General features: G+C 40.4%; 2 protein-coding genes across 5 annotated transcripts; one reads left to right on the forward strand and one right to left on the reverse strand.

Annotated features, from left to right (window-relative positions):
* Positions 1-5842: 5842 nt before the first annotated feature.
* On the forward strand, positions 5843-9616 carry LOC310966698 (gamma-interferon-inducible lysosomal thiol reductase-like; the record flags this gene model as incomplete). Its single annotated transcript, XM_083940524.1, has 7 exons — positions 5843-5983; positions 6893-7081; positions 7152-7223; positions 7299-7388; positions 8382-8534; positions 9184-9252; positions 9557-9616. 7 exons carry the CDS (start codon positions 5843-5845, stop codon positions 9614-9616), a joined length of 774 nt encoding a protein of 257 aa, XP_083796650.1.
* Positions 9617-9901: 285 nt separating this feature from the next.
* Positions 9902-56513, reverse strand: pde4cb (phosphodiesterase 4C, cAMP-specific b). 4 transcript variants are annotated; one of them, XM_083911052.1, is made up of 16 exons: positions 47041-47416; positions 30340-30531; positions 29467-29508; positions 27747-27783; positions 26333-26406; positions 26200-26249; positions 25496-25608; positions 22579-22672; positions 19107-19279; positions 18922-19020; positions 18593-18757; positions 17740-17839; positions 17342-17496; positions 16394-16516; positions 15907-16089; positions 9902-15383 (listed from the first exon to the last, which is right to left on the reverse strand). In XM_083911052.1, exons 1-16 carry the CDS (start codon positions 47172-47174, stop codon positions 14823-14825), a joined length of 2295 nt encoding a protein of 764 aa, XP_083767178.1. In that variant the 5' UTR covers positions 47175-47416; the 3' UTR covers positions 9902-14822. The 4 variants fall into 4 exon arrangements, with proteins under 4 accessions (XP_083767178.1, XP_083767176.1, XP_083767175.1 ...); XM_083911050.1 differs by lacking the exons at positions 29467-29508; positions 47041-47416 and adding an exon at positions 55594-56513; XM_083911049.1 differs by lacking the exon at positions 29467-29508.
* Between the last annotated feature and the right edge of the window lie 15576 nt (positions 56514-72089).

A 72089-nucleotide genomic window follows, 5' to 3' on the forward strand; every position in this document is an offset into this window, starting at 1 on the left:
TACAGGCTAGCTAGCTTTTCTGGCTAATTAGTGACTAGCTAACGAGGTATGATTCCAGCTATGGCGGACCAAATAGCATATTATCATAAAATGTGACAACATTCTGATATGGAAATATATGGTACACAGCAGCAGGACATACCTGGGATGATATTTTCTTTCTCCTTCTTCTGCCTGTCCAGGCACTGATGGTGCACTCTGAGTGGTGCTTACAGTGAGTTACAGTCAATCCTTCAAACTATTTTTATAGGGGGCAATAAACAGTTGTCATTAAATATGGCATTGTTAGTTCAGGGTGCCCATTATTGTATTTTTCCTGTTTAATGGGTCCTGTTGAATGCACTTCTCTCTTAGCAGTCATTAGTTTAACATGTGCTTGATGCTTGTTGCACACTTGAAGTTATCAGTTTTGTTGGACTGTTTATTGCCATGAAGGGAGTTAGATAAATTGTGTCCAATCCCTTCTTTGTGGCAGTTAAAAGGCGTAATGTTTGATTTTGCATGCCATGTGTAACAGATAAGTTACAGTAAGTATTATATGTATTACAAATTATAATATGGACTTTATGGCTGGATACTGTTTTGGTACTGCTTCTGGTTCTATTATTTCACCACCAGCTATAAAATACATGTTACTTTTTTTGGATGGGTTAGCTATATTCTACGTTTTGTTTTGCTTTGTCTCCATTATTGGTGCTAAGCACTCATTGCTGTAGTTTTCCGTAAATGCACCTCTCCAAGATCACCTTTCAGTCATACAAGATGATTATGATACTGTGATGTCTAATTTATCAAAGCAAATGCAAAAGCTTTGAAGTTGGGTGTGGGTTGCCGTGCTTGTGACCACATGAATCTGCGATATAGTGTTGCACAGAAGTAAAATGTCATGTGCTACATTGCACAGGTTGTGGACAGAGTATGCCACAATCACTAGATGGTGGTGTAAACAGGACTTTTAACCTGTTTGTTGTTACTCTTGAAAGCAAAGAAGCAAGTTTTGGTCAGCCGTTTGTGCTGTTTTGTAATAACCAGTGCTTATGGACAAGCAGTACTACACTCCTGAGCAGAACTTAAGACTATGTAATAGTGGTGTAGTCTAAAAGGAAATACTGTGAAGTTAAGGGACATGTTACTCACACCTGCAGTAATCAGACTTTCATCTTTTTTAGCATGCATTTCCTGCATTACAAGATGTTAATTAGAACGCAGTTTTTGTCATGTCACAGTGGCTTGTTAGACAGTTAACATGGATGGATGCACCTAAATGACTTTTACTACGTAAGGCATGTAGGATGCATGTCTGGCATGTGAAACCAAAACATAGGCATCTATTCCTTGGGATATCTCTTACTTTCTTTTTTACTTCTTGCACACTGAATAGATTAAGAGTTAATTTACATCCATAAATTGAAATATAAATGTATTTAATATTGTGAATTCTAAGAAAAGAAACTTTACTTATTCTGGTAAATTGTACAGCAGGAATGCAAAGGTGCACAGCTCAAACATGCACAAACACACAACATAGACTACACCACTCACTGCTCTGTGGGGTTTAGATTTAAAGCATAGTATTTGCACACAAGTATCTCATGTGAGGTGGAGATACTAGGACTGTCTTCATGTACATCCACCCTGTTACTGAAGCAGGGGGTGGTGGTGCTAAATATCGACAAGTTGCTGATGAGATTGATATGTCGTAGCACTGATAAAAGCACTGATATGAGTTTAAAACTTTTTTTTGTCTTTTTAATGGGCTGACAACTTGGTAGTATTTAGTTCTGTAAAGTCAGACATTACTTTTGTAATTGTATGTCCACAATTTGGTCTTTTTCTGTTTTCAGTGTTAACTTAACTTATCATTGTGCAAACAAAAACACCATAGTGAGATAACAAAAAACGTTTTAAATGATTCATGTTTCGTAGAAGGACAACTGGTGTCCCAATGTACTTTTGGCGACAATCTTGTTAAGTAGTTCTGTCCAACTAACTCTTCCTAACCTACTGTTACCTAATGTTTTAACAGCCATCATATATTTGCTGGTGTATATTAATAGAATTAAACACAGCTACAAAAAAAGGCTACTATGTTGAAAGAAAAAAATCTTAGAAGCAGATCAAAGTTCTACAAATATTTATCTGAATGAAAAGAAAATGAGGAGATTACCATTTAGATGTTTATTGTTAGACTTCTGTCTTTTTTATTTGACAGTTAAGTAACACCAGCTCCATAAAACCTCCCACCAGCGAGATTTAAAGTTAAAGACATTTGATCTTCTTCCTGTGCAACCCTCAAAAGTTTCTTGAAATTCTGCACAACCTACAATAGATTTTTGGCAAGGAAGATTAAATGGGCCTATCTGGTGTAAAATGTAGTAATAAAAGCTTTGTTTGGCCCAGTCGGATACATTTAGGGAGAAGATTTTAACTGACTGTCTGTCTGACTGACTGACTGGTTAATTAAGTTTTACTGGACCCATTTACAAAGTACTTGGGTTGATGAGAATGTTTGGAAAGGTTGATATTGTAAGATGGAATCACTGGTTGTGTTCTGTGGTGCAATGAAATGGTGATTTAATAAGGCTAGGTTTCATTTTAATTCCTAGGAGGGAAATGTATTTTACACAGTTCCTCCTCTCTAGGAAGTTCACATTGGACGATGCTGTAGGACAGGATTTGTGTCAATGCCAGTGTTCAGTAACGATGCAGGAAGTAGTGTGTTCCTAGAGAAGCGGAGGGTGTGTGTTTGTGGAAGCTGGGATTGTGTATGGCAATGTAACATGTTTGATTTGATACTGGAGAATAGGGTTTGCAACTTGACTCGATGATGATTAATAAAGTTTGTTTTTTTTAACCATACTGCAATTACCTTGCACAGATATTGTAGGAATAAGGAATTAAAAACAGTTTTCCCTAGATGTTAAAAAAAAAATGTTTTGCAGACACAATTAGTCAAGATCAGTGCTCTGTGTGGTGAACAGGGCTGGGCAATATATCAGTGTTATAGCAATATTGTGATAGAGGACATAAGAAATAGTCTTAGATTTTGGATTTTCCTGGTATTAAAGGTTGCATTACAGTAAAGTGATGTGACGTTCTGAACTTACCAGACTCTTCAAGGTTTTATTATTTGCCTTTAACCAATTAGTCATTAAATCCACATTATTACTGATGAATATTTATCGAAAATTTCAATGTGTAAAAAGCACCAATAGTCAACCCTACACTATCGTTGTATTACCAATACTGGGGTATTTGGTCAAAAATTTTGTTGTATTAGATTTTCTCCATATTGCCCAGCCCTAGTGGTGAGTAGGCTGTTATACAGAAATTGTTGGGTTGTTGGGTGTAAGTTACAAGGTTGGATAGAGTTGAGAAAAGGAACGGGATATGAAGGTATTGTTTAAGGGATGTTTGCTTTGGTAAGTGTTTAGAAATGACGTTGGAGAGGAGGAATATTTATTTGGTTTGATTTCCACACCACCCTTTTTCCATCTCTCTACTTTTTAAAGTTTTAAATCCAGGGACTTGAGATATTTAGACAGGGTTTTGTTTCACTTTGAGTCGTGCATATGATCAAATACTTCTACTTGTCTCTGCATCGCATTCAACAGTATTTGATGTTTCTGTAGCTCTGACTTAAATTTTTCCGTTGTGACTGTATGGACTTGTCTTTGTGCTTTAATCTAAGCATTTAGCTGCCCTTTGTTAAAAGTCTATTGCTGTGAGAAAATACTGTTATTGTAAATGCTTATTTAATGTACTGATTATGCAATTACATTCAGTTTTTGTAAGTGTGTGTTTAATTTAGGAGTCATATCTGAGGAAATTTGATGGTTTAAAACATTTTTGTTGTTGTAAAAAAAAATTAAAATAAAAGACTTTACCTACTCCAGAACATCATTGTGCATGTATGCACTTTCAGATCCCCAAATAAAATTGAGATGATGGTTTAATGACTTGAGAGTTTTATTTGACAACCTGAGGATTTCAACACTTTTTGTGAGAGTTGGTGTATCCACAGTATTACTGCACATCGATATACTGTATGCAGGGCCTAACGTAGTAACACACTCCCCTGAAAAAGATGTTCCAAACTCAAGTGGACCTATAAAATAAAAAATACACACCATAGACTTACTGTATGCTACTAAATGACATATACACCATGGGCTTAAACATTTACTGCACTTAATAGTGGCTTCAGAACCACTCACATCTTAAACCACTGTCAAAGAGCAATTATGAGCTACCAACCACTGAGAACCAGAGTACAATAGGCTATATGACATGTAAACCAGTGTATGAATATAGTGTAAAGGACATGAAAGTTTAAGAGAAATTGTATGTGTGTACACTGATCTTTCATAGCCTACCACGGTGTAGGTCTGTTACAAATAAATCCTGCATTATTTATTTTTATTCATTTTTTTACTTGAGTAAAAGTACAAATATATATTCAGGAGAATATATACTGAAATATCAAGTATAAAAGTAGCAGAAAATCACTAAAAAAATGTACAGTGTGCTACTGCAGTAAATCAACTTAGTTACTTTCCTCTACTAGCAACCTGTTTCCTGTGTAACATATCACATTAATAAACACAGTACAAAGCACAGAGTCACAGAAAGAGTCTTACCTTTGGAAAAGCTCCGTAGAACCTGAACGCACCATTACTGACCCTTGCTGCGTTAGCGGAACCGTGTCAACAGTCGGACAGTTTTTGGCCAAACTTTCTGTTTAACCTACGAATATAAATGATGGTGTAATGTGTTGAGTTAATTTAATGGTGTTAAGCCAAAGTCTAACTTCTTATATTTGTAACCATATATCTATTTAATTTACTAATTTATTTCTTTATCTTTATGTTTGTTTGGGTCACGGGTTGACGAAGAGACTGTGAAAGTGCTGGATCAAAAATATGCTCAACGTCACTTTTATATACTAATTTGACATGTAAATGTTCATGAACAAATATTAAACTTCTCCTGTAGATTCTTAGAAGTGTGTGAATTCATTCTACTTGCACTTCGAAGGCGATCACCCATTAAAAGCAACACGAAAATACAGGATCCATCCGGATACGGCTAACACGTCGTAATGAATTGTTTGTAAAATCACACAATCCTGATGTGCTGAACCAAAGTAAATTAGGCCCACTACCTTCTTTTTTTTTATGTCCATGCCTACTACAGGTAAATAACATCTGACCTAATCGAAGATGGCGCCCAACTTCTTCCTCACCACTCAACGGTTTAATAACGGCCGCTCAACGTTTCCCCACCAAAGATGAACCTCAGTTTTGTCCCTATGTTGTAGGCTTAATGGGTGTCTTATTGTACAGTAGCTTGTAGAATTGAAGCATGAAATCATTTGAACAAAAAATATATATGGCTATTTCCTCTAACTACAGCTCCAAGAAGTCCATTGCTTTTCAAAGTCTACTTCATTTAAAGTGACTGTATCTGGTAAACCCTGCTCTGCTCATGTGAGACCACTGAGGCTCATCATCACCATGATAATACCCAGCACGCCCTACGCTATTTCATTTGGAGGCTTTATCACCACAGGTATTTGTCATAAAAAAAATCTTGTGCATCATCAGCTAATACTAAAACTTAATTCTCCCCGATTAAACTGCTCTAATATTCAGCCAGGTATTATTCATTGTTGCTTTTCTCCTGTTCACGGAGCCAGAAGCAAGAATTTCCCGAGGACCCCTGAAGGCAGCATCAGTCACACCTGGCGTTAATCAGCTGATGGGGGCTGATAGTGCGGCCCTGAGGAGGAGCCGCTCCAGTTGTCTCTGCTCGGTGACTGTCCGGACTCCTGATATCAAACATGAAGCTTTCAGCACTGTTGGCTGTGTTTTCACTCCTCTGCACTGACCGGAGAAGCTCCGGGATGTCTCACCCGAAACCGGCCTGCCGTTACCCGCCGTCTCAGTGGTGCCGGTCCCTGGAGATAGCGATAGCATGCAACGTGAGTAGAATAAATGCACCATGAGTCTGTTTTCAATCTTAAGTTTATGGCGTCACAACAGAATAATCATAATAATGGCTTAAATATTCACATTCATTGTGAACAAACAAAGCCAAATAACAATAAAAGTAGCATTATTTACTAGATATTAATGCGGAAGCAAAACAAACAACTTATTTCTGTATTATTGTAACTGTAAGGGAATCTTACTTCTCTTAGTATTCCCAATGCAGTTGAAATATTAAGTGTTTGTATTTTCCCACAAAATCCGCCTTATACTGAACGTTCATCTCATGTCCTTGTCAATATCTGAAATACCAAGCTTTTATTTCTGCATGTCATGTGTGAGGAAAGATTTCATTCTCTTAGAAAAACTTCTATATGCTCTTAAAGAGGTGGAGAAAAGCTCATTATTTAAGTTAATAAAAACAACAAGCACCATATTTTCATCGAGCCTCGATGTGCTAAACACGAAAATCCCCTGTCTGTGTTTAAATGAGAGTCATGCTTTGTAAATTGGACACCAGTGGTTCTTCATATGACCGGCAGAGCAGCTCTGGGTCAGATCACACAAACACTTAATCAGTTTAGATTTGAAAAAAAAAAGCAGAAGTTTGTTTTTATTTGACCGCTGAGCGTCAGAATAAAATAAAATGCCAGTTTGCAAGACATCAGAGGGCTACTGTGATGTAAAAATGTTAGTTTGACACCCCAAAGCTCTATTTACAATGAAATAAGACAAAGCAAAGCAAGTAGACGACGTAATCAGTCAAACAAAACAATCTTCAAATGGTTTTGAGTTATGTAATCTACACTTTGTTAAATAAACTGTTGCATCAATTCCCCCTTGGACAAAAACAGTCTTATTTACATCAGTGGATGCATAAAAAATGTTTTTTCCCCATGTAGGTTCAGAAGCAGTGTATGGAGTTGAACGCTACCAGACCAAACCAGGCTGTTCCTCCGGTGTCCGTTACTCTGTTCTATGAGAGTTTGTGTCCGGCCTGCAGAGTCTTCATCACCCAGCAGCTCTTCCCCACGTGGACGATGCTGCAGGACATCATGACAGTCACCCTGGTCCCCTACGGGAACGCAAAGGTACACTGATCCTCGTCCTTGGTTCACATATATAATCCTCACACGCTTAATAAAAATACTTCTCTTATAGGAGCTCCCATCTGCAAATTCTCCCTTCACCTGTCAGCATGGCGAGCCTGAGTGCAGAGGAAACATGATCGAGGTTTGAACGTTTCATCACCTGCTCTGTCACATTTTTAATGAATCCAATTTGATGACTGATCCGTCTGTTCCTCAGGCCTGTATCCTCCATTTAGCGGGACACTCAGCATTTCAGATTATCTACTGCATGGAGTCGGCTGCGAATGTTCTCAAAGCTGCCGAGCCTGTGAGTATCTACAGAATCAGCTGAAGCTTCTCCCTCACAAGGCTGTCAGTTTTAAAAAGACTTCCTTCACATCTATTTGTAAGTGAAAAGTGTCCATCCACACAGTAAAACTGACCTGCTGTATAATATTTACTGCACTGGTGTTTTGTTGAATCAGAAGGTAGCTCTGTAAAATCTAAATTGACAATTAATCTACATTGTTAGTGTTAAAGGGACATTCTCAATACATACTTGTCTTGATAAATAAAACGGGAGCTGAAAGCATTGCAGCAAAATGTTTCCATGTGGCTCCTCTGCCTCATGCCAGGATTTCCCATCAGACGTCTTCAGGGGTTCCAGGCAGTGCAGACATCACCCTAATGTCTCCAATCACCGTCAGATCCTGAGTCACATTTCTTAAAATCCTCATAGATTTTTGCTTTAGGAAGCACCCGACACCCCAGAAATCAAGTTGAAGAACCTGAAAACTTAACTTTCAATCTTATTATCAGTGTTTATTGTAAGGTAATGTTAAAAACGAATGACAAAACAAACAACATCTTTGGGTGAGCGGTGCACAGGCATGCTTTGATAAGAACACAAAGAAAAAAAAACAACTATTGACTGAGACATAAAACCGATTGGAGTGCATTTATGTAGCGCTTTTATCCAAAGAGCTTCACAATTAGCCTCTCATTCACCCTCACACATACCGATGGCAGCGGGCAACCATGCAAGGTGCATTTGGTTTCAGTGTCTTGCCCAAGGACACTTCCACACGTGGACAGGAGGAGGATCGAACCTCCAACCATGCAATCAGTTGACAACCCGCTCTACTTCGTGAAGGAGCAAATTGAGAAAATAAGAACTGTAAAAAAATAAACACTTAGTTAAATGTTTCTCCAAGACCAGAGAGTAAAACTTAGTCTACAGTAGAGAGGCCTGCTGTGTGTACAGTAGACAGTTGCCTTAATCTAATGGATGTGTGCTGTTGCTGATGCTCTGTTGTCTCAGTGTCTGCAGCTGTACGCTCCCTCCGTCTCCTGGTCCAGTGTCGACTCCTGCGTGAAGGGCGCTCTAGGACACCAGCTGATGCACGCCAACGCTGCCATGACCAGAGCGCTGAACCCCGCACACACACACGTCCCCTGGGTCACCTTCAACGGGGTAAAACACTCTGCACTGATTAGGATTGAATGATATCCTCATGTTACGAAAGACATACAGTAATAAAGTTCTGCTTTTCTTGAGTAAAAAGACAGAATTACAGTGCATGTTTGAATGAATTTGTTATTTCCTGAATATGGAGTTTTGAGCTGAACCCAATGTTTCTGTTTGACACAATTTTTGCCCCCGTACGCCCTGTTTTGAAATTGTTCAAATGCTACGGACCCCATGAAAGTAGAGCTGTCATTTTTTATTTACGGGGTCACAATTTTAAAATGAATAAAATTCATTCCACTGAATTTTTGAAAAGATAATTTTGTGGCACATATTGTGCAAAAGCTTTGGATGTCCAAAGCTTTGTACAGCACTATAAACTGCAGATTGAATATTGCTTCCCTGGACCAACCCAGTTATAATCTAATTTAAGTGAGTTGTCGATTATCACTCCTGTTTCTATTCCATGAATTCTTCTTCACATCTTCCTTGACCTCATGATTTTCTTTTTTTAAATCAAGGCCAAGGAAAAGTGGTTAGGAAAAGTCATAGGGCAACTATTCAACCACATGTCCTTCGTGAGATTGGAAAGTTAGATAATTATCTAAGTCTCAGATTCATCCTGGAAAAGTTATCAACTGTTTCTGTGTTTCAGGAATACACAGAGGAGAACGAGGACAGGGCGATGTCATCCCTTTTCCGCTTGGTTTGCCAACTCTACAAGGTGAGCACTTAATTTTTTGTTCTTATTTTGTCATTACAGTGATTATGTTTGTGGTATCGGTTCTGTTGGAAAACCATGAAGAACTTTGAACCTTCTCACAAGGTAAAAGTAAAAATTAAGTCGGAGGAAACTATTAAAGCTGATTTCTTTTTAAAAAAAATTTTTTTAAATCCAGTTTTGTGTCATGACAGTGTGGGCAAATGAAAATACAGTTTATCTGCACACACTGCCAATTTGTTTCAACACCAAAATGATTCAGATTCTGTTTGTTGGGCGTATTTGACTGTTTTGTGCACTTTTTCAGGGGGTGAAGCCTCCAGCCTGCTCTGGAGCTCCGGTCAGACTGAACAGAAGCTTCTGCTGAACACGACAAAAACAACTTTAACATGTGTGAAAAAGAAAAATCATAACATTCATAATGTACCAAATAACACTATAAAAGGTTTATTAACATGTTTAGCTTTTGTTTGTAGTTGATAAAAATGTTGTGACATCATAATTATGTGCTTCTTGGGATCGGATCTTTTGAAAGTGGAACAAATCCGTCTTGTTTTACATGTAATTTAGTTCTTCATTAACATTATTTCCATTTGAAACTAGTGACATAATAAAACAACCAGTCCGATAAATTCCATATCATTTATTGGCATTTTCCATTTGAAACACCCTGAACTCCAGAGAGTCTTTTGGCTTAGAATGAGGAACAAAAATATAGTTATTTTCTTTGACAAAACATTGGAGTGGCAGACGTATACTTTTAAAGTATACTTGATTTTTAGGCTCCAGAACATAAAATCAAATGTCCTATGTTACAGTACTTTGTCGACAAACATGTTTGAAGAATAAATATCTTTTTATAGAAGTTTGCACGACACAGAGGCTTAAAAAACAGAGTCAGCATGAACATTAATGTTGGCAGTATCAGCGCGACACAATAACAGAGCGAGAGCAGCGACTCTCCTGCTCATCAACACATTTAACACTGTATGGCACTGACGTCCTCCTGTCAAGAGCCAACACTGCTGTGTTTTAACATGCCGACGCAAGTCCTCCGATCCCTGAGCTACACACTACATTCAGCTGAATGAAAACGGAAATTAATTGTTGTTAAATGTTTCAAATCCACAGTAAAATCCAACAAGATGAAAATGCCATGCTGATGTTTTCTAGAAAAAAATGAGGAATTTTATAAAGAGAGCTTAAAAGGATTAATTCGTAATCTGGCTCTCTGTTGTACTTTTCTCTTCAGCCATGGTGGCTGTCGCTGCTTGTGTGAACTACCCAGAGCTTCAGTGTATTTCTTATTAACAGGAACTGTAAAAGCACTTCCTGTGCTGCAGCACGTAGCAAAGCTATAAAACGAAGGCTGGGTTGACACATGGGCAATGCAACTGGAGCTTTGGTGTTGGACGGTTCCTGCAGAAATAAAGGGATGGTTTCCTAACAAAAATTTTTAGGGTCATCTGATTGGATGGCAACTGATATATGTATTTTTCATATAAAATATATTCCAACCCAAGGCAGACTGCAGATGCCTGCAGTGAAACAAATCAATCACCCCCTTGTTCTATGATCATGTGCCATCTATTGAGCCTTCCAGCAAGTACAGAACAAATTTTATCTGAGCATGCTGTACACCAATGATATGACGCAATATAACTGCTGGACCTTTGTCAATACTGTCATTTTTTAAAAATATTAAAATTTTATTAAGAACATACTTTCTGAAAACAGATGTCTCAAACAAAAACAGAGATTGTAAAAGAGGAAGAATAATTTTCTCTGTCCTTAATCATTTTTGATTGACAAAGGCTTAACATTTAAACAGTATAAAAAGTGCTGATGTCTGAGCAGTCAAACACGTGACTAGCTTGAGGAAATGTGCTTCTTAACCAGCGTTAGGCAGTTTCTTTAACTGTATACCAGCAGTGCGCCAGTGATTTGGGTGAACTAGACGTTTATATTTCACATACACAATTAACTATGTAGAGACATTTTGGTACAAAGACCCAAAGCTTTGAAGGGAAGAGGAAGCTTAATGGCTGATTACAAAGTTTTCAGACGGACTAAAAGGTTAAGCGCTAGGATGTAATCTTCATTCATTACTACACAAAACAAGTAAGTGTTTAAAAGAAAGAAAAGAAAAGGTTCATCTGTTTTCATTGCAAGCTGTCCACTGGGTTCGACATTTGACATCTGTCATTTCTTGTGTGCAAATATAAACTTTGGCCTGATGATGGCGCTAGAGGTAAGGTCTGAAAAACCAGAACATTTGATCCAAATGCTCTGCTGATGAGGTTTACATGGCATTTTCATCGTGGAGCTTTGAGGGATTTCAACACTGGAAGCAAAATAAACAGTGTTTACATGCAGCTTAATTTGTCCTTTAATTGTTTTCACAGCAACTGATTCTTATTGTGTTTTTAAAGCCGGTAAATGAGCAGTTTTTCTTGCTTTTCTAGAAAACGACACTCTGAGGCTTGGCATGTTAAAAACAGCATGATGGTCCTTTAACACTAGGCTCCACTCCTGTCACACGTGAGAGTTATCTGTAAAGCTTACTAGCTGAGTTAATGAAATACTGTTAGACTAGTGTTTTCTACGACTGCCTGACCAGGAAGTGCATCGTATCATTGTGCACTTCTTGTTGTCTTCCTGGTCTTTCTACCTCAGTGACGGCAACAAACACTGCTCTAGACTGAACACGGACTCTTGAAACTAGACATTCTCAAGTCTCAGCTATCTGATAAGGAAAGGGCTTTAGATGCTGATCAAGCTGCACTAAATCTAATAAACTGTCTGCTTTTAATACTGGTAACACGTATCATTCGTAAAAACTAACACTATAAAGTCAAAGACTTTGATACAATCATCAGGTTAAAATCTAGTGTAAAAATGTACAGCATTGTAGGCTGGCAGGTGTGTTTTCAACACTTATGGCACACAGTTATCACAGTCGAGCACTATCAAATAAGACTGATAACTTGATGGAACACAATCTTTTTCGTTTGATTCATTTCAGTCGGAAACTTCTGATCTCGACATCAGATCCTGTCGGCAGGGCAGGAAGAAACAACATGGCGACTTATTTAGAATCATAAGATCCTTACAGACAATAGGAAACTCAAAAGAACAAACAGACCTTTACGTGTGGCTTAACCTTTGTGTAAAAATGTTAATTGAAACTGTTCTATTAGTTGTTTAAATGGGACGATCAGATTAACGTGAGGTTTGAGCAAGGAGGAGATTTTCCACTCGACATATTTGACACGTCCCAATTAAAGGATAAATGTGATGTTTCATATTTTCCTGACTGTCATCAAAGCCCATGAAAAGACAAAAACCCCACAAAGACCTGATCAAACTAACAAGTACTGTCTGTGTAGCAGTGTTTTCATAGACCTCCATTGTTGTACAAGAACTAATAAAATCAGTGTTGCACTGAAAGACATATTCCTTCATTATGAAGATGTGCACTGTAGTTTAATTTGGATCGATCCTACATACACCGTCCTGCTGCTGTAAATAAATAACTCAACAAATGTGTATTCATCCACAGCTGAAGCTCTATTACTTCTGTTGGAGTCATGTTTACTAAGAAAAAAATACAATTCCCTTTTTAAAATATAAATAACACATTTTAAAGGATTTACGTCCTCTGTAGGAACAAATGGTCTTGAGTGTGAGAGCCGCAGACAGAGTAAGGAAGGCGGAGAGTATTTAGAGACGAACTAAAACGTTGTCGTCTTTTCATGGGATTTTGTCGACAAGGAAAATGTATAATTTCACCAGCAATATCCTTATACGTTTAACGCAACATAACACCATGAACTCCCATCTGCTTAACAGCTCAAAGCTTCTGTGTTGCTTCCTGCAAGCCATAAAAACAAGTGAATGTTACGCTCACATATCCCGCCCACATCATATTTGTTTGGAGGTGAGGCCGTACACAGATCACAGCTGGGACCACTTTATCAATTCATAGAATCAGTTCCCAAACATTAAACGGCAGATGTGTTTAAAACAGGCGCATCAAGACTCTGAAAAAGACTTTGTAGAGTCAGAAAGGCTGCGGTTATTGCTGGATGCAGCACTTTTTGTCAGGAGGAACACAGTTAATTTCAGAGAACACTGCAGTCACATATTTGCCTTAAAGAGGAAAATGCAGCTCAGGTGGATTCGTTGGTTACACCTGTATTCTGTTTGCACAGAGCTCTTTTCCACATCCTATTTGTTCCACAAACTATTTTTCTTCTCACAAAACTGAAGTGCAAATGCTACAATCTTAGTGTATATGGATCTGAATAACTAAGAAGAAGGAGGTCTTATAATTAAAATGTTATCTGACCGCCAGACGTTTGCGAATTTTGTTGTTGACCAAGTGAGAGTCAACCAGCGGTGAGTTACCTGCCCTGCCTTCTGGTTCCTCGAGTCAGACGTCCCGTACTGTGTCTGTGGGATCAGTAGGCCTACAGTGGACGAAGCCCTTTGTGTGACTGAATAGAAGAGCTGAAGGGCAGAAACGGTAAAGTGCTACTGCGGACTAGAGGCACCCTGATAAAAAAAATGCTTTTCAAGCACATAAACACAGACAAGACCAGCAAATGTACAACAAAGAACTGTTCAAAACCCTAAAACAATGACACCGTTTAAAATCATCTCAGGTAAAAAAATAAAGGCCAAACTAATTATACAGGTGGTGTCTTTTGTATCCTCAGGACAGACTGGGCTACAGTCTTTGTCAGTGTTCAATCTCTGTGGTGCTACAAGCTGGTTTAAATATATAATATAAATTTATTATTTGATTGCTTCAGTTGCCAAATTTTCTATTAAAGGGTTTCAATTAAACGTAGAGACACGCAGGTTAAACAAAGTCTCAAATCTCTCTGGTTTGGAGGTAAATCAAACAGGAAAGACAGTTTGGGGTCGAGGGTCAGGTCAGGGGTACCCACTACATCCGTGCTACATTAGAATTATGTTTCTGTTCATACCCTGAGGTTTAGGTCCATCCATTTTCTCATCTACATCCTGTATATTTGGTAAAATGATTCATCTCTCACATCATTCTCAAACAAAGAAATCACACTCACTTATTCCATATGGACTCAGTAATTTGTTATCCTAAATTAAAACTATGGTGCAAAATAATTTCCACGACCCTGTCAGACCACCGCCATCCTCTTTCATACGTCTGAATGTTACAAACAGTTATTTTGGAGGAAGACATTTCCTTTACCTTTTGTTCTTGTTAGAGTATCTCGCCAAGGCTCCACTCTTCTTCCCAGTTCAAACGCAGCAGTGTTTGTCTGCGACACTCGCAACTGAAGCTAAGAAAAAGCAGGACGGGACACGAAGGCCGATCAGGCACCCAAAGAGAGGCTGAAATGATTCTTCTTGTTAAAATATAAAATAAGACAGAGGGGGAACGTCCCTCTGTTCTCCAGAGCGGGTGTCTCCAGTGTAAAGGGACTGTAGTGATTTTACAGACTTTATTGGTAAAGGCCTGGCCTGCCTCCGTCTCTCCACATCCAGCAGTCGTGTCTTTTAGGCGGGACAGGTTGTGCTGGTTGTTATGTGCCCATACGTAGACACGTCACCCCGTCGCCCTCCTGGCTCAGTTCTCTGTCCCTGTCGCTGCCCTCGTGTCCTGGGGAGGCCAGCGTCCTGTGGGGGCTCCGCACCGACATGGCAGCCAGATTCAGGGTCCGAGATGGGTGGGGCGAGGGGGGGCGGTACCTGCTGCTGCGGGGGTCCGGGGACAAAGAGGGGGAGGAGGAGTCTCTGTGCCGCTCCCCACCCGACTGGGACTCCTCCTCTAAGGGACTCTCCAGGTCAGACTCCACCTCCTCCTCATCCTCCTCTTCTTCCTCCAGAGTAAGTTCAAACTGGAACTTGTCCCCTCCTCCTCCTCCTCCTGAAGGAACGGCCCCTGCTGCTCCCAAAGCTCCTCCTCCTGGCATCACCTCCACGTGGTGCTCCTCTGGGCTGGAGGGCGACGGGCTGCGGGGGATCATGCTCTGGTACCACTCCCTGTTGTCCTCCAGCGTGTCCAGGATGTCCTGGGCATCAGGGTGCACCAAGTCCGCCCATGTCTCCCACAGAGGGTGGACAATGTAGTCGATAAAGCCCACCTAGTTACAGAAATGATTGTTAATAACAATGATCAAAAAGACTAATATGACTAATATGAAGTTTGTCCAATAACGACGAAGTCTGCTAACGGGTGTAATCTGAATATAATTTTATTACCATTCTGTGTTGGGAATTAAACAGAAACAGTGTTTAGACTTCTAACAACTAACTGTCCACAGATGACCACCACATACAAATCAAATAAACTGTTAATGATGCAACAGCATGCTAGTTAGATAATACAGAATTTAAGCACATTTTATATTAAAATAATAAATAGTGAATTGAAATCCATACATTTAGAATAACACTTATGTGTGCTAACTTCTAGCTGTTCAGTGTGTAAATGAATTGTAAGACATTAGCAAAGGAAGGGAAAATATTGTGTGGACAGAGAAATTCATTAAACTACTTTGCTTCCATGCTCTCCGTTGTTAACCTGTTGAAAAATTACCTTAAAATCCTTAAACTTTATAACATCTCCACTATTTGTCTCCATCCCTGCGTGTCAGTGGGTGTTACCTGGCTCTTCTCTATTGAGGCGTTGTGTTTGTCACACATGGGACTAATCTCCATGCCTTTGTCCCGCTCTCGGTCTCCCTGGGTGAAGAACTCCACCATGATACGGTCGGTCCACTGGCGGTAAATCTCCAGTGGTTTGGTTGGGTTGCTGAGGTCGGCACAGTGGACCATGTTCTGCAGAACCTGAAGGGAAGACATTCAGTCAGACGCAAAACCTCATCAACAATTACTCGGCAAAAGCAGCAGCGATAACTTGAGAAACAGTAACTAGCTTTCATTCTGACCACAACAATACACAGATGCAATGACTACTGTGTGTCCAGCAGGCGGCAGCACTTTCACATTAACTCCCTGGTTGAACATACAAACAGCTGTTCAGTTGTATGGAAGTTAGCGTGAAAACAAGCTCCTGCCAAAGTCTGAGAATCACCGGTGTACACAGGTGGGGGCGGTCGGTCTAGTATGTTCAGTGTAGGCTTGTTCTTACCTGGATGCGGTCAGAGTAGTTGTCTAGCAGCAGGACTCCCAGACTTGTCACCTTCTTGGTCTCCACCATCGTCTTCATGTCCGCCAAGAAGTTCATGTGTTTGGACATATCTGTGGCAAGCACCTAACGAAGAGATACAGCACATCTTCAGTCTGCCAAATGACGCATGTTTATGAGTCTTTATGGCCTGTACGTGCCGTCTGGGGAATGTGACGCTCTTGTTTCACATTTATTAACATTTTAAATTTGTGTTTTATTAACATTTTTTGAATTTGATGACATAGAGACGTCCCAACCGGTCGACTCTAGCTCAGCATGGGACCTGCAACATAAGGGCTGAAAACAGCAGGGGGCGTTTTGAACCATTTAAAACCCATGATTTTTTATAAATTTGGTGAGAAATATATTAACACTAGCACTGATGTGTGTCATCACGGTTCAGTCATATCATTTAGTTTACAGCTCAAAGAACATGTTTAAGTGTCGGGTACCTCTTTAAGTGTATCCACAATAGCAAAGAGTCACCAAATCTGATAAACTGCTGTAGGAAGAGTTGAGTCTTATTGGTCTGAGGTGATTCAGTATGTTTCTTTTTAAGTCATATACAATTTAAAAATACTAAACATAAGCTACAAGAGCAACTATTGACAAAATAAATACTTGTGTTTTTTTGTTTTTTAGGAATTTGACGAAAAACAGAAGCTTTGATTGATCATCAACTGAAACAGCTTTCTCATACAACATCAACTACATGATGATATTTTGCAAGCAGCTTTTTCAAAGTAGCCTGTCACTGCATAACATAACGCTGCTGTATCAGCAGAGTTTTACCGCACACAAACTGTACAAACCATGAACATAAAAAACACACTAAAGGGACAGTTCAGGTACAGCCGGGCTGAAAAGGACATATATTAATTTGTCAAGTAACAAGGGCAGCAGTCTCACCATGTCGATCACCATCTTGCGGAGTGAGTCTTTCTGTTTCTTGCTGAGATTTTGGAAGATGTCACAGTTGTCTTCTTGCAGAAGTTTGAAGCCCACAGCGAGGTGGTGATTCTCCAGCACCGAGGCATCGTTGTACATCAGCGCTAGCTCTGAACCTGTAGAGATGTGGGTTGAAATTCTGAAAACCGTAGAACACGATACCTCTAACTAATTTTAGCTCATTTAAATCAGTGCTAATAATAGCTCTGTCTGAATATGATCCTGTGCCATACTGTCAAAGTGTACCACACCCAGTTCAGTTGCAGCCGGAGTGAGTTTTCCTCAGACGTATAACATGTTCATGTCTTTGTTTTGAAGGATGTTGTGGTAGTTTTGAGCAGAGCCAGAAAGGAACCTACTGGTGTTTATTAGGAACTGGTTGGTGACTCCTGGATGGTCGACATCATGGATGGCACTAGCAAACAGAACAGCCATGATCTCCAGGTCAGTGAACACCGCCTGGGATGAACGGAGAACAGAAAACACATTAATTCAAAACAATACACTAGAGCAATATTGGCCTCTAAATATCGGTACCTATTGGTATCACCATGTTTGTTTTTCGACATGCGCTGATGATGCTCAATGGGATTTAGAAATGGTGTCACATAGTTATTCATTTTATCTTTAATTAGGCTATTCTTTATCTAAATGGTCAGCAACTGACTGATACTGAACACGATGTTTATTGAGCAATCTTTTTTAATATATTCATTATTTTCTTATTGTGTAAATGTAATATATTGTATGTATAATAATGTAAACTATTCTTTCATAAAGTTACTTGTTTAGGAGAGCAGTCTTTTGAGTAGCTTCACGTAGACATATCGGCGCAAAATCCACCAAAAAAATCACTATATATTTTCCCTTTATGAACGGTATTGGCCTCACAGATCTCATATCAGTCAACAATAAACTAATATTATATTGTCGCTATGACTTAACCATAAACTACAACAAGAAAAGCTTCCTCAGTTCAACTCTGAGCACAGGAAATATTGAATTTTGCACTGCTACTGCTAGTTTTTTATATATATATTTTTTTTATGTGACTGTCTTGTGGTCACGAGTATGTCTCGTATCACTCTGTGGTTCCTTATATTGTCTCACATTAAAATAACACACACACACAAAAAAATGAAAATAAAGGAGAGATTGTCTTCATTCACTTATAAATAATAGTTATGTAAAAAAAAATATTCCTCAGCTCACCTCTAAAGCAGGGGTGGACAGGAGGACGTGGGTGGACTGCACAACATCCGCTGCATGAATGTTATTGTGATAAGCTACGTCTGCATGGTAGTGGTCCTCCAAGGTCATCATTAACGTTATGAAGGTGTCATTTGGGATCTTAAAGGTTTTCAGAAGGTCTCGCTCCTGCACGGGCGAAGAGGAAGAGGAGAGAGTCACATTAGCTACAGTTTTTCAAACGACTGGGAAAGTCGCCTTAAATTTGCCAGCGACCAGCAGATTCTTTTGCTTTGCTAACTTTTTATGCTTTCATCCCTTTTCAGCAGACTTGCGTTGAGGGATCCTCCTACCTGGAAGATGGAGTACATGATCACCGTCAGAGGACGGTTTCCAGAAAATTCTGCTATCTTAAATACATCCAGACCCCAACGATTAATTTCCTCGACCTCCTGGAGAAGTAAAACCGGACATCTATAAGACACTGTGTGTTTCTGTGTATGTGTGTGTGTGTGTGTGTGTGTGTGTGTGGGCCCACCTTGGCCAGCAGGCTCTCGTGTGGTGTGCTGACTCCAAAGCGGGGGATGCAGGTGGGTGCCAAACTGGGGCTCTGTGTGACTTTTTTCACACCACTGATCTGTGACATCGGCCTCTTCTTTTTCTCCTTCTCCTTAGAAGGCGGAGACAGGATCTCCACGTCATGTTGTTTCTCTGCAACGTAAACAATCTGTTGAGTTTCTTGTCAATGTGATTTGGGTGTGTTTCCATCAACTGGTTTAGAGCAAGTAAACTGGGTTACAGCATAGTTTCCAGCATCATCAGAAGTTGAAGCTATAGGCCACAAATGGCTATAATTTAACAGTACACAGAACAGAAGAACTACATGTTCAAGTCGCCTTGGCCATCTAACCTTTCTACGAGAGAAAAATCGAAAGAGGTCGATGGTTCAATTGCGTTTAGACAATAGCATTCGGACCTGGAAATAGTATTATGAAAGGGTGTTAAGTCAGACTTCACAGCCCCATGGGAATATCAGGGAAGATGCCGACAGCGGAAACAGCTGATCACTCTGCAAGTTAAATGTTCGCTACGTCAGAACTCGACAAACGCATCCCTTTTCCATTTAGCGCATCAACTGTTTTTTCGACAAAGGTAAAAACCGTCCCAAGTGAATATAAAACTTTTTACGATCAATTGAGTTTTATCAATTTTTTTCCATTAACAGTAAAATTACTACTATTACTATTAGAGCTTCTACAAACTATGGCTGCCACCTCTACTGCTGCTGCTGCTACAATCCTCTACAACCAACTACTCAGCAATTACCACCAATATCAATACTGCTGATGCAACTTTACAGCTTTTATTCTGTCAGCATTAATCATGTACAATTACTACTTCTGGTGTGAGTACTGCTAACACAAATTCAATTAAAAATACTGCAGCTGCTAATTCTGCTGCGACAAACAGTACGACCACATGAACTATAAATATGAGCTGTACGATTTTAAGTGTTGTTACAGCGATTACTACCACCACTGCTGAGCTAAGACTGTACCTAAACAGTTACCACAGCTGTCACTACAACTGCTACTAACATGGTACGACAACACCTAGCAAAAGCAAACCAGTCTTTGAAAAAGCACTGAAACCTGTATATTTGTACATCCTTTCAGCTGAGGTGAGACGGTCAGGATAAAAGAAGATCTGTTCACGAATGAAGATATTGTCAAATACAGATCTTCACCTAAATATCACACAAATACACGTGTATATAAATGAGTCATCTTCACTACATCAGCACAACAATGTGTCTAACTTGTTCAAGGGAGCATCTGTGCTTTTGTTCAGTATAGTTTTTTAAGACAAAGGTGGCAAAGGCTGTAAAAACTTGAATGGAATCAATAAACATGACGTGAGGAGCTCCGTGCTTCATGTTAAATGTAAAAAAAGAACAAAAACAGAATTACAGAATCATTTTGCCTAACTTTGGTGGCAACCAATAAAACAAAGTTTACATGTAAAACCCTGTTTCACAGTCAGGATATGTGTTAAAACTGGACTATGTACTCAATATATATATAAAAGAAAATTAAATAAGAGAGAATGCTCGTTTTGGAGGTAAAATTCAGTTTCAGGATAAAAGTTGAATTAGAAATAGATTCAAATTTAAGCAATATGTTATTTGTGTGAACCACGGTTGGAAAGTCACTGACAAACACAAATGTATACATGTACGTATAATGAAGCACACCTGCAGTAGGCTATATGAACGTATATGAAGGGACTACATGGCAGTGCCACTACTAGTAGAAAGCTATGGATGATGTCAGTTTCTCAGGAGCTCAGCATTGTCTTGAGCTTGATGACGAACTGCTTTATTTGTCTTCCCAATTGTGGGTTTGAAAAGGGCTTGATCACGTATTACAGGTTTGAGATTTATTTTCTAACCCACAGTGAAGCTCGTAATCCTTTAAGTAAAAACACGGAAATCATCTAAACAAAGAATCTACCGACAGTATCAACATAATCTCTGTATGACTTGTTGACACAAAGGTGCTGTCCCAGCAGACACGATAGTGCTGAAAATGACTCATCCGTATTTGTACAAACCAAGGAAATAATGATCCCATTTCTCCATCAGATAGCCTGCTTTACCTCACGTCCACATTTCATTCTTCACATCCACGTTTTTTTTTAAAGCACGGCAGGAATGATTGCCTGAACAATATCCAGATCTGAGCCCAGATAAAAGCACACGCCATCATAAGGATGCAGAGCGACCTGAGTGGCAGCGTCACATGAGACGCTGTCTGGCCTCTCTCACCTCTCTCACAGTGCCTCCTCTTCCTCACATTCAAAACCATGGTGTTCATTTCCAATCGCAGCCGGGCTTGACGCCGAGGCACTCATGTCAAATTGGCAACCGATTGACAGCTCCATTCTCGTTCGGCCGGACCTCCATCCTGCCGGCAGGGCTGTTGAAGACTGAGCCTCCTATTGATGCAACACGCCGTCTAATAATATTGCACCCTGTTGCTACGACAACGCCACACAATGTGTTCGGGAATGCTGTCTGTTGCCGCGCCTCCTTCTCTTTTAGGAAAGGAAAAATCCTCACCTTCTCCATTCCTACTCCCTCTCCTTGAGAAACGTGCTCTCTTCATATTTTCAGTTTTAAATCTTTCTTATATTCACAGTTCGTCCCTCCTTCTCTTTTTCCTTTCCTTCAACATTTTTTATAATGTTTCTTTATATATCCTCCGGTTTCACTTCCTTTCCTTCAAAAGCAATCGCCTCCCTCTCCCTTTTTAAAAAATCTTTGATTTCTCATTTATTCAATATCCACTTGTCAACTTTCTTAACTTCTTTTCGATGTACTCTTCCATCTTTAAATGTACTAAAACCCTTCTTTTCCACTTTCTGTGCTTCCCTTTCCTTTCTTTTTATACCATTTCTTCTTCTTTGCTTTACTAAAACACATGAAAACTATTCCTCATCCTTTACAGATCTAATTTTCTTACCACACCTCATACAGTATACACCACGCCATGCCAACATTCACATATTTTAAACAGCAGTTTGGTATAAAGCTCGTGTAATACAACTAACAGCAGAACAGTCAATAAAGCAAGTGATGGAATTCTGCAAATGCATTTCTTCATGTTAGAAGACCACTACAGACACGACGTGTTCAGGATAATACCAAATATCATTTATTGTATTTTATTTTATTATCACTGGTTATCAATCAACTGACTAAATATTAGAGGCACTTCAACAGCACCACAGACTGCAGCCTCTAAAATGACCAGTTGAATCAACATCTCTGTAAAAATAATAATTTCCTGAAAGTAAAGTTCTTTGCAGGGGCGCTGTATTAGCCTGCATCAGTTTTAGTTAACTGAACCAAATCAACTGGCAACAGAGGGCATGTTTCCATAAGAAGGGGGTACAGCAGCTTCCTTTTCCACAAGCCAAGTGTTCCTTTCATTCATGTACAAACTCACCAAGGAAGGTGTTGGCGATGAACTCTGAGACCTGATTCCCTGAGCGGCTGGTCTCTGATAGCTGCGTCAGCTCGCGGTTCAGCATCCTCTTAAACTGTGTAGACACATCAAAGGCATTAACAAAAACTGTGGTTTGTCCAGGTAAGAATGCAGATAAACATGTTTAAAGTACACAGACAAGGTGCACGTGTTGCATGTTTAAACACTGATACAGCAGTTACCTTAATTGTGATACATTAATATAACTACATATGAGACCATAGTGGAGGTATTGTGTTTCAAACTAAAACCACTGTTTCACTTCCTTCTTTGCCCTATACGAAGAGGGTAATCTTGTTGAAAGGGATTTCAAAAATCAGCTATGAAAGCTCACCTCTACAGACAAAGCATGTACAGTGCATGTTATTATTGATAATATGTCATTTGTTTGCTTTTACTGAATACTTCTGGTGTTGCTTTGATGGCTTTTGTTTAGAGTTTTTCATTCAAATGAAAAGGTGCTTCTTAATAGTAATACATAAATACATGTATTTATACCTGGGCCATACTAAAGGATTTATCAAATCTTAACAGATGTTGATGTGAAATGTGAAAGACTCCATACATAATGACATGTAATGATACATTTAACAGCTTTGTTTCTGTAGTTTGTGGTGACCACACAATAACTGAAACGGATTCACGGCAGGCATAAGACTATGTAAGAAAGGTGCAGAACTAGGTGCAATAACAGATAGTTATCTCCAATGAAATGGATGGAAATACGGACAACGGTTGAAACCATAGAACCCTAAATTACTATGGTTGCAACTACCTTAAAATAAAACATAAAGTCATTTATTTACAGTACATGCATGTCACTTGGTTGGTTGACTTAATTTACAAAGCTTTATAATAACCTCAAGATGCTCCTCCATTACCTTTGCAGTGGTTTGTTTGTCAAACAACAACATGACGCGGGACTCCAGCACTGCAGCACATGTACAGTAGACTGATGCTCACAGAACATTATTTCTATGTCTTTTTTTTAGATATATAAAAGAAAACACACTGTAATATCTCTGAGTAGGTTGTCTGTTTGCAGACACGAAGGAGAGATCTGCACTGTGGTTGTAAAAAATCGCCAGAGAAAGTTTTTTTAAAACAAGTTTTCAGTTTCATCGCAGCGGTAGCTCCCACACTGATTATGTAACAGCTTTGGCACGTGGTGGCTGAGGAAGGAGGGATGGTATCTGGATGAGAGAGAGAGTGATGCTGCAGTGGCTACTATGTGACACACATTATGGGCACAAACAAACATACTTACATGAAGCATAATCATGTGGCTTTAACCAAAACCTTTCTGTTTATCATCTGTTTGAATTCTCCTGTAGCTTTTTAACACAACTGCTCCCTCTATCATGCTTTCCTGCACACACATTTTCACAAACATGCAACATATTCCTGCTTCAGTAAACCAAACCACAGCTCTTAATTACTTTACATTACAAATTCATGACACCTTTCCCCCCTCTTTGCCTTTTCCCCTCTATTTCTGTTTCTCATACACACTCACACACATGCATAAACATACACACAATTTCAACATCCATCCCGTTTGTAGATCCGCTCCTGTGTCAGATCTGACAGGCACACTCATTCAGCATTCAGCCCCCAGCCCCCCCTGCAAAGCCTGCACTGACGATCAATGGGTCCAAATGTAAACAAGGCAAGGCGGCAACGCTCCCCGTCGCTCACCTGTCTGAGTCTCCAGCACAGACAAACGCAGAGAGCCGACGCAGGCATGTCAACCCACGCATGTTGATGTTAGAGGTCGCTAAAAATCCAAAACGTCAAGCAGACAAGTTTTCTTGCGGGCTGCCCACTCAGTTCTGCTCCCAATTGGCAGGGACGGTTCAAACACGAGAAGAAATCCGTTTGTAAATAAAAGTTCCCACAGTCCCATGTGCTGTCCTGTAGGTGAGGGCGGGGGGTGGGGGTGGGGGGATCGGAAAGGAAGGGTGGGGTGAGGTAGGAGAGGTTGGGAAGGTTGGGGATGTGGTCTAACATCGGGGCAGAAAGGGTGTGGACTGCAGTCGCTCATCCAACGTCTGTCACACACTGTCAATGAGAAACATGAAGAGGGAGACAGGGATGCTGTGAGGAACCCCCCTCCCCCCGCCCTGCATGTTGCCCCCCCTCTCTGTCCAATCAGATTCATCTGGCTTCAGGGGCTGGGTGGAGGAGAGGGATTTGATTGGCTGACTGGGAGATGGAGGGGGATTGAGTGTAGCAGTCAGACAGTGGAGAGAAGCACGAAGAAGGGAAGTGAGGAGATGCTGATTAACTCTTTCAATGGAGGGGGGACGCCATTCATGAACCCGAGTGTTTCTGTGTTCACACTGCAGCTGCATGTGTCATAACATCACATTTTCTCCCCTCAAATGTGACTCAGATCTGTTTTCTAACAAGAATAAAAAGGAAAAAGCTATTTGTACATTGCTATTGTTGCTCTGCACACACAGCTACAATATCTGATCTGGTCGCACGTGACCAGAGATGGGCATTGATGAGATTTTATGCCATTCAATGCCATTAGCGATTCTGATCAGTCCAATTCTTTATCAACTCCCTTATTGATTGATCAATTTTGTGTGGAAAAAGGAGGAGGAAGATGTTTCAACATATTGCTGGTGTTTCCAACCTTACATGAAATGTATAACTTTACAGACATTACAAGCATCACTGTTGTCACCTTTCTGTGTGAGGTGAAGTCACGCTTTGGACCAGTTCTTCCTCACCACCATGACTCCTTCTTGTTTCAAGTTTCCAGCAGCATATGATGTCATTGCTTTGATAAAAGGAATCGATAAGCTCAGAGGCATACGATTCTGGCCCATTCTTAAAGAGTCTCTAAGTGAGTCAAATGTCCTCTCACCTTATTGGATGCCATCTCCCCGACTGAGTGTCTCGTCTGCAGCGTCTCAAGCTGGTCCAGACACCAGTCCAGCTCTTCCAGTGTCTCCACCGCCAGCTTCTGGTAGGGCTCCTCTGAAAGGTCACACATACACACGTTACAGGTCAGTTGTGGGACTGCTTTCAAATCATCCCCATGTTGAATCTTGTTAAGCAATCCAGAGGTGTGGGATTGCTCATCTGACTAACTGTTTCTTTGTTGTGTTGCGTTGCATTTGTCCTGGTTTAAAAAGGAACCACGGGATGTTATGTTTTTAACAACATGATTGAATTGTCATGCTTTACATTACATTACATTACATTAAGCTGACGCTTTTGTCCAAAGCGACTTTCAATAAGTACATTCAACGATTAGGGTACAAACCAAAAGAGCAAGTTATTAAGTAAGGTAGCTTCAAAGAAGTCGATCTATAGAGTGCTAGATATAAATGGGTTAAAAAAAAAAAAAAAAAAACATTTTCTTTTTCTAATAAATCATCTTCTTAGCCAAGGTGCATTTAATCAACAACAGCAAACACAAATTAAAAGATCACACTCTTTAACGTGTCACGTCTTTCATGTTTAGTAATACATTTTTTTCAAAAAAAGATAATAACATAAAGGCATTTTAGCAGTATTTATGTGATAAAGCTCAGTGTCCCACAACACGGGGATATCAGCACTGACCTGTAAGGCATGGCTTACACATGGAGGGTTGATTGCTGCTTGTTGGCCGTCTGTAACAAGGAACAGAGGAGGTGTTAGCAGAATAAGATAAAAAAAAGCAGTCAGTCATTCAGTCTGTTTTTCTTGTCCTTACTTGTTTGCCACACGATCTTGCAGATGTGTCAGAACAGCAAAGTTACTTCTCACTGTTCGTAGACTGGCAAGAACCTTAGGAGGGGGAAAAAAGAGTGAGTATCTGAGGTGTATAAATGGAGATTATCGGAAGAACAGTACATACATCTTAAGCTTGGAACAAGGATAACTAGCTGAATCCTACAAACACTGGATAAACTATACAGCTATGAAGGAGCATAAGTGACTGATCAGTAAAGAGTTACGCTCTGGAGGTACTGTTAACTGTTAGGTATGTTTTTCTAGACATTCTTGTACCAAAACAAAAAAAGACGGAAACCAGCAGCCTAACCTGTTTATATCCAGTTGTAATTGCCCGGAAAATGTATTAAAATATGATAAATGGGAAAATGTTGCTTCAAATCTAATCTTCTTACAGAGAAACATTCTCATGTCCGACAACACTTTTGCTAGTTATTTGGTGCAAAGTATTAGGAAAGGGGCAAAGGGGTTGGATTTAGTATTTTCATTAATCCTGGGTGTGTTTTGGGCATGTTCTGGTTTTGGATGTCCTTGTCAGCTTGTTTCAACAATTACACATGTGACACACAAATGCACCTAAGTTTGGATTGTCCGGACAGACCCACACAGAATTAGACCGTATTAGTGTGAACAGAGACACTGTATATTAGTAGTATTCAATGCTGAAAGGCAAATACAATACACTACAGAACAGAAAGGAACATTACATGACACAAATCTGGCTCTCCACTGTTTTTCTGACTGCATCTTTCATTAATCTTCAGTGGACATAACCAGTGCCTTAAAAAAAATTGCAAGGTGGCCCCCTGAGTTTGTCAGATCAGGGCCTACAATATAAACAAAGTCTATACAGTGTAAATCGTTGTAAAAATTGCCAAATATGACCATGTAATAATCAACATCCTCTGTGTGTTTCGCGCCACATCCCAGGCAATCTAACACAGTCACTGTGGACAGTACCTGGTGCTGAAATAATGATTTTATTATCCCCCCAGTGAATGTGCATGGTTTTGAGAGATGTCTTTAGTCGGGAGGTGCTGCTGACTTATTGTATCTGAAATTAATAGCTATAAAATGTTATCAGTATTAGGCAAATGTTGATACTGCACATTGGAGCAGCTTGTTCTACAACAAGCTACATTCCCGGCAAAGACTGGAGAAGAGTTTAGACAAAACTTTTAAACTGCTGTATAAATCTATTTCATTCATGAATGAGTTGAGTATTGGTACAAACTACTGAAAAAATCCTGAATGCTAAACTAAACTTTTGAGCACTATTGCCAGTTTCCCCCTGAATTCTGCATTTTGACTTTTGACTAATGACTAATGAAAGTGGCCGGTACATTTCGTAAATTCCTGGTCTTACAAAACCAGCAACAAACACCACTACTAACCTGTGCGAATGGAGTCACTATCATGTCTTCTCCATGCCTGCAAAAACCATAGACAAACATAAACAGACATCCATTGAAAAAGTCGGGTCATACGAAGAAAACACATGAACAATGACAACAAATAGGTGTGTTTTGTTGTCATCATCTTGATGTGAGGACAGTAAAGCAAGAGGGAAGAGTACAGATGGCAACAACCCAGGTGGGTGTCAAACATCACACTGGACATAAGGAGGGTAGATTGTTTTAGTCATACAAATAGTTCTTAGAGGCAAAGATGCAGATTAAAGTGAACCCTCAAGTTTAAATAAGACTGAAGCCCAGTGGAAAACGTAAGAAAAGAGGAAGAAAATACAGTATTAGACAAAGTCTAACACTGGTTACTGCCAAGGGAAAATGTATCAGTACTCCATCTGAGGTTTCACATAACCAACCACTATAAACCTGCATTAAGTGATGTTTTAAGGACTCAGTCACTAAAATGACAAACTCATAGCTCAATGCTTTGGCTCTCTGGCCTTGTGGTCCATATTAAGTTGCCGTGTAAAACCACTGACAGTTGTTTTTAGCTAACAAGTTCAAACAAGCTAAATATAATTTGCCTGTTCAACATGAAGAGGCAAGGAATTGACAAACATTACCTTTCTTGACAAATATGTTTGTGTCAAGAGCTGGTGGCGCTCAAGTTAATATTGAAATTGCCCTCATTGGGTGTCTAGAAACTGGTCTCCAAAGGGATGCTAATGTGTCCACTTGATGTCCAAGTATGGAAATATTTGCTCATAAGTTAGCGTCAACATCTTAATAACCAAATGTAAATGGTAAATGGATTTTTACATATATAGCGCCTTTCTAGTATTTTGACTACTTATGGCGCTTTCACACTACTTGTCACATTCACCCATTCACACAGACATTCACACTGATGGCAGTGGACATCTACATACCATTTAATCTAATGTAAGCATTCACACCGCATTCATACAACTTGGGGTTCAGTGTCTTGTTCAAGGACACTTCGACATGAGGACAGGAGGAGCCAGGGATCGAACCACTGATCTCTCGAATTACCCGCTCTACCTCTAAGCCACAGCTGCCCCCATGTCAGGTCTGTGTTACTCTGAGGGTCAAACAAACAACTTACTGCAGGTTAAATTCTGCCCTCACAGGTTTGCCTCCAAGAATTATATTTGTACAATTGCAACATTGTGCAGGTGAGGAGTCGTGTTAGTGCGTTGGGTGGTGGGAAAGACAGCTTTTAGAGAGGCAGAGCTTTCTGGAAGCTATACAGTCTCAACATGCACCTCATAATTATTCAGTCTTCAGGGTGAAAGTGCAGCATCAGAGTCACACTGTCCAGCAGACATTTGGACATTGGATAACTACAGATATGGCAGCCTGTGTGTATTCTCGTTCGCTGTTCTGTTGTATCAGATATCAAAAAGCCTTATTATCAAAATGCCAAATGTTTGTATTCTCTTGGGTTCTTTTCAAATGTGTGTGATTCCACATCATTTTCTGTCAGATGCTTGCTGGGTTGTAAAAAACTCTGCAGGGTGGTAATTTTGGGGTTGAGCATCCAAGATTTGTTCACCAGGTCGTGGTTTGGGAAAGGTGGCGTGTAAGTTTTGAGGGCGGGGGTTAGGTTTGAGTCATGACAACATGGCACAGCCCAAAGGGATGGACAGAAAAGAATCAAAGCAGTCTGCACACTTTATCTCACCGAGGTAGCCAATTGACTTCCCAATGCTTCAATCCCTCCTCCCTTCAAAACAAAGGAGCGACAGCTATTGGTGGTCGAGGCCCCATTTACACTCTGGCTTCAAAGAGACTGCTAGCTGCACAGAGAAATCTTTAGCTGTATAAACAGGCAGAAACTAGATGAAAGATTAGTTTTGAGCCGAGATTATAGTTTTGACCTTGGTTGCACATTCAACCTAAACCTGAGTGCTGTTTACACTAACAAACATGAGCTCTGCTACCAAAAGCCTCTTTAAAGCCAGATGCCAAAAATGTACTTTTTAGAGCGTAAACAGGACATAAATAAATATTGACAAAATACTCCAGTGTTTCCCTAGTGACTCTACTGTAACTGTAGTGATTCAATCAATGTGATCTGAAGATATATACTGTATATAGTGAATTTCCAAAATGAAAAAGTCCCAATCTAGAGCTTCAGTTTTCAGTTTCAATTTTCAAATTATGTTCTAAATAAATGCATTGGATTTTGGTAACAAAGCACTGTGACAACAGTGATTTCATAATTTATCATTAACAATAATTTTTCACTGTGGAGGTACACTACTTATGAGTGACTTGGCAAACACTGAGACAAAGTTATGTGTTGGTATCCAGTACCTGGTCTGGACCCAGATGAATAATAAATAATAAACACACACATCTTTAAACATTGATATGCCATCATCTACTGTTATCATAAAGTTTGTAGCTGGTTCTTCTGAAAGAACAATGGTTGCTTCATTTTTTGCGCTTTGAAGCAAACTGACAGATTTCTCTCCAAATCAGCAAAGTAAAATGCAACATAAAGGTTTTATTGGTGTTAAAATGACACATAGATCATGTTTAAAATACTCACAGGTCGCTGGCAGTGGAGGAGTTGCGGGACATGGTTTTGGGAGAGAGGTCGAAGTCTGAGTCGGAGCGGTAGAGGAAGGACTCACGACGCTGACTATGGGGGAAGTTGCCCTGAAGCACCAGACCAGAACCCGGGCTAGTCTGGGAGTCCAGTGGACTGCGACCCACCGACAGGCCATTCTCCACATCAAAACTACAGAAAGAGAGAGAGAGAGAGAGAGAAGAAACATAAATAGCACTGTTACAGTTTCTGTTGTTTCCTCCTGCTAATTAGCCAGACTGCTATTATGTTTCACTTGATTACGGCTTTGATTTCATTATTTTGGATGGTCTGGGATCAGGCCACCTGCTAATGCCACTCCTGATTTTTAACAGTACCACTACTAATGCTTCTATTACTACTACTGCTAATTTAAGATAAGTTAAAAAAAGAAGGAAAGAATTTAAGCAAGAATATTATAAGAAACCACAAATGCAACATTGACATTAAGCATTACATCCAAACCCTGTGACACCCAAATAATCTGATACCAATATAACACAGCCCCCGTAGCTGCTGACGACATATGGAGACAGAAAAGAGAAAGCTAAGATAAGGATAAGACATAGGCTACGTATGATAGAGCCTCTGCAGTGACTGGAGCTGGAAGTACAGCATGCAGGAAACTGTGTCCAAATATGAAATATTTTTCAAACACAGCAGAAAAGTGTCCCAAAGAAGACACAAGACAGCCAAAATGAAGGAACACAAGGGCAGGTGCATATAAATAATCACACAACATGAAAAATCATAATAGGCACAAAATGCAACGTCTACTTGGTACAAAAATGATGAAAAGGTCAGATTCAAATTGTCTTCCCCTAAGGTAAGCGCTTTTTTAAACATGTGACCTTGTGATTACTCTCTTTTTGTAATCAAACACACACTCACACATCTTTCCCTCTGCTATCTCCGTATGACGTCAACACTGACTTCATGCATGGTACGTCAGTATAGCTACTTGCCCACACAACCCCCCGCCACTCCCACTATCATCCCATGGAAGCTACCACGCTGAAAGGCACCCCTGTTACTGAACAAAGTACTTTATGTACTTAACATCTACGAGTATCACTTTCAAAACTGGATTTTATTGCCATTATAAAATCTTCCATTTTTTTGCCAGCTGGATTAAGTCCAGCTCCTGTAACCAAACAGCTCAACTCGGACCAAATTCAATCACTTTGAAATCCTTCCTATGAAGATGAGGTCAGTCTGCAGGGTCTGGATTAGAGGGTTTGGTATTGCAAACATTTTCTCAATAAATTCCCTTCCACCCAAAAATTTCCTTTACACCCAACTAGTCATACACAGTGTAACCACAACAGGGTGGAAAAACAAAGAGATGAATGAAGAGGGACAGAGGAGAGCTTAATTGGAGTTTTTTTTGTCTGAGCACACAGAGGGTGATACGGCATTAGAAGGTTAAAGCTTATCAACATTTAAATTATTTCTCCTTTGCCGTTTTTAAGCCTCACCATGGTGCACGTTCCCTCAGTGGTGCTGGGCCTTGCTCTTGGATACTATGACTCAACTACCGCACTCCCGTTCAACAACCCTGTATTTATGTCTTCTCTGACCCGAATTCTAGTACAAGAAACATCGTTTACATTAGATTATAAAAATCCTCCATGGCTGAAATACATTTTAAAGCACCATTAAATTGATACTTGTGTGGTAATTTTAAAGTATTTTCTAATGTATCAGTTAGATCCATTATTATCTGTCATAACAACCCCCCCCCCCCCCCATCCTTGGTTATAACAATTGAAAACAGAGCACCAACAGAGCACTGGAAGGTTGCTTCTGTTTCTATTTTTAGCTCAGCCTGCCTCCAGCCCTCCAGCAATAGCACTGCCTGATAAATCAAAGATGGCTATTATGCAATCGTTGCTGAATGAAAGACCCAATTCACAGAAGCAGAGAGAGAGAGAGAGACAGACACAGATCTGGGGTGGAGGAGGAGGAGGAGATGATCAGGAAGGCTGTATCCAGCACCGTGATGTGGCTCAGCATCGCACTCCTGATTGGTGTTGCACGGCAGAGAGGAGGGGCCGGGCTGCAGCGGGGCTTACCTCAATGATAACACCCCCACCCCACCGCACCTCACCCAACCCTATTTTACACCCCCACCTCCACCCCACCTGGCTCAGTGTAGTCGGCCGTGACGAGGCTCCATCAGAGGAAACCGGTGACGTCAGAAGCTATAAATAGATCTGCCTGTAAGGAAAGAGGGGAACTGGGAGACTTGTGACGGAGCTTACGTAGGTATACCCCCCCCCACACACACACACACACACAGTCCCAGAAAGGGCGCAGATGATTTCTTCCCTCCATTAATAAATATATGAAGGATTTTCGAAGCATGTTGCTCAAAGACACTTTGACAGATTGCAGTCAGACAGCCTTTTACTGGTACTGAGGTATTAAGTCCTTTGAGCACTAATTGTTGTTAGTTGTGAATGTCAAATGTCTTTGTCGATCTGTCATGTCTGTAGTTTTTACAGCCTCGCCAGTAAAATTTGACCTCACTTATCTGTACCACCCCTTCATTCATTTCGATCCACTACAGTCTTGAATGAAAAATCAAATATTATTATCACAAGTGAGTCTTTTTTCACACTAGTCTCCATCATATCAAAGGTGGGTGACCCTAACCCTGGATGATTAGTTTGTTCTGATCTTTAAGACTGCAACAATTCATTTATATGAAGATAACTGCACAACAGATTATTGTGATTTTTAATGTTTCTGGTTGCACAAGATTTGCACAGATTCATAATCATCATTGAGCTCTTCAGCAGCCACAGTCAACGGCATTCAGTCCCATTCAGAAGTATCAGAAGACTGCAGCTCTATGTTAGGAAGACAGCTCCCACTACTGAGAAACATATGCTACTGCAACTTCCATAAGAGATAAATGTGAGAGCTATTTTGTTATCAGTTTCTCCTAACAATATTTTGTTTGTCATTTCAATACAGTACAGAAGGGTTGATCACTGGTGCAATAAATAAAGTGGGACACACATTCCATTATTTTTCTATGAAGTAATGCAGTTTGCACTGCGTCATTTTATTTCCTCCTATCACAAGTGATATAGAGTAGAAAAGACAAGGGATGGTGATGTTATGGCTCCTTAAAGAGACATTTTAGGATATTAAAGCTGAAGTTGGTAACTTTCTATGAAAAAGTGTGTATGTTTTTTTTTCTTTACTATATCCTGACAGCACAATGAGACAGACGAGCTATAGCAAACATTCTCATTTTATAGCTAAACCGCACTCTAAGATTTGTCTCTGAAACACTTACTGTATGCAATACAGTAACCAGAGGCGGATTAATGTAAAGGCTGGCCTAGGATGCAGCCTAAGGGGCCCCAGGTGTGCAGGGGCCCCGGATTGGCCATACTATGTTACTATTTTACACATTTACCCAATCAGCTGCCATCATGTGGCCGGGTTCATAAGGTAGGGTTCGTACACATGTTCCAAGGTAAAAATTCAAGCACTTTTAAGGTCCATTTTCAAGCTTTTCCAGCACCTGGGGGCTGTGATAAATTACATATTTCTACGAAAACATATTGAAAAATATAATTTCACCTTTTTTTTATCACATTGAAAAAGATGGTATTACGCTATAAACAACTAAAATTGTATTTTGTAATACCAGAAGGATAAGAAATGTTATTAAACTTCTATTAGATAGCTGTTTTTTGCGAAGAAATGCAATACAGGTACAATTTCAAGCATTTTCAAGCACTTTATCCAAAATTCAAGCACTTTTCAAACCTTGAAAACACAACATTCCAATCCAAGCATTTTCAAGGATTTCAAGCACCTGTACGAACCCTGATAAGGTCAGTTTTGTTGTCCAATGATACGTCACTCACTGTTACTAGACAGTACAGCGGCAAAATGTCTAAAAGGAAATGGGATAGCAGGGCACAAAAAAGAAAAGCAGAACGACTGAAAGAACAGACCAAGATCTACGAAAGAAAAATTCTAGATTTACAGGACTTTAAAGGTTGCAGAGTCTTCTTCTGTTTTGTTTTTTTCTGATAAAGCATACGGGGCCCAAACAAACATTAGCCTAGGGGCCCCTGACCACCATAATCCGCCACTGACAGTAAGCTTATCTTGATTCAAATTTGATCAGCGCTGCCTCACAGTTTGATTAGAGTTCAGAGCCTTTATTGCCGCTGCGTTAGGGACTCCTCTGCTCTTACTAATTGTTTTACGTGTGGAAGTATTGTGGAATCTAGCAGATGCCATGAGGAGCAAACACAGAGCAGCAGCTCAATGCAGAGCTACATGACTTTTTCACAGATCCTGTCTCTGCTGTCAGGATATAGTGACACTTTCAGGATATAAAAACACTGTATTTTTCATAGAAAGTTACAGATTTCAGCTTTATTCAAACAGCTAAAAGGCACAGAAAAATGTCCAGATTGAAGCTCATTTTTTGTGGAATACTCTTATCTCTGAGCGTGTTCATCCTATTTGACATTTTGACCACCGTGAGACTGTTCGAGATCAGACCTTTATAACTACTTCTTCTGTATGTCTACTACTAATGTATCTTTCTATTACTACCACAACAGCTATTACTAATCTCTCCTAATCCCTCCGAAACAGATATTACTTGTTATACCGCTGCTTCAGCATCTGGGTAAGACAGGCATTCTCCCTCTAAACAGACAGACAGGCAGACAAACAAACAGAAAGACAGACAGAAAGTCAAACAGACAGACAGGCAGACAGAAGCAAGCTGGCGTCTTGTTAGTTGCAGAATACATAACAAGTTGACCTTGATGTGTCTCCTGCCTCCAGCATTGTTCTCCCTTTCTCTGACGTAAATGAGGGCTCCCTTTTCTCTCTTTAACACTGTTTTACCAAACTTTTCACACACACACATGCACGCACACAAACACACACCCCTCAACACCCACATCCGAACCTCTGCTTTTGTTCCCAGGATGTTTAGTTTTGACCTTGTCGATAAATCGAAGAGAAGGAATGCTTTTTCTTGACACCAAATAAAAAAGACTGCAATTTAAAAGTGTTAATCAACAAAGTTTCCATTGTTCCATAATTTCTGAAAGACTGTACCACGCATTCCCTTCTTCGATCTGCATTTCTTTATCTTATGTGACAGTAAACTATATATTTGAGGTTTAGTTTGTCGGACAAAACAAGCAATTTCAAGAGTCACTTATAGTCATAAAATTAATTTAAGGGATTAACGGTAGATATGAATCTAAATATGTCACTGTACTAAAGCTGTTGAACACAGAACCACATTGATGTCTCACACAGTCTTTGAGTTACAGTCACTCTGATGTTTGGCATTGCCCAGAGCCAAGGCAGACTTTCCTTATAAAGCATTTTCTTGGGGTTAGCCTCAGTAGCTGCACAAAAAGTTAAAACCTTAGGATGGGAAATGCAAAGTACGACCAGTTCCAGTTATTGTCTGCACACACATGTTTGTGATGTGCTCATGGGAAGCAGGGCCGAGGGATTTAAGGAACTTTCTGTTATGTGCAGAGAGTGATAGAGAAAACAAGCATCAAGGCCAGATGTTATCTGATGGGGGATGACACAGGCCCAGGGTCACAGGTCAACCCCCATACACATATACACACACACACATGCTCCACAGTCCCTCCTGTTTTCTTTCCTCGTAGCGTGGGAATTGGCTGAGGGGCCTAAAGCATCACACCAGGAAGGAGGCAAGAGGTGAGGAGGAGAGGAGGAAAACAGACCAGGGAGCACTTTATGAATGTGTGTGTGTGTGTGTGAGTGAGTGAGTGAGTGAGTGAGTGAGTGAGTGAGTGAGTGAGTGAGTGAGTGAGTGAGAGAGTGAGTGAGTGAGTGAGAGAGAGAGAGTCAGATAAAATGGTAAAAACGTATCGAGATGATTTGATTGATTGATTAGAAAAACAGCCTAAGTATAAAGTAGAGGAACCTTTTAGCAGGGTGGCGTGTGTGTCTGTGCGTGCGTGTGTGTGCGTGTGTGTGTTTGTGAGTGAGTCCAGGGAGTAAAGTGGCCATGTTTGCTTTATACCTCTAAAACCTATTGTACATTTGATCTGCAAGCAACAGAAAAACAACCAGCTTCCCCCCTCACCCAGCCCCCTGCCAAACAGCTCTTTCCTTTCACTGTGTGTGTGTGTGTGTGTGTGTGTGTGTTTAAATACTCATGACAGCGAGGAGCTGTTGGGCAGAGAGGCAGGAGAAAAACAAGCAATAAAGTTATTTATGCAGACCTAAATCTGTGCATATCAAAAAGATCACTTGGTTCAAACAACATTATAGTCGAGTGTCCAATTTTATCTGTGTCACCTTGTGCTGGTGAAATGAATGCCTTTTCTATATCTTTCTTTATAAAAAATCTAATTGGTTGGGGCTTATTGATAGTCCATACTGTCCTTTTTGTTTCACATTAGCAATGTGTCTTTTAAGCTTATTGGTCAAATCCAAACAGGTCAGGACCATAGACTGAAAAAAATAAAGGACGTAGCTTCTTCGCATGAAAATGAAGCAGATTGTATAGAAGTCAATAAGAAAATTACTTCTCGTTATTCATGCATTTAATGTATAGGTGTGCCTTGTGACAAAAAACCTTTGAAAACCACTGAAATAAACAATAACGCAGGAAATGCTTTAGGGAGGGGCTACACAGTGACCTGTCAATCACCTGTGACCTGTCAAAGGCTAAGTGATACATGGCACTTTGTTGGTACATTTAAACTCGTGTTTTGTGTGTTGTCCGTGTTTTTATCTCAGGACCTTGTAAATATCTAATTGTGATTATTTTGACTGATATTGCGATAGTGAAATAATTCATGATATTGGAGGGAATGATTTTTGCATCGTTATAGAAAATATATTAAAATGATCGTGGTGTGATTTTTGTGAGGATCTGCACCAAACAAGTATTTTTTCTGAAGTCTGTAGAATAGGACTTGTAGGCCGAGACATCGCCGCAGCACTGTTTTACTTCATTCACGATCGTTTTTTTCCACTTATTTTGCCCTTAATAAATATTGCGCCCTGCATTTTGGACATTGCACTAATCAACATTGCAATTTTGATAAAATTGCAATTAATTGTGAAGCACTACCACAAACTTCTCAGTTCCAGCAAAAAAACTAAAGAAGAAGGATAAAAGTTGCATGTTTTATCACATTGCATCAAAGACGATGTGTTGTGATGCTCAGAGAATCCACTCACTTGCACTTCTCGCCTCATGTATGTTAATTATAACAAAAAGGAAATACAGCAAGAGACAACACAAAAAAAATGTGTAGGGTTTATCCTATGACAAGGATGACTTTGAACTTGTATCGTGTTTTTATCTGTAATCACTGAATAATAAACACATTATGCAAAGTGGATCTAAATTTAAATCAGTTTACTACTGTGTACTTGTAAAAAATGATGCGTTTGTGTAGGGGACAACAGAGGCTTTTGGATTCAGCATCAACTGAAGTTACTGTTGTTGGGACGAGTTTGGTACATTTCTTACATCTTGGATCATTCGATTTATTAGCCAGCACTAGTAGTGTCTACTGCAGAGAGAAGAAATGTGAACATTTCATAACATGCCAAGATCAGCATATTACTCTTCTTTTTCAGAAACTATGTCCACTGTTGTATACAACCGTAGTGGGTGCAAACTGAGTGCCACACCTCCGTGAAGAGCCATTTGCTCTTTCCATCCACCTGACCAGTCACTGTAGACACTCTGTGCCCAAAATCTGATCTCAGAGCAGCTCATGTCTCTCTAAATATAACCAAGGGGAGGAGAAGGTTACACCAAGTCAAGCCAGCTGCTGTGTTATTATTTTTCTGTGACCCTTGACCTACAGGCAGAGGAAGGACTCTTGCCTTTGAAAACAGCAGACCTCTGTGGGCGCCTCAAAGGTTGATTCACTCCTCCGGACAGGTATTGATTGTGGAGTCTATGTGCAGTGATTAGCTCTGTCCGTCCAGCTGGGGAGAAATCCATACAGCGGCTGATGAGCATTAACATCATTAGAAACTGGTTAGGTGGGTAACACACAGAGACAGAACCCCCCCCCCCCCACACACACACACACACACACACAGGCAGGCAGTGTGTGATTATAGCCCCAGCAGTAGCGGTCTAGATTTGGCTACAGAATCGACCTAAAAATCGAACAAACTTACATCACACTGGTGCACAACTGGACAGGCTGGTTCAGGACACGAACACACACGCAAGTCTGTCTTTGCCCAGAAACAGGACATGGCGAGTGCTTCTCTAATCATGTTCATAGGCCACTAATTGGCAACTTTCGGTATACAGTGATTGAGTCCAGTGGTAAGGCTAGCGCGTGCCACTTCCTCCTCTAATTAGACGAGGGCAAACCAGGGGCCGCCAATCACATCGCTTCTCAGTGGGGAATGACAAGATAGAGACAACGGGGGAAGTGTGTTTTCTCCAAGTCTTTCGGTGCCTTTTCCCTCTTGGTTTTTGTTGCTTATGTCGCGTAAAGAAATGGGTGTTTCTTCTTTATTAATACGATCAACAATAGTAAGAATGGTTAGATTGTTATTGAATATAATAAAATGAAAACAAATTAAAGAGTAAAATCTATTTTGTATTTTATTAGGGATGCACTGATACGGCTCTGACACTTACCTTACAACATGGTTCAGGTATCGTGCTTGACATTACTGATCAAAGTTAATAAAACAGTTTCTTTACATAAAGAAAAAGTAGCTGTCAGTTTAATTCATTCAGTTACTGCAGATTGCAGAGCAATCCCAGCCTCATGTTACATTAAAATGATCCAAATGAGTTCCAGTGGAGCACACAAATAAAGCACTGACATCAGATCAGTACTTTGTATCAGCAGAGTTGAAATATCAGAATTGATACTAGAAGAGGAACAGTTAGATGGGTGCATTTCTTTATTTTCATATTTGTACCATTATTATGCATTCATCTTATATTTTTTAGCATAACATTTTTATGATTTCTATAAATACACACTAGACAACATCAGATGTCTTAGGTAATAATAGCAATTTTTAAATCTCATCTACTTAATATACTGCAAGAGTTTCAACATGACTCTAAATCCATGTTCATGTATCATAAACTGACAATATCTTTGAAGCACTCACACACATACACGCCATATTTTTATATCGCTGCAGTCGGTAATTTCTAACAACATAAAGCTATTGGCCTTTCCCTACCTGGCATCCAGCTGTGTAGGCAGAGCCCTGAAATCTGTCGGTGATCAAATTCACCTGTGACAAACTGCGCAGGAGCAGGCTGCGTGCAGATGCCTTATTTCCTCATTCGTTTGGATTACGTAAAAGTCCGTCAACCACACTGTTGTATAATCCTGCAACAAAATAATGGAACAGAGCCTCTTTGTGAAGAGTTCCTCTGTCCCCTTAGTTGATCATCATTCCTGGAGAGGCAGAGATGTCAGCAAAACACTCAGTCCACTATTCTAGCAGTGATATTCTGTTAAGTACACACATGGTCACACAGACACAGTCACACTTGTCTGCTGACGTCAGTTGTGGTTTCATGGCTGTCACTGCAATGCCGATCGACCAGCTCTCAGGCCTGCAATTATTCCCGGCCCAATGCTCTGCTCGCTGCAGTTCTGTTTTTCCACAAAATAAGAGACTACCACACAAAGGATGCTATGCAACAGACTAAAAAGATACAAGCCGGAAACCAGCTAGCTGAGCTTGTGGACGCAGTGGGATTTCTGTTGAGGCGTTTTGTTGTAGGAACGCAGAGGAGTGACTCCAAAGACTAGGAGCAGAGGCGTCCTGCGGTCCAGCGGGTTGAGGCGTTAGCCTTGAATTGAGTGAACAATTTTGGATCAAGTCCAGTGAACAGCCACTGGTACACCACAAATTCTTTGTCACAATAGTGCTAGACTTTATTAACTGAATATATGAGTTATGCATAATTCTTTAAGTGTTCAGGATGGGGGGGTTATGGATTCCTCTAGATATATGTTTATATAATAAAGCTATTGGACACTAAGACAAAAAAACTAATTTATTCATTCATCTTCAACCGCTTGTCCCTATCGGGGTCGCGGGGGGGCAGGAGCCGATCCCAGCTGACATAGGCGGGGTACACCCTGGACAGGACGCCAGTCTATCGCAGGGCACATAGACAAAAAGAGTCAGACAACCATTCACACTCACATTCACACCTACGGGCAATTTAAAGTCATCAATTAACCTAACACGTGCACGTCTTTGGACTGTGGGAGGAAGCCGGAGAACCCAGGGAAAACCCACGCAGACACGGGGAGAACATGCAAACTCCACACAGAAGGGCCCCAGCCAAGATTCAAACCAGAACCCTCTTTCTGTGAGGCCACAGTGCTAACCACCACAGCACTGTGACACCCATTAAGAGACAAAAGATAAGATAAGAAAAAAAATCTCAAACAAAAATCCCTGGAGCAGAAAACTGGAGGGATGTATAATGTTATCATGACATCATATGCTACAGCTGTGGGGAACGCTGCGATCCATTTCTGTTGAAATGGCAACGATCCTGCACGAGGGACTGAATGAACATAAATGGACGACAACTGCTGTCTGTGAACATCTGAACAAAACCAGTTACAGCACTGACTGGTAGGTGAAAGTTATTGACCAGGAGTCTGTGAACGGCTACAGGGAGATGAAGGACGCCATTTACATCTGATGCCACACACCAGAGACAGAAGTTATGTCATTAGTTCCATACTTTGAATGAAGACTGGGCCAATCCCATCCTTTTAGGAGGACTGTTCTCCATGCACCTTGGAAGGAGTCGAAGTTGTGCCATAAATCCCAAGTCTGTTTCCAAGGCAGCATATTCTGATAGTCAGCCTCTTCTCTCCAAGTGCTGAGGGGAAACACTTAAATCACGTAACCCAATTTATTTCATAAGAACTTTTTTGGCAGAAAATATAGTGCTCTTGAGATTGGTCACCCTACTGAATAACCTACTGAATTTGGAGCAACAATCGCCTTAACTGAACCCATCAGATCTATATCACAGACATATGGGATACACAAGGCAAGTATGGCATTAAAATAGGGAGAAATCCATCAACACTGTCAGTACAGGTGAAGCCTAACGAGCTGCATGGGACCACTGAGCTGACTCGTACTCACGATGAGCCAGAACTTATGTGACTCTTTGTCTATATTATGTTGCAACAAAATGGCAGCTTGCAGTGACCTTTGACCTCATGTAGAGTGAGCTGTGCGTCACGTCACAGTGCGTTGACACAGGCTGAGGCCCCGGAGGACCGGCCAACCTGCTGACACCACCAAAAGGTCAGATCTCATTTCTAAACTTTTGGGAGGGACATGCTGTATGCAGACAGCACAAAAGGTCAGGTGATACCTGCATGGAGACTACACGACTTAAGCTTTTTTTGGCTCAAATGTTGGCCTTAAATAAAACAAAAGATATCTCTGGCCAGTCACTGGAATCCTTGTCGGGCCTACCGGATGTACAGTTCAGGAGTATAAAGCCTGACAACTGACCACGGCTCCTTCCGCGATCTCCGCTGCCTGTTTTGTAAAGGCACAGTTGCTGCATTTGGGGCTTAGCATTGTCATGGACTCAAATGTAATTCCATTTTAAAACATAACCACAGTCTTTTTCGGCATGAATATACATCAAATAAGCCATCAAGACAATTTTTTTGGGTGATCAACTATTAACAGAGAAATCCTGGACAGCAGCAGCCAGGGATGGCTAACACTGAGTAGCTCGATTACCGAGTTCAGCTCTATTGAACTTCAATAGATTTGAACTCCAGTGCATTCGGTAATTTACTTTTTTTTGCTGCCTATCAACATGGACGTAGCCGGCTGCTAAGGCTTGTAGCATTGTAAAACAATTCTACAACTCTTTTTTTTTAATAAACTCTGGGTTCTCTAACTATGTTGTTGGTGCTTCATTTTATGTGTAGGGACTGTTATAATGCTACTGCAGAAGTTTGGTGCTATTTTGAGGAGTATTAGTGGTTAAAAGCTGTTTTGGATGGTTTAGCGCTCTGCCCTGGCTATTCAGTGTTAGTCATGTCTGGCTGTTATCGACTGTCCGGGATTCCTCTGTTAATAGGTGATCAACGAAAACAACTGTCTCAATGGCTTATTTGATGTATATTCATGCCGCTAGGGTTAAGTTGTACAGTCAGACTATTCTCCAGCACGGGAGGTTTCTATGATAGAAGTTTCTGACTGACCAGATAGGCACTGCTGAATCCTTAATTTTAAAAGGCAGAGATGCATCCCATAGTTTCATTTGCTTATAGCTGTAGAGAATATAATTGGAGGGAGTTATTCGGCTTTAAAAAGGCTGTGCGAATGTTACTGTTTCAATTCATATCCAAGTCTAAAAGAATGAGCACAATGCATCACACACAAACGAGCTGACCGCAGATGTCAACTACAGCTGAATACATTTAAATCAACACTACCATGTTTGCAGTGCTGGTATACTACTTTTTCCACTTCCTGCAGCATTATTAGGTTGCAGCTGCTTTGTTTAAGCTTTGTTTTGGTTAGTTAAAGGTGTGATTGATAACACCGATGCCATTCAGCCGCAAGATGTCGTAGGTACTCCCCATTCCTCCACTTCCATTGCATTCATGTCACAACAAACGGTAACCAGATGGTCGAGTAGAGTGAGACTCATCAATTGATAAATCTTTCTTTAGTAGAGTAATACATCTATTCTATAACATTAAACTATACATTAGCTATAGATTTATATTAGGTTTGTGCGGCGGTGTGTCCATTAATGTAACGTAATCTATAAGTAGTCTTAGGATATGGTTAGCTGCTTTAGGTGACGTTTAGCTTGTTATCTAAGCAGTAGTGTCTAACTGTTGAGGCTGCATGGACTACTGATGTTGGTGGTAGTTGTTGAGTTTGTAGGCTGAATTAATTGTTGTGCAGATGATTAAGCTAAGGTAGTTAATATGCTGCCACTTATTGCTGTCAGTGTGCTCTCAGTGTCAGTGAGGCTGGTCGCGGGCCTCCTTTTATCGCTGAGCACTTAAGATTGGAAACGTTACCGGAGTGAAGCCGGGTGCTCACCTTCAAACTCAGCCATTTATCTGTTTTTTCCACACTAACTGCCAACTACTAAGACTTACAACACAGAGATACCATGTCATGAGGCTGAAAGTAAATGTCAGACAGATAAACCAAACCATACCCGTCAGAATGTTTTAAATGTGATACTTTTATTATGCACCTTTTGTGGAAGCTCTGTGGATGTTTTTTCAAACTTTAAATGAGCTTTACTCTATATTCAGAACACTTATATAGCACTAAACAAGTATTAAAGATATAGTATGTGAAGATATAGTGGAGTAATGGTGTCCTGAGCAGAGAATAAAGTCACTCTCCCTCTGTGTGTGTGTTGTAAGGGAGTTTCTCTGTTGTTTGTTTTGATAGCCGGTCTAGCTGCGCGTGCATGTTAGTGCATGTTAGTGCATGTGAGTGCCTTGTGTGTCAGTATCAGACGTACCAATATGTTAGTGAACCGGTCTGAGAGAACTGTGTGGAGGCAACCCTTATTTCCCAGTATTTCCTGTACAGCAGCTTTAAGCTTTGATTTGTGTTAAAAATCTACAGTTGGACCTTTTATGCAGATTTGTCAGTGAACCAGTTTCACACGAACAGACTACAGTAGATAAAGAGCAGCAGGCACTTATTCCACTGTGCTCAACTCTCAAACCGCCAATACACAGTCAGGGTTAGCAAAGCTGTTCCTTGAGGAATTAATTTGCAGCACTTTGGAAACCGCATTGCTTAAATTCTTGTTGATACACCAAAAGAACAGAAACCAGTGTGACAGATTTGGAATGACAGCAAAGGCTAGTCTCAGGCTCTGAATACAAAACGGTCAAATGAGAAAATGAAATTTGATAAATCAAACTGTGGTTGTATGGGAGAAAAGGGTTGCTAATTATTCAGAAACTCATCAGATCATTAAATATAGTGGAATTTCTGTAAAAGTACTATAAAATGTGACGTGTTTAGTGTTTAACAAGTGGAGAAGAGCACAAGGTTGCACATACACGAAACATTTCATCAGGACTGTCACCGACGTGCAAAGAGCAAAACACTTCTGACCTCAGCAACTAAATCCTGTCTGCTTCAAGAAATATCCCACCAGAGCTCTAATTTATCGTATCAAATCAATCTGGAACACACTCAACAAAGGCTATTAATGAAGTGAAAAGTTGAGGATAAACCCAACGGAACTAAATTAACAGCATCAAACTCCTTCAAATGGAAAAACGACAATGTTTTAGTACATATATATTTTACTCCATGTTAGAAATTGTTGAAGTATGGCCTTATTATGAGGCTGTTGTGATGATTTGATTTTACAGTAAAGTAACTTTGGTGATAACTTAATTATCATTATTATTATTATAATTATCAAAACAACATGATAGTGTGCGGTTACCTCCCCTTCCATACTGGGAGCTAGAAGGAAATCAGTCCTCATCATCATAATAAAAGCCTCTATGTAAAATGATATCGCAATACCTGAAAGGGATGTAAGTTTTCATTTAATACAGCAAATTACCTGATAAATCAACTGTATTGTTGGCTGCAAATGCAATGTAACAAGGACATGACGTGATATAGCAGGATAAGACGGATAAATAAAGGACAGGACAGAAAGTGAAAAGATAAGACAAGAGGATGGGAAACTGAGCAGTATGAGATTACCAAGCCTAGAAAAGATAACTATATCAGACAGTAAGTAAAGAGGGGGGGACTGAAACTTCACTGATGTCATCTCACACACAGCAAACTCCTACGTCATCATAACCCTAAAAGCAGAAGCAGAATATCAGCACAGACGGACATGAATCTCTGTTTGCCAAAACGAACTGTAAAACCGCTAACTTGACGAGGGAAAGCAATGACGATGAAAGCGGTTTGTTTCTGTGTAGGAATTAATGGAAATTACACAGGGGGCAGGGTTAAAGGGATTTGGACGGTTATAAAGTGCACTCTACTTTTCCCCGTTGCTTTTTGACTGTGTTATTACACACATGTGGTCAATCCATCAGGCCTATAAATACGTCTGACTCGGCGTTCATTAGCAATCTCCCTTTGAAGGTTTTTTATTGGTGGGTTGACATTATAAAGACACTTTGATCCCCCTCCCCGCCCAAAAAGGCTGATGTCGTCATGAGCTTCTGAAAGGCCGGCTGCAAAATTAGTCACATTTCCTTCTGTGAACAGTCACTTTCAGGTATACCCATCTGGTGAGAATTAAGTGTGTGTGTGTGTGTGTGTGTGTGTGTGTGTGTGGGAAAGCATGAGCGATGAGTACAGTATATTTGATATAGTATATCATCATGTGCTTTCAAAAATAAAAAATGATAAATATGTGGGGCTGTAATTCTCCTTATCAGAACATTCTTGTAATTGATAAAGCATCAAAACAACCATTACCCTTGTTGACTTTAGTTTTTATAATATAATGGAAAATAAAAGAATATCTGTCTTTCTCAGTTAAAAAGAAGAATGTTTGACATATCTATAACTTTAATTTGACATTATATACAAGGGGTACTCTCTTCCTTCACCCTCAGTGTACACACACACGCGCACACACACACACACACACACACACACACACACACACACACACACACACACACACACACACACACACACACACACACACACACACACACACACACACACACACACACACACACACACACACACACACTCTCTCTGGAGATACTTATTCAGATCTTCCTGTGGAACCACATCTGTCCATCTGACTCATTTCACTAATAAACAGCATTGAAAAAGCAGGTCATTTTTAAGTCGACTGTCCTGTGGGTGTTGTTTAAACGTCCTGGATTAAACTGAATGAGTTCTGAGAAGTCTAAAGGACAGATTTTGCAGACTCTGCCCCTTGACCGTCTTACACCTGACTGTAATTTAAAGGAAAACTTTCACTTCTGTGAACCAATCTAGACAAAAGACAGCAAAACCACTCAGATTTAGTGCTGTGAATCAATTCTCCATACTTTATCTGATGAAATCTGAAATATATATATATATATAAAGAGAAATATCAAATAGATTCCCACAAAACCAATACTGAGCAGCGCAGGCAGTGCTGCATGCTGAATTACAACAAAACATGATGTGAAGTGAAACTGCATGATTCAGACATTTCTTTTGAATAATGAATTAATGATTACATTGTTAATTAAGATCAGTGTAAGTTATGAGTAGCACTGTCTTACTGTGTGACACAACAGAAACTTATCATTGTAGAATAATTACCATAAAAGATAAAGCCTACTTTTTTCTTAAAAACATAACTCTAAATGTAAAAATATTCAAGCTTTGTACTCTGAGATATTACTTTTCATAAAACATAAAACAACATGATAACTTTATACTTTAACAAAATAAAAGTCCCTATATAATTAATATTACAGTACAGCTACAGTGATTTTATCCTAACTTGTTTAGGTTTTAGTAGTTAGTAAGAATTGTGAAATTTGGTTTAAAAAAGGGAAAAGACAGCAGTGTGTTTACAGTTGTGCAACTACAACATCTGGATTAAAATCACATCTGGCCTACCGCCTGCGTTTCTGCACAATGTCGATGGGCCGGTTGACAGCGCATGGCGACCCGCAGATATTCCCATTCCTCACTTTGAAGTAGCGATCCTGGACCGAGGGGGGCTGATACACACAGTTAGTCGGTAAACTCATGTTTGTGGTTGTTTTTGTCTCCCTTCTGCTCTGTTTTCCACTAATCCTCCCGTTCCTCCTCCAGCGGACGCTCCTCTACTCCTCGTCTCTCGTGCGCTCTCTCCTCTCCTTCCACACCACACCAGGTTTCCATTGAGGCGCAGACAGACGGAGGAAAGCCCTCCTCGGTGTGTTTCAGCTGCATGCCTCCAGCCCAGAAACAAGTCGAGGGTGAAAAGAAGGAAGCGGGATCAAAGCAGAGTTGGTTCTAAAGAGTCATTTCCTGCTGTTTCATGCGGTTTGGAGAGCTGAACGCGGAGAGCTGTTGGTTTCAAATCCACGTGGAGGAGTTTAGTGCTGAACTCTCTCTTCTCTGGAGATACACAGCTCCCTCCCTCTCCCTCTCCCGCTCTCTCTCTCTCTCTCTCTCTCTATGGCTCTCTCTGTCCGTCTCCTTCAGCACATGGACTACTGAGGCTTTAAAAAAGTCATGAACTATGTGTGTACAGTATGTGTGTGTGTGTATGTGTGTGTGTGTGTGTGTTTGAGAGAATGAGAGAGAGAGAGAGATAGAAGGGGGTCTGGGGTCGTAGTAGTTACATCACGTGTATGGGTGTGTGTAGAGTGAGTTTGCGCAGTGTGAATATGCGTGTGTGGTAATGTATATGCAAAGTATGTGGTAAATGTGTGGTGTGTGTTTCAGAGACCAGCATCACCGAACAGGGAAACTCTCTGAGGCATCACACACACACACACACACACACACACACACACACACACACACACACACACACACACACACACACACACACACACACACACACACACACACACACACACACACACACACACACACACACACACACACACACACACACACACACACACGAAAATTCAAAACCATTTCAATGTCTAACACGCCTTCAGCTTCACATCGACCCTGAGAAAACTAATTTACATGGTTTTATTTTTTTGTATATGTTCCTATTGAGGTTTGTAGAGCTGCAGCATATACAGTACATTCATAGCACCAGGTTTAATTGTATAATTGCACAACTCTGAGCTCCAGTCCAAGTGATGGACTTACTTAACCTGATGATCTCACCAACTGTCTCTGACTGTCTCACTGCTGTCGATATCGCAGACAAATATTTGTCTTTATAGAAAAAGGGCAGGCGGCAGAGTTGGACGTGTTGGCAGGCACATGCAAGAGGAGGTGGAGGTGCTTTAAAATGTCAATGACGTTTAAACTAACTGACTTGACCTATTAAAATGCATGACGTGGTGAGGATGTGGAGGTAGAATCAGATGTTTTACTTTCAGCTGTTCTTTCAACCTGCTAAAGTTGACCAGGTTCATCTGAAAGCTGCTGCCTGAACTCTTTTTCCACACTGCGCTAGATAGAGAGGGTTGCATTCTTATGTATATTTAATATACAGCTCATGTCTACAAACTGGATAGCAATATAATACACAACATTTTTTTATTTAACTCCAACACAAAGTTTTGATACAACCAAATTTAGGCATTTACCCATGGCCCTTTTTATTGCCTCAATTTGATGTCAAATGCATGATACTGTAACTGCTATTGGCTGATTTTTATACCAGCAGGGCGATATCAGACGGTACCAGCTGAAGGCTTATATTATTTAATATCCACACAGAGTGAGGTTTAGCCCAAGACCTGTGACTACACTGATTGCTCAGTTGTTCCGAAATATTTAAAAAATCAGGCAAAGATTCTCCTGCATTTGTGGGGACGAAATAAGCTCACTGTCTAGCATAAATGAAAATTTAAGCAACCACTACGTTTCTTCAGACCGGCTCGTTGGATGGTCAAAACGCTTCGGAAACACCCAAACACACACACCTTTCTGACGTCCGATTTGTATGGAAAGCTGATGAGGTCATTATTCGTCTCCTTTTCCTTGTCGTTCACTGTTTTAATATAGTTTTATAATGCCAGCTGGTGTTTAATAACATTATGCAAACTGCTGCTTTTCTTCTTTTTTAATTATTATATCAATCATTTTCCCCCCACGTCACTGAAGACAAAAGTTCGGTGTTAGAAAACTATATTAAAAAAAAGAGCAGAAAGTAAAAAGAGAGAAATGACGACCTCATTAGCTTTTCATATTTGTCACTTTATTTAACTATTGTCCTGAACTACTCTGTGTCCATTCACGATGACCCTACCTCACTTTATTTGGAACTGGGTCAGACTCAAACGTAATTTTCCAGTTAACTGCAACAGTCTGGCGTTAGGTCTATTTCAATATCACATTGAGCTGTTTACCGGTTTTGATTTTTGTCTAAGTTAAACTAAACTACAACTACGCAGGCCTCCCACCGACGCTCTCTTGTGCAACATGCTTGTGAAACATGTTGGACCTTAAAACAGATGCCGGGGTGGAGGTTTGCTGAGAATGAGGTGTTTGTGAGGCCGCTGTGTAACCAAATCCACCAGCCAACTGACTTCTACAGCCCAGCTGGCTGCTGGCTCCTATGACAACATAATGTCTGGTAATGAGAATAAGCTGCCGGGGGAGTGTCAGGCATGTGTGTATGAGTGTGTAGGAAAGTGCAGATCTAAGTGTTTGTGTGTCTTTACCAAGTGTATACTGCTAAAGAGTATCAAAGTTATATTGACCTTTTGTCAAAATATCAGTTAGTCTGCTGATCGTATGATGGAATTTTTGAGTAAAGAGAAATGAATCAATTTATTTAATAGGCGTGTTCACTATTGTACAGCTCAGAGCTTATTTACGCATGTGTTTTCTATGTTTTAGATTCCTGCATTACACAACTTCACAGACAGCTTCAGTGTTGATAAACTTAGCATTCTGCTGCAGCTTCTCGGTGAGCATAAACACAATGAGGTAATAGGGCTTCAGGCTCTGGGCCATGGATGAATAAAGAGAACTGGATACAGGGTTCGAGGCTAAGCCCTCGTCATTCCTATGAGAGCTGCTCAGTGGCGCATAAAGCCAAAAAATCTGATATTTACTCAAGTCATTTCGCGGGGGTTGTGACGCCCGGGCTCAGTAGTTACAATATCACTGTTTGGCCGCTATGTTGGACTGGCAGGCCAACGCGCTTCCTGAGGGGCCCACTCTGGTCCTCAAATGGCATTAAAAATCATCTTTTTAAAAAAAACAAAAAACAGGAAGCTCAAAGTATAGGTAATTCACATTATGCCAACACTCAACTGCAAAACAACATCTAAATAACTTGCCATACAACACAGCCTATAACCATTTTCCGTAAAATGAAGATGTGTTTAAGTATAATGAGTATTTCCTGATATGTTTCCTTCTTTAATGTCTAAACAAAAGTCACTTTATCACACATTTATCAAAACTAAGAACGTGTGAGAAATCTTCCATCCATTCCATTACCGGTTTATCCTTTTAGAGCTAATCCCAGTTTGATATGGGGACCAGTAAAGTCTGGCTTTCAGCTGTGTTTCACAGCAATTAAATTCTCCATTTAATGAATCCTGGTGGTTATGGCTGTGCTATAAAGCAGGAAAAAACTTTGTCTGCACATGTATGAGTTGCTTTTCTTGCAGTGAATGCATGACATCAGAGCAGAGGAATACTTGCACCACCTAGTGGATAATCCTTAAACTGACACAATGAACTGAGTATGGTGACTTTTTGTGGCTGATTTTAACGGTTAACAGGACATTAGGAGATGATCAGAGAGCTGCTTTAGTCAGAATTAAATCTGCAATCATGCCACAGTATTCAACAACGTCTGTGAGTTCACCAATTAAAATAACAATCACACTGAATCTGACTTTTCTATCTATGGTTTGTGCTGCTCTTACATGCAGTCCTCTGATACATGTGTGATTTGTGGTAACGTGACCTGTGGCTGCACATATTTATATCTTCCTGCAGGACTGATGTCATACTGCTTCTCCTGCGCCTCCCACAAAACACACAACCTGCAGTTGCAGTTGACCAGAATGTGTTACTTCAGAGGGTAGTGTCTCTTCAGTTGGATGTTTTTTGGCTTTAATCTCTATTTGGTTTAGATAAATTCATCAAGCATGCTTCGGGACTTCCAACAACACCCACATGCACTCAGTTCACACAGAGTTAAACTGTTTTATCTTTGGGTAGTTCACAGTGCAGCTTATTGAGTCTGCTGAAAATGGACTGATTATCCAGCAGAGGTCACTCTATGCCTGGAAACTATGTATAGTTACACACAGGAGTGAAACAAACACACATTTAGAGACACACTCAAAGCACAGCCTCAGACACAAGGCAAGGCAAGAGAGCAAAGTAATTATTACCACAGTTAGCAATAGCAAAGGGTTTTAAAGGCTTGTATCACTATTTTCTTCTTTGATGGTATTGGAAGAGTCAGAAGTGGGATAGTCAGACAGATTAGATCTTTTAACCATGTGTCCAACAGACCACACCTTTTCAAACCCCAGACAAACATCTTCCACATCTCAACTTCAAGCTTTTGTTTTGTTTCAAAACCATAAAAAAAAACTGTTTCCATTGCTGGTAAAACACCTAATTTGGCAACATGACCTCAAAGTACGAGCAGTAATTCTCTGGTGGAACAATCGATATGGATTTTGGGACGGGTGGCTGTGGCAGGGTGTGTGTGCATCATGTGTGCAGACGTGTGCGTGTGTGTGGGTGAGAGTATACAAGAAATGAGAAACACATGTCACATCCACGTGCTATGTGCAGCCAGGCTGGCGTGGCTGGGGAACTATTCCAGGCTCCGGGGTTTTATTTTGGGGGTCTGTTATTGTTATTGTTGCCCCTCCACCGCCCTTTATCACTCCCGCTCCGCTTGGACTCAGCTGTGGCCGTACTGGGTCGGTAAGAGGGCTCCTTCTGGGAATCCACTGGATGATAAGCTGGGAGCAAAATGGGACGGAGCAGGCCGCATCAGTTAAGGTGATCTGAGAGTCTTAAAGCCGTGTCACACAGCTTGAATCTAAATTATCCAGTTATTTAACAATTACAGTTTCTGTCGCATGTTAACAAGAGCATGAGTCACTTTACCGGCAAAGCCACTGTGATGACTTGCCAAATCATGACAAAGTTAACATTTTCAAAATCCCTCAATCTCCCTTACCCTTGAGTGAATCAGTCTATCTCGATGTGTCCGACAGATACTCAAAGTTTCAACCTGGGAACCCAAACGTTGTTCACTTCAAGAAAACATATTCCTTTATGACATTTCTTTGTCATTTGAGGTAATTGTTACATGGTGATCATGAAACTTACAGTACTGATACATATTTGACGTTAAAGCGGCATCCTTTTTATCATCCTCTTATTTGACATGTTTGAGTTTGAATGGGAGAAGCAACATTTCTGGATGTAGCAGCTACAGACAGTGAAACGTAAAGTTGTTCAAGTCAATACTCCACCAAAGGTATAACTGGTATGGAGATGCATTTTACATCAGAAATATTCTACTGTAGAGTTGCAGGTGGCGGTCATTTTTGTGTTTTTCAAAAGTCAAACATCATATTTCTATATTTATATTTAAATGCAGAAAACTACAGCCACAGGGCCTACTAGCAACATTCAGTATACAGAAAAGCCTACTTCTGTACAAAGGACCGTTTTGTCAATCAAGTTTATATTCTCAGTGTCCCTCTTCCTTTACTGTACGGTTCTGGCTGTGAGTGATGGCACTGAATTATGTGTTTGTGGTCATGCTGGGATGTGGTATAAGAGGCCCAGACAACCACTGACCCAGCAGCAGAGTGGAGAACTAGGTGGTGCCCACCAATCCCAGCCCTGTGCAATGCTTACTGGGACTGCTGACAGGAACAGGCAAGAACACACACAAGACACGGGATCACTTAAAAACACAGTTAAACAAGCATGCATGGGAACATATGTGCTTATAGCTTGACGCACGCACACAGGCAAACAGAAGGCAGTGTGTGTTTGACGTCAGCATAACATGAGTCAGTCTCTGTGTCAGAGGCCCCGATCACTCCCATTTTATAAAAATCCATCCTGAGTGATCAGATTACACGTGGACAGCTCCAAGTACAGGTGTGAATGCACCTTGAGATCCGACCACTCAGAATACACATGCATCCTGGGCAACAATGGAGGGCTGCCTACTCCACTACAAGGAGAACTATGTTCTAATTCACTGGCTTTGTCCACATCTAAGCCACATATACAGTAGCTCTCTGTATTTTGGTGGTTTTTGTATTTTACATTATTACATTACATTACATTTCATTTAGCTGAAGCTTTTGTCCAAAGCGACATCCAATAAGTGCATTCAACAATTAGGGTACAAACCAAAAGAGCAAGTTATTGCATTTTTAGCCTGTGGCTTTCTTATATAAAATATTTTCTCATGTCACAGAAACCACTGAGAGTGGATTGTGAAGTTTGGGTGTTTTTATCATACTGTCAACCATGCGTCAGTGGTCCCCTGCTCTTATCCCTGGCTGGTTTTGGGACCACAAGCAGACAATAACCTTATATTTAGGTTCACAAAATGTACCAGAATCCACAAAATATATAGCTACAGATATTCCTGTTTTTTCTTTGCAATGTCAAGCTGGAGCAGCTGTAAAACTATGAATTCTTCACAATAAAAGTCCCCTGACAGTTTTGTTATTTAAACTTTTTTATTGTGAAGCAGCAATATCAGGAAATGTTGTGTCTTCATCAGCGGTACCTTAACAGGACTCCTTCAAAGCTGAATGTGAATCATGAAATAAAGCAGATATAAAAGTAAAAACACGAGCGCAGAGGAGTAAAAAAAACTTCCAACCACAGAGATTCAGTTAGAAGCTACAAAAGCACTTTTAAAAACATCTGTCTCTCTGTTCTCCTGCACACATCACCACAAGCAGACATCCTTATTTCTAGGTTCATAAAGTGTAACTGTAATAATGATTTATGTGAGAGTAAAAACTTTAATATACACACATGTTCTGCTGCCTGGTGTGGACAGACGTACTGAGAGCTGTCCACCTGTGATCTGATCTCTCAGGACAAATGTTAAAATCAAGGGAAAACAGGACCAGAGAAAAAGGCATTATTCACAAAATGAGGAACATGCACAATAAAAAAAGTAAACTGTGCTGCATGTGCATGTGCCCTCAAACTGCTGGAGCACAAACATCTCCAGAAGCTCTACAGCTCACTTCAGTGCTCTGCGCTCCGTCAGCAGCATTTGTCTCAGGGTCATCGTGCTGAAAGATGACTCTGGGAGACTTTCAGCAAAAACAGGAAGTCTGTTGAATGAAACTTACCACAAACAACATTTGTTTCCCCTCAGAAGCTGTTGGGTAAAATGCCAGCGTATATAAAAAAACAGTGCAGATCAAGAACCACCAAGTCACAAACTGGCCTCAATGTTCAGGGTGCTGAGCAACACACATCCCACTACACAACAGTTCTCAAACTGTTTGCAATAATGTAGCCCCTTTGAAATATTTTTTTTACCCAAGTACCCGCTGAACAGCGCAAAACTTTTTTAGAAAAAAAGCTTATATAAAGAGGTACAACACCGAGCTGCACCATTAGTGCCTGATTCACTAAACAACGTTTTAAGCCAAAAACACTTAAATGTTGCTTCATCCATCCATCACTAAATTCATGGTAAACCAATTTTTTTGCTATCATGGTGATAACAACATGCTCAGACGGCACTCAAGTTGCACTGAACTGTATCTTCTTGATAAGTTCTACTAACAATTTAGTGAGAAACATGGGCTTTTGCTTCATTGAGGATCTTCATCATTCTCTGTGTTTTCAGCTGTAATTCTGCTCTGTTTCAACCACAAACCCATTTTTTACAAATCCACATTGTCATTTGACAGTATTTTTAAACTTCATCAGCCTAACTGTTCAATTATACACGTTTGCAAGTCATAAACATGTGAATCTGTCCCACCTCTACCAGCCATCTATATAATGCAAATGCAAATGGAGAAAAGAAAATGTATAGTGGCACCCTTGTTTTAGGTGCATCAGTGAATTTCTTTGCAAAAGCCGGTGCACCTTAAGCACAAAATCAATTGCTCTTTGATTAGGCTGGCACCAAAACCTGCAGTTAAAACTAAATATATATATTTTCTTTAGTATTATTGTAAACATCACATTATTAGTCTGTGCGCACATTGCAAATGTAATTTATTTTTATGATATCAGGGAGATGACTATACAGTTATCACGCCTCTCTCCAGTTCTCTCTGTCACAATTCAAATTAGACCATAAAAGTCACTCCTAATAAAACCCTGCATGTACTATCAACACAAACAGTAAAATCACTGAATGTACGTTGTATGTATGTTCAGTCACCTTGTCTAATGCTGAAACTATCATTCGTACAATGAGCCATGTAGCTGTACTCTACAGCACGTATAAACTCTCCCTTTTATAAAAAGAAGTAGGATGATAGTCTAGGAACATACCCCAAGCACGAGTGTCTCCGACCGTGACCGAAACCAGTCGGCGTCCCTTTCCTTCCAAATCGGAGGTCTTTGTTCATTGTCCCTTCTGACTCATACGAGACAATCTGGGCTGTAAAGAAAAAAACCTCAACATCTGACCTGGGCCTCTTGTGGATTCTTGAACTTTACAACTCAGTTATTTTTCTTCCATGACCACTGGGGGCTTCTGGATTGACTCCATGAGGTTTTGCACGGTGATTTACCAAAACAGAGGACGATCCTAGGTGAGAAACGAAAACAAAACTGGACGGATCTGATTTATCGTCAGTGCCTCAGGATGCAGGAGAAACCATCGAGGAATGTTGCAGAGTTCGTCCACGGAAGTCGCAGGCAAGCCTCAACAAGGCTGACTGGAGTGTGATATTCTATTAGTCACTCAAGAAGGAAGAAGCAGAGAGGAGGCTGTTGTGACTGAAGACTCACATCGACGGACTTTCCATAGATGTCTCTCCTCTCTTATTGATTTGTTGTTGTTGTAAAATCCCAGATGTGACTTGACAACCTTCCTGAAAGGGTCTTAAATAGCACAGCTCCAAATTGTGCAGAAGATCTGGAGAGAAGTACAAAAACTTTCAAAGTAGCTTTGTAACTCTACTTCTGGCAGTCACTCTGTTTGTAAGAAAGGGGAAGCGTTGAGTTGTTGCTGTGAGAGATGATATGGCAGGGTAGCGTCAGCGAGGGTTGACCTCTTCCTCCAGCAGTGTGAGAGCATGCGGAGTCCCCTGAGGTCGCTGAGGACAGCCCACCGAGTCCTCAGGAGCTGTCGGGGAATTGGTTTTGTACAGCATATCCAACTTAAATGCTTTGGTATCAAGTTAAAGACTAGTTAATCTTCTTTTAAGCAACCATTTCATATATCTAAGCCATAGCCAAAGCGTTGAGTGTTGATTCTTCCTGAGCTTTAAGAGACTGAAAATACTCCTACATTTAGACAGTTAGAAACATTTTTGTATGTTCCAACTTGTCAAAAGGAGAACTGAACTTGGTGTGTGGCTAGAGGGTGTTTTTACTGTCTGGCAGAGCTGGCTTGGCTCAGCCTTCGCTGACACGTGAGATCAACGGGCCGCCTGACCTGACACCCTCCTCCCGCTGCCCTGCAGCTGCATAATTACAGGGGGATATTGTTAGAGTTGGTGCTGGGCAGGGCGGCAAGGGCGGGGAGGAGGGAAAAACCTGTTACACCAAAGTACCACACAAACATAATCTCACATTTACAAAAAGTAAACAAACAAACAAAAGTTTTATGAGAGTTTTACTGTCACATAATGGTATACATATGGATTAAAATGATTTCAATTAAAGATAGGTTTATTGACTAAAACTATTTAAAATTTGCATTACAACTTCACTGAACACTCAGAGTCTGAGATAATGTCTTTAAATGTCTTATTTTGTTCCATTAGCACTCCTAAACCTTAAAATATTCCGTTCATTAGGGACGCAACGATTATGAGCCGACACCAACACTTAAAATAACAACTTGGCCAAGAGTCAAAACTGATTTTTTGTAGTTATATATATTTACCCACTCTTTTGTGTCAGGGAACAGAAGACGTCTTTAAAATAAATGTTTCATCATCACTTGAGTGAGCACAAATTCAATCATACTTCAACTGTAATTTATGAAACAACCTTTCATGTTTCCTTCTTTCACAAGAAATGGAATCTTCTCCCTTTTTTCAAACGCTGTGGTTATCAAGGACTGAGTCTTACTGGTGCTGTTTTACGTCACTGATGTTTCTCCAAAACAGTGAAATACTCCCACATGGCCGGCATTTTCTTTCACTGTAAACAAACCACACATACGCACAGCAACCTTTGACCTCTTATGTCGTACCAGCAGCAGCAGCAGCAGCAGCAGCAGCAGCAGCAGCAGCAGCAGCAGCAGCAGCATATGCTAGCAGACTATTGTCCCAGACCGACTGCAGAAAAATAACATAAACAGCCACCACTGCCACTGGTAAATGCCAGCTGACTTGCCGATAGGCTGATGGGAGCTAATGAGACGAAAATCGCCCGATAACAATGTTCTGGCGTTAAATCGGTGCATTCCTACCGTTAAAAATGACAAAGGAGAAACAAACAAAAAAAACCGTTGCTTCTGAGACACTGGAACGGGAGAATGTTCTGCCTTTTTTCCAGTTCCATTCAAACATCTACGCTTCAGTCTAAACGCTAAATGTATATGTACATATAGTACTTGAGAATAAATATTGGCACAATATCAAATGCTGACATAATATATAAAAGTGTCTGAACATACACAAGTTAATTAAGATCATGGTGGAACCACAGGCCTACTTTTTAAACTCTAAATGATAAAACGAAGGAAGGACAACCTAACTGAGTGTGAGAGGTAGTAGAACACAGGGGTGTGAAGATAAATTTCACAACGTCTCTACTCTCATTAACTTTTCACACATATCACCATGGTAAGTCAGAAGCTAGGCAGGCTAGTGCTTCAGCCAATAGACTATTGAGTAGAGGTGAGATCACACCCCTGCCATACACACCCTCTAACTCAAACCCGCCAACAGATTCAGAGCAATAATGTTTTAACCTACAGGAGACAGCAGTGAGATCTCACAAAGACAAAACTGTGAAAATGATGTGCTTGAAATAAAGTCTGTAAAATATTTGTTTGTGTCATCTTTAATGATGACATCATATGCCCTCCCCCGGAAAGCTTTAGGTTTCAATCTAGTTTTTTTTTACTGCTTCCCCAAGCAAAATCCAACCTCAGGAAAAAAAAACCTCTACATCTGTAGATTAGATAAATCATCAAGGTGCAGTTTAACTGGCATTATACCATGTTCTGAGTGAATGCTTGATTCTGATTGTCTATTAAAATGTGAAGTAGGGCACCCACTAAGTAGTTTCAGTGTTCACCGTTCTAAGTAAATACACTAAATTAAAAGAACAAGAAAAATCTAAACATCTTATTTCCAACACTGAGTGAAATCCTTCAGTGCCTCATTCTCTGGACACCGCAGGATGACGACTCTAACTGAGCTGCAACACATACGTTACACTGCCCCTCACTGATATCACAGCAATCATCTTAGATCCCATTCACTGTTCAACTTCATTGTTAAAACAGAGTGGCTAATATTGATGTTATTATTAATTATTATTAGTAATATTGGCTGAGGATATGCAGGCTGCTGGCAGCATGTGTGGACTGTGTGTTATGCAATGTTGGGCACGTTACTTTAAAAAAGTAGCTTGAAAAAGCTTGTTAAAGCTCATTAAATAGTTTTCTACAGGTGTTTAAATTCAAACACCAGTCTACACTTGGGTGTATAGTATAGTTTAGTATACTTTCAAACTTGTACGTTCATGACCCTAACAATATCTTTTACCTTGTATTAACAAACAAGACGAAAAAACTGAGGGCTTTAGACAGTACAGTGATTTTGCTTCCATGCATGAGTTTCCTCAAATGACCCACAGGTCAAGTTGCGTACATGGAAAATCTACTCCATACGTCACTACCCACCAGCTTATTCTCACACTGCCATGGCCTTATTTCTGCTTTAGAAATCAGAAAATGAGGTCATAAAGCCACGCATAACATGCTGTTCTGTTCTGAAATGACTAATAATGTCTACATATCGCTATAGACCTTTTCAAAGTTGTAAACATAACCATTCTAAAAGTTTGATTTCTGTTGCAGTGAATGTGAATAACATCAGCAGACAAGAAGACAAAGGCTATTGCCCAGCAATGTAATTCTATTAAACAGGTCTATACATTTTCTGCTTATATCCAAAGACATGAAAAGCCAACTAAAGCATTGTTGCAACAAAATGTTATCAGCTTGATCAGTTCTGATGTAAAATACACGTTGTTGCTGTTTGTTTTCAGTCATGAGGAAGAAATGGCGCAGCATTAAGCACCAGCCTTGTGTTAACTGTGGTGTCCGTAATCCCTCTGACCTCCTTATCTTCTTCAAACTTCAGGTCAGAGACAAGCAGTCCAGATCCAATAAGATCCTTGCTTCTCACTTTCTGACCTGTAAGACCAGCTGAACGCGGCGCTGTACACCTTAGGCATAGGCACAAAACAAGACACTCTCTTTCATTGCAAAAAACAATGAGGTCCATTGAGACGACACCGGTTTCGACGTCAACAAAATCATGGTTTCCCACAGTTACCTCCTCATCAGACAATGGGGCTTCTTTTGCCGCAGTAAACCCATGACAAACATAATGACACCGCAAAAAAGCTGCTTTTATAGTGCTAAGACATGCCCTTTACCTATCAGTGCCTGAAACAACCTGAGACCTCTGAATCTCAACCTTCAAAATTAATCTATTTTATCCACGTACTAAAACATCATTAGACTAAATTCTGACCACGTAATATCCATGCCAAAGGCTTCTAATTGGTAATACTACCTGGGTGTGTGTGCCAAGGTGAAGCGCCTCTGCAGGGCGATGCTACGGTTCATGAGGAGCTTTCGGAACAGCAGAGGAGAGTGTCGGGGTGAGTCTCGGGGAGAGTTGCAGGGGGACATCCCCGGGGATCCATAGGGCGATCCAGACGTCGACTTTGGTTTCAGCTTGATGGGCTGAGTGCTGCTGAGTGGGAAGCCACTGGGCTCCCCTGAGCTTTCCAAGCGTGCCTCACTCATGCTGCTGCGTAAGGGTTCAACAAAACCTGGTCTCTTACACTAATCTTCTGTGCATCCCTTGCCGTCTTGACAGCTAGTCCAGCAGCAGCAGCAGCATTCTTCAAGCAAAATCATTCATAAAACAACTCTGAAGTCTGTCTTGTAATGATGCACTACATACTCAGAAACACTTGTGGGGGTCTCTGAATTCTTCAGGTCCAATCATTTACAGCTTGAGCATTACCTTTCTCAACAGAGCTATGTGCAAGAACTGTTGATGGACACGGACCCGCGTGCTGGAGTGAGCCCTCCCCTCAGCAGTAAGCTCTGTTTACATAGCACTGAGCCCTGCCTAAATATGGCCAGGCCTGAATTATAGCGTTGTTAGCTTGTACCATGGCTGAACTGGCTGTGTCCAGCACTCCTTTCATGCAGGAGTAAACTGGCAACCGCAAAGCTCACCAGTTTACATCTGTTTCCTTCCTCAGGTCATCAGTGCACAAACATTAAGCAGCGATTACAGCTCTGCCTCAGCAGACACATGACAGAGTTGTTTTGCATTGAGAGGTTGCAGCCTGGATAGATTTTCACTATGCTGGTCAGTGGGGCCCCTCTCTGTCTAAAAACAGAGCCTGCTTGAGATAAAGGATAACAGGAACCCCGGAAATGTCACTTAAACTTTTAGTCATATCTCAAGTGAATAGTTGCTGTGTTCCCAACGGGGCTGAGGGAAGATGGAAAAACAGATCAAGCAGAGTTTCATCTTTGACCCAAACCTCCTCTACCCAAAACAAAACCTTGTGAATTCAGCCAAGACACACAAAGTCCTAAATCTGCTTGTACTTAAACATTTCCTTTGATAAGCTGCATGCTATAAATACAAGTTGCAGGTTTTTCTCTTGTTGCCCGTTTCCTGTGACTGTAAACTATGTGCAACAAGCAAAGTGAGGTTTCAACAACATTAAAGTGTAATTCCGGCATAAATGGACCCCATGCTCTTTTTTGGCATGAATATAAATCAAATAAGCCATATGTTGTTGGTGCTTCTGTTAATGTGTAGAGACTCTTATCATGCTACTGCAGAGGTTTGGTGTTATTTACCACAATATTAGTGGTTAAAGAAGCTGTTTTAATGCGTTCAACACGCCGCCCTGAGCTTATCCGAGTGTTAAAGGAAAATCTAATATCTAAATCTAATGCATTAAAATGATGAGATAGAAGGGTTCTTTGGCCTGCAGGGCTGACTGCCAAAGTACTGATTTAATTCAGGAGGGGTCACTGCAATGAGCTCACTAACAAAAACACAGCTGTTGTATGCAGCACTGCCAAATGTGACCAGTAGATGATGCCCATGCACAAACACGCAGAAAACACACACTGATGCAAACAAGTACACAAATATGAACAGCAGGACATAACCTCAGGGTAACAAAACATCAAATCATAGATTTCCAACATGTTATCAAACCGAATAGTTCAGATTCTGACAGTGAAATTACGTATTTCGCGGAGGTTGTGACGCTCAAAGCCATTTATCCACCGTTTTACAGCTGCAACAGTAGCAGCCATAGACTGTGTGGTAGTAACGGTGAAGGCTACAGCAAAGCCTATGGAGTTAGCACATTTAACTAACTTTGAAACACACAGCCCATGGTGCCGATTGCCTTATCGTCACCTCAAAGCTCATTGGCTCGAATGCACTTTCTACTGAGAAAAGTTTGAGCTCATGATGCCAGACGAATCAGTCAACTCTGTGGTCTAAGATCTGGACCCAGGAAACTCCAGCATATGAGGCCCCAGGGCTTTTTCAACCTCTCGACCTGCAAACAGTCGACATCATCTGCTGACACAGTCTACCATTATGCCTGTGATTGAATGAGGGGTTCTCCGAGTGGGATAAAATATTTCAAAACACAAAAAAATGCAGACTGCGTGGGCAAAGTGGATTTAAACTGTTGCCATAATGAGAGAAAAGAGGAGCTGAATCCCGTGCCATTTCTTAATCTGACTAATGCTGGGATATGTGGACTGAGTTACATACCCTTCCTCCTCCCACCATCAGCACAAGATCAAACACACACAAGCAGTGCTGGTTTGGCTAACACAAACAGACTCGGGTTAAGATACCTGAAAAGCTTTATTTATTAAAATCCAGCATCTGTTGGTGTAACTGCATCACATTACATGCTCAACAAAGGACTTTTAATAAAAAGGGAAGGAAACAACCAAACTACATAAATATAATTTCATCTGTGTGTCCCACGTCTCTCTTCATAAGCCAGCAGAAGCTCCTTTTTAAGCTTCGCTCTCAAGGGTGTGTTTTTTAATGAAAAAGAGATTTCCTTCTAAAGTGTGTGTGTGTGTGTGTGTGTGTGTGTGTGTGTGTGTGTGTGTGTGTGTGTGTGTGTGTGTGTGTGTGTGTGTGTGTGTGTGTGTGTGTGTGTGTGCGTGTGTGTGTGTGTGTGTGTCTGTGTGTGTGTGCGTGTGTGCGTGTGTGCGTGTGTGTGTGTGTGTTTTCAGCAGCTTCTATAATGAATGACCCTTCAGGTGCTTTGTTGTGATGCAGTGAAGGAGATGACAGAGACCCACGCTTTCACGGGAGGAGAAATAAGTTTGGGGATTTATTTGGATGCAAGTGGATCTAGAAGTAGGCAACAAAACAGAAACAAAAACATATGAAGAAAGTGGACCAAACCTACAGACATTGCATAACAGATGGAAGATAACACATGTAGTATGCACCCTCTTCACAATAACTGCATCTTTTTTGTAGGCTTCCAGTGATTCTCAAGATGTTTTAAATGAGTGAGGCATGGGGAGTAGCCAGCAGTAAGTGACTATTTCCTACTAAAGAAAATAGCAATGTTGTTGAGCCACAGGGAAGCATCACCATGGTTTCTAAACCTCTATGTTGTGTACAATGTATGTATTGATATGGTTTTTCAAGAAAAACCTTTGTGCATACAAGGCACATAATGTATCACCACTGAGATGAGCACCTAGCACTGATTCTGTGCTCAGCTCAGAGGTAAGTGCAGTTCAGACTAAATACAGTACTGTGTGTGCCGGCAGCCTTATGACGTATGATGATAGTTCATCTAGGTGGAAGGGAAGAAGGGCGGAACAACTCGTACTTTCACCAGCAAGTTTGTACAAGAAATGTAGCTTTTCAGCCCAACCATTAAATTCAGCCTTTTCCCTGTAAAGATTTATCAATAGTATTTTCTATTATGTCTTCTCCAAGGCATTACTGGTGTCATTTAAAAAATCTGCCCATTTATTACTGAGCGTTGTTCTAAAAGGGAATTTTGAGTGTCTGCAGCTCAATGTATGTGAAGGACGCCCCTAAAAGTTAGAACGCTATTTTATATGTAGCAGCACTGCCCATTGCACACTCCTCTCTTATACACATCAATACTTCTTGGCGATAATGTAAGTAAGAACTGGTTATCCAATCTTCAAATACTAATAAGGATTTAACTGTTGTAATGTTACTTCTTAGCTCCCGCGGACAGGTTTTTCTCTCGTTGCCCGTTTCCTCTATTCATAGTGCACTGTGACTGTAAACTATGTGCAACAAGCAAAGTGAGGTTTCAACAACATCAAAATGTAAGTACGGCAAAAATGGACCCCATGCTCTTTTTTGGCATGAATATAGATCCAATGAGCCATCGAGATGTAGGTAAGTCTTTTAAAACACTCTTTTAATAAACTGCAGGTTCTCTAACTACGTTGTTGATGCTTCATTTAATGTGTAGAGACTCTTATCATGTTACTGCAGAGGTTTGGTGTTATTTGGAGCAATATTAGTGGTTAAAAAAGCTGTTTTAATGCGTTACATGCCGCCCTGAGCTTATCCAGGTGTTAAAGGAAAATCTACGTTAATAGTTCATACATGGAAAAAATCGTCTCAAAGGCTTATTTGATGACCGAATTTGCCTGAAAAGAACTTGGGATGATTTTACACCGGAATTTCACTTTAACAGAGAAATCCCAGGGATTCGCTACCAGCCAGACATGGCTAACACTGAGTAGCTCGGGGCGGAGCGCTGAAACATCCCAAAAAAAATTTTTTTAACTACTAATACTGCTCAAAATAACACCAAACCTCTGCAGTAGCATGATAACAGCCCCCCCCCCCCCTACACATAAAACGAAGCACCAACAACGTACTTAGAGAACCCAGAGTTTATTATAAAAAAGACTGTTTTACAATGCAACAAGCCTTAGCAGCAGGCTATGTCTATATTGACATGCAGACCATATGTGCGAATCGAATACATGGATGTTCAGTTCAAGGAGGAAAGTATTGAACTGAACTCCACTCAAGAATAACCTATTACAGTCATGAGCTTCAGGATAGCTACTTAAATCCAATGAGATGAAATCATTATGAATTTTTTTTTTTTTTAATTAATAAATTATTTTCGGCTTCCCTACTTTGGTTCTCAGCCCCAAACCTATTCGTTCCTAATTTTTTTTAAAAATGTTAAAATATTGAGTGCTTGACTTAAGAGTGCTTTGTTGGGGACTACGTTAAGCCACAAATTTTGTACGCAGTGAGTAGCCTCTTTTCAGCAGAAGAACAATGTATGTTTGATTAATGCAAAATAATTCCCCCACATTCACATACACAAGAAAAGGGCAACAGAGTGGCTTGATTTGTTTTAGGTAGGACAGCAATGGTGCTCCACGGGCAGAGGAATAAGAAATGTCAGGCTTTGGCAACTCATTACTTAGTAGGATCAATTTGTTGTTGAGATTTGTCACTAAACTTATAGTTTGATTATTACATTATTTTTCACACAATTATAATACATAAAATGACTTTTCTATTTGTTCTCTACTGTGTAATTAGGGCATTTCTCCCATAATGTTTGTGGATTTTAGATTTCAGATGAATCTGCTAGGGTAAGTATGTCTTTTAAATTTCTAAAATGTAAAGAAGAGGTAAAAGGGGGTAAACAGATAAGATGAGGTTGCAGAGTGAAGGAGATGCACAGAGCGACGATAAGCTTGTCCAGATGGTATAACTGGAGACCCAGCCTGCTAGGGGGAAGACGAGCCAGGAACATGAAGAGGCCTATTCTGGACAACTTCCTCTGGAAAAAAATGAGAGCTGGCATCAAAGCCAGCCTCCTGTGATGTAGAGACTCTCACCAGGTTTTCAGCACATTCCTGCTGACCAAACACTGATATCTTTCGGTGCCTATGTTCAAATGTGACATCTTTGCTTTAACGGATGGTTGTGGAGCACCAAATAAGCCTAATTATTTTTGTGTATAGTTGATAGCCTGACTGGAAATAACACCAGAATTTTAACATTAAACACTGAATAAACTACCTAAATAGTATGTGCAGAACTTACTCCTTACTACATAGTTTGTCCTCTCCTTTAGACTGTTTCAAACCTCAAATCTTACAGTAGCACTACTGCTTTTAGATTAATATCATGTTTGTTGACCAACATCTTGTGCTAAATACATTGAAATTAAGAATTAGCAATTCATTTATTTAGGAACGTTGTTGCGTAAGGTTGCAGTTAATTACAAAATTAATCATTCATCATATTTTTCAGTTGGTGTTCAGTGTTGACAGGGAATTGTGATGCTAAAGATAATGAAATACCAAAAAGAAAACATAATATGTTTAGTGTCAGTACACAAGTGATCGATACAAAATCCTCCAATTTCCTGATGAAGACTGAGTGCTCTGAGGACGGACAAACAAGTTGACATTATACTATAATATGATACATACTATCATACATACTACAATGTGAGCTTTAAAAAAGTAACACGAGACTCAGATCCAAAGAAGCCAAATCCTATGTGCCCAAACTAAAGGTGCACAAACACATTGTATGTTGAGGGGAACAGTTTATGGCACTCATGATAATACATTTTCTGTTAGAACAAGGACTGTGTCCTGCTCTTCTTTATGATTTATGATCTCCACTTTTGGGTAAGGCTCTGATGATGAATGCTTGTGCCGGACTGTCAACTAGAAAAAGACTTAATCATCCCATATTTTATCACACAGCATCAGATGAAACTGACTGTCAGAGTCTACTGCATCTCCTAGGCAACTCGGAGCTCCTCAATGGCAAACAGTATGTTGATGAACAAACAAGACGTCTCCTGAGGTTCTGTCTCCAATCTGTGACCTTGCATGCACCTGGGGCTAAAGCCACAGTTTTATCTGAAGATAATTGAGCGTTGTGGGAAATAACCAGGGTTTTCCTTCTTTCTTTGTTAGTGTTTCTAAGTCTCTGATGTAAATCCTTGGTTTCTGTATGTTGATTAACATAACAGTACAGCTATGAATGAGTGCTAGGGGGATTGCGGAGAGAAGTCACATGGGGGGTTGCAAATGGTGACATTTCGTAGTCGTAAAACACTGATAACATCCACTGGGGTCATTTGTAAGGTGCTTTGATGTAACTGTTTATATGCTGAAGTTACTTGGAGAGAGGGAGAGATTATTTCAGACCCGGTTGAGGTTGCGTCTCTCCTGTATGCATGCAGTTTAGTAAAGACATGATTTGAGAAACACTGAGGACTCCAGAGAATTTCTTTCACAGGGGGTGAACGTTTCACTGGAATATAAGTGATAAAGGAGAAGATGGGGCAGCATACTTGCACCATCCCACTTGTAGTTTCAACAAATAAACCGCTAAATCGAACATCCTTTTGTCCTGTCATATATTATGAAATGCTACAGTATACTTCTGTTCCTGTCAATAAGACTGTGATCTTTGTCGGCCTGCCTTGTTAAAGATCTGTTATAAAAGTTATAATAATCCAGTCAAATTCTGAATATTAGTGCAAGAAAAGAAAAAATGACACCCATGTTAACACCCCCTGTCCTAATGGTCTGTCAGCTTCTCACGGTTCTACTCTACAAAGGCAGCACTAAGAGTGTAAATATTTATTTCCTGCAAAGCTCTATGACTTGCAAATTAGATGTTCTGTTGCCTTGGTAAGAAAATTGGTTTGTGTCTCTCTCTTTATCTACATCTCTTACCTAACCCATCTCAATTTTAAACTACAAATTCACATTGCTGCTCCTGTTTCTCACAGCAGTCGAGATATCTATCTGTGAATCACTGATGGGAGATTGACTTCCCGCTACCAGAATCTCCAAAGACCTCAGGAAGCTAAACAGCTCCACTCAGCTGACCAGCACTGAGGGGCTCCACACAAACACATCACATGTTGAGAAATGAAAGGCAGGGCTCCAAAAGAACAAGGTCGGCATGCACTGACTGTGGCTGTCAGTTTACACAGGACAGCCACCAACCTTAGGTCCAGCTTAGCTCCGGGCCGCCGCAGCAGAATATATAACGAAAGAACAGTATGGGTGGACTCTACTGGTTATGTTGTTGATATTAGCAGACTCCATTTAGCCATCACTGTTGGTTGTATGGGGAGCTGAAGGGGGGCCAGGGAGTCAGGAGCGTGCAAAATGTTACATCCTTTGGAGTTTTTTCAGAAAATCCATCCCAAAACCTTTACATACCGTCAATGTCAGTCTGCAGGCTTTTACAGGTAACCAAGAAATTTGGCAAGGATCTCGATTTTTAAGTTGCGTAACAAACTGTTTGCCCATTGGCACAGTACCTTTAAATTTGAGTACAATAGTCCTCATGAAAAGGTTGCCAATCAGCATTGAGACCACTTTGGGGCATTAGCTTTATTTAGAAACTGCATATGTTCTTCACTGCTCGGAGATGGAATGTTTCAGCACCGGATAGTGAGGAAAGTGACACCAGAATGTGTTACTAAAGCTGAAGCGTTTTCATTTACACGTCTTATCTGCTTCTGTTACATCCCTTTACACTGCACTTCTTTAACACTTAGTGTTTGCTCGCCAGCAGCACTGAGAACAGTCTGACAGGTGGTCAACCTTCAAGTTATCTGGGAATGTTTTCAAGGACAATGGCAGATATCTTACAATTGTACAGTAGACAGGTAAAAATGTCATAAAAAAATATGTTTCTCAAAATCACATTTCATCTGAGCTTTTATAATCCACCCTTTGAAGCAGTTGCGAAGACTGGGAAAAGATGGAGGGCTCGGCTGAAATCCAAGGAAACATGGAAAAAACGGTTTGTGAATAAAGGAAAAAGAGGTATGTAACCCAAGGTATGTAGCTCATGGAGCTGCCAGCATCAAACAACAGAGGAAATCAAAAGATTGAGGAATAAATTACTGATTCTGTTATTTTGTTTATCTAGCTCCTTGTCTGAGTCATATGTGATGTTTTTCTATATATCAAAATTGGCTATTTATTATATTTTCAGTGCCAACACTCTCTTTAATGAACAGTATTTTTTGACCTGAATTATTTTCAGCAAATTAACTGCAGTAAAGGTTAAGCATCATTTCACAAGACGCCACAAGGGAGGAAGCGCTAATCCAAATCCAAGGGGAACCCATGGATGAGCAAACGCTTTGACAGTCCCAAGGGTGGTGGTTCACTGATGTTTCAAACAGAAGGTCACAGTTTTTTAACCATTCTGGATGAAGACCCTGAAAGACTATAAGGCTTACTGTCAACAAAAGGTTGAAACATTAGGGGCTTCTCTGACTTTGGGGGGAACAATTTTTATTCTAGCTGCAATTTTTCTGCCTTGAAAGTCAATACCATGATATTTGGATTAAGCATTTTTCTTCACTTGACACCTCTAACATTAACAGGAAAGAATTTCTACATTAATCTTAATTGTAAATTGGTATAAAACAAGTTTATTATTACTGCACTCCAGATTCAAACCATTACAGAAGCACATGAAACATGGCAGTGCAGGGTGTTGTTGTCATTTTCAGTGGTGGGAGTTTTCATTTTAAAGATATAATCTTGTCTTTTAAGTTAAGATCTCTCAAAGAGTGAGTTAAAACAAAAGTGAGTGATCATATGACCCACTAATGAAAGCACTTCTACTTGCGTCTTTGCCAAGTATGACATTCTGTGTGTCTGTGGAGAAATTCCCTCTAGATGTAAATAGGCCGCCATGTTAGTGACGATGCTGACAGCTTTTGATCTGCCAGAGAAGCACGTCACTAACAGTAATGCTGCGTTTAATTGTGTATGGGTGTGTGTGTGTGTGTGTGTGTGTGTGTGTGTGTGTGTGTGTGTGTGTGTGTGTGTGTGTGTGTGTGTGTATTTAAGAGGGGAACTTAAAGGGGGCGGACTGGACATAGAGAGGTGAATGTGTTCCAATAAAGAGCAAAAAGAAGAAAGTAGTGACTGTCACCGTGACAAGATGGAGCGCTCTCAAGGAACAGACTCGCCTACGGTTACATATACAAGGTATATTAAATCTTATGGACTATGACTTTGGGTACAAAGAACGACAACAATTTAATTTAACATAAAGCCAAAAGTAAAAAAAAAAAAAGCTGGTGACAAAATCCAATCCGTCCAGTTCACGAAACATAAACAAACTGGGTATCAGCTGTTTGTTTGTGGTCATTTAATACAGAAACGTAAGGGAGCACTGACCCAGCTGGTTTTCAGCAGATCTAATTCAACAATATTGCTCTCTTGTATATTAACCAGAAGCAAACAACAGCCACTCAAGATGATTCAATTACAAAGTAAAAACATAAATAAGCTTGACTTTATTGCAAAAAAGGATTCTGCTGCAAGAAAAGGGCTGCCTTATTCCTCATATTTCCATTTTAAACCGTTATGCATTTATATTAAGTAGATTTTGACATTGAGAGGGTTTGATGTCACTATGCAGATCTTTGTCTGTCTTAAATGCTGAAACTGAAACAACATTCCTGCTGAATAATAATTCATATGGCTGAGTTTTGACAAATGAAACAGACGGAGGAGACAATCATACATCCCTTTCTATGTTGCCCAACCCACCCAGCGATGTGTCTGTTTGTTTTGATAAATTAAACATTCAAAATGGCTCCTGCTGGCCTGAATCAAGTAAAGATGTCACGTACTGTAAATGAACAACAATAATAGAGAAAGGAAAACATTTCAAAGAGCGTATTGACTATGCCAACACTCACACTCACAAGTTTTCCAAAGATGTGTGGCCTGAATATTAAGAATACATTGAGAATACATTGTGCAGAACATTTTAAGTTACACAAAACAAAAATAACTTCAGATCTTCAACGTAGATTAATCTGCAGACACCAGGCTGGTGAGAGTATTTATAGTATGTACAAATTAAATAAAGAAGGCCATGTAAACCATTTAATCTCACACAACAACAAATCTATGTGGCTAATGCCTAGTTCACGCGCCAAAACAACTTAAGCACTGATTTTTCACTCGCCGATCAAACTTTATATCATGCAAATCCGCGTTGGCTCTGTGCTTGCAAATTTGCACTTGAGCACTTTGTGTGAACTGTTCAAAGACGTGAGCTGAGCGGTATCTAGCTAAATATGTGTGTGGGAGGTTGTCGGGAAGTCCAAGAGCCGATGAGAGAGCAACAAACACGTTGAGGGGAAACAGGCTGTTTTGTAAATACGTAAACATCAACAAACATGACTACAATCCATTCTTTCACCTGTTTTCCTTTCTTTTTCTTTGTTTTATTGCTGCAAATCAGTGCTTTTGCTTCAATAAAACACAGACACAAAAAAGCCATTCACAGGTTCACACGTTTTGTTTCAAAGCCAGTGACTCTGACTCACAACTCCCAAGTTCTGCTGCTGCTGGGATTAAAGGCCCTGACACATCAGGCCAACAGTCAGGCGTTGGTCAGAGTGTGTTAATTAGCTAACTAATGTCCTGTTGGTCTTCCCGTTTCCCTTTTTGTAGGACGGATACACACTGCTGCCTTCTGGTATGGGGAGTTATTTCGCCTCAAGCAGGCACAGAACATACGTGCAGTTGACCGTTGGTTGAAGTCTTTGCAGTGTGTTCAAATGCGGAGACACAGTAGTTCTTTGATGTCTGGGTCTTAAGGACAGAGAAGAGCAGGACATAAGTCGTCTGTAAGGTCATCAAAAATTTTGAGTCTCAGTCCCGCATCTTAGCTGTTTTGTAACCATGGTAATTAGGGTTAGGACCTAATTAAGGAAAAAAACATTGCAAATGAACAGTCACTAAGTCATGTTCCTATCCTAACCTTAAATCCTTAAGATACGAAACATGTATTACACAAGCATCCTAACTTCCCAAAATCTTTAATAAACTGGCTTCAGCTCTTTTTTTTCTTGTGGCTCTCAAAACCGACTGTTCGACGGCACACACAGCGGAGAGCTACTTGACACATGCGGTTATATCGATGAGGACTGGTGGTTTGAATTGGCAGCTTTGTTTTTCGCTGTGATGAGAAAAGTAGCTTCAGTTGATGAGAAAAGTAGCTTCTGTTGTTCAGACACAAAAGTTGCTAACTGATGTTGGATTATTTAGGATTGCCTAACCTGAGATAAGACAGGATGGAGCTAGATAAAATATGATTCCTAGACATAGTTTGGATGTGCTTCTGCAATAGCAAATTGCGAAAAATCCCCTTTCTGTAATATGGCCCCTAAAACCTAATATTTTAAATATTGTAAAAAAAAAAGTATAATAATAAAAATAGTATTGACAGAAGACATCTACTGATCCCCTCCTAGAACTAAGAAACGTCTGCATGACAGCATGTATGAATATTTACACTGATTAATTATTGCTCAGCATTCATTAAATGAACGGTGCTTCACACATACAAACAGAGACACACCTGTGCAATGTGAGGTGCAAATGAAAGGTTGAGTCATTTTTGGTCACACTCTGGAACCCTGACGCTCTGAGTCTGTATTTTGCTCTTGGTTTCAAAGTATTTTGGACTCCCCAGTCGTCTCCATATGTCAGACAA

This window comes from Echiichthys vipera, assembly GCF_963691815.1.
Source record: "Echiichthys vipera genome assembly, chromosome: 3".
Classification (NCBI taxonomy): domain Eukaryota; kingdom Metazoa; phylum Chordata; class Actinopteri; order Perciformes; family Trachinidae; genus Echiichthys; species Echiichthys vipera.

Bases quoted from the DNA above. Each gene is read 5' to 3' on its own strand.
- pde4cb (XM_083911052.1), bottom strand. From the start codon at position 47,174: ATGAGTTTACCGACTAACTGTGTGTATCAGCCCCCCTCGGTCCAGGAT. The intron at 19,280-22,578 runs GTGAGTTTGTAC...TTTACGTTGCAG, and splicing joins CATCGCCAACACCTTCCTTG to AGAAACAACATGACGTGGAG. The intron at 17,497-17,739 runs GTAGGTTCCTTT...ACATCTCTACAG, and splicing joins CCAGTTCCTAATAAACACCA to GTTCAGAGCTAGCGCTGATG.